At 48.4% G+C, this 70,970-nt stretch overlaps 5 protein-coding genes and 1 pseudogene across 5 annotated transcripts; 5 read left to right on the top strand and 1 right to left on the bottom strand.

The window, feature by feature from the left end:
* Nucleotides 1-7,604: 7,604 nt before the first annotated feature.
* LOC123347701 (olfactory receptor 49-like) lies at nucleotides 7,605-8,552 on the top strand. Its single transcript, XM_044984939.1, has one exon. The coding sequence runs from the start codon at nucleotides 7,605-7,607 to the stop codon at nucleotides 8,550-8,552; it is 948 nt and encodes a 315-aa protein (XP_044840874.1).
* Nucleotides 8,553-13,800: 5,248 nt separating this feature from the next.
* LOC123347702 (olfactory receptor 6C75-like) lies at nucleotides 13,801-14,748 on the bottom strand. Its single transcript, XM_044984941.1, has one exon. It carries the CDS (start codon nucleotides 14,746-14,748, stop codon nucleotides 13,801-13,803), a length of 948 nt encoding a protein of 315 aa, XP_044840876.1.
* Nucleotides 14,749-23,442: 8,694 nt separating this feature from the next.
* Nucleotides 23,443-24,372, top strand: LOC123347703 (olfactory receptor 49-like). Its single transcript, XM_044984942.1, has one exon. The coding sequence runs from the start codon at nucleotides 23,443-23,445 to the stop codon at nucleotides 24,370-24,372; it is 930 nt and encodes a 309-aa protein (XP_044840877.1).
* A 6,473-nt stretch (nucleotides 24,373-30,845) lies between these two features.
* LOC123348934 (olfactory receptor 6C75-like) lies at nucleotides 30,846-31,791 on the top strand. Its single transcript, XM_044986638.1, has one exon. The coding sequence runs from the start codon at nucleotides 30,847-30,849 to the stop codon at nucleotides 31,789-31,791; it is 945 nt and encodes a 314-aa protein (XP_044842573.1). The 5' UTR covers nucleotide 30,846.
* A 6,307-nt stretch (nucleotides 31,792-38,098) lies between these two features.
* Nucleotides 38,099-39,043, top strand: LOC123347275 (olfactory receptor 49-like). The gene has a single exon (XM_044984674.1). It carries the CDS (start codon nucleotides 38,099-38,101, stop codon nucleotides 39,041-39,043), a length of 945 nt encoding a protein of 314 aa, XP_044840609.1.
* Nucleotides 39,044-66,037: 26,994 nt separating this feature from the next.
* LOC123347993 lies at nucleotides 66,038-66,982 on the top strand (annotated as a pseudogene).
* Nucleotides 66,983-70,970: the final 3,988 nt, after the last annotated feature.

Raw genomic sequence — 70,970 nt, forward strand, 5'->3', positions numbered from 1 at the left:
AGACACTAAAGGGTTGGCTGGCAGTGTGGGATTCTGGGTAAGATCCAAACCTATACTGGCCTGGTAACGTGGCTGTCCCTTTGGGGTCAGAAGAACATTTGGTAGATGTGAACAGAGGTTTAAAATAACTCCTCACTGTACAGGCCCTAGGTGCTGAGTGGGAGCCAGGGAACTGGAATGCAATAAGGGGACTGGGTGAGTTCTTTTTTCAGTGTCTCGATAACCAGTGTGGGGGATCAGAAGTGGAGTTTGGGGCTGGTTGGGGAGTTTAACTTCAGTGCTACCCACCAGTCTTTGGGAGTATCTGCTCTCCCCTTTGCAGCCTGCCCTGATTGGCATACCCCGGGTCACACATACAATATGTTGAGGACATGGGATTTTGTTTGCAATGGAGAAAGAACAGGTACAATTATCTGCAAGGGACCAGGATAAAACAATATAATTTTGCCCGGCCTGGCAAAATAAATTGAAATTCATCCGTGTGCAGAGAGCCAGATCAAGGCCTAGATACCACTAATGTCCCACATAAGTACTCAAATAGTGGCACATAGGCCTTATGCTGGGCCTCTGCACGAGGGTGAATTTTATGCGCAGTGGATAAAGATCTCAGGTCAGGTCACAGGGTCAGCCTCTCAGTTAGGCCTTGTCTACTCTAGACCTTTTCAGAGAAACCTCCCACTGTTGCATCCCATAGGTGCATCTCCACCGGTGAGGGTATAAGTGCAGCCTGGACTCGGGTGGTCCCTGATGTTTTTACTGCAGTGTCTTCTAGACCTGCCCTGAGGTGTGACCTTCCCTGTCAAAAAAGGTGTTTTTACAGTCAGCACTAGGCTCAGCTGGCCTCTGCGTACCACACTTCGCAACACTGCAGCGCCTCATCTACATCAGGGTTTTACAGCACAGTGGCAAAATAGGTAGGGCAACGAAGTCCCACTCTTGGGCACCTCAGTGTAAGTGACATCTTCACCCTCATTCAAGGTCACATGGCAGCTGCAAAAAACTGTCTGGTCAGTGAGAGCAAGAGAAAAGTCATCCCTCCATCATTAACAGGCAGCTACTTCCAAACGCCAGGGACTGAGGTATTTACTTAAGATTAACCAGAGCAAATTCTTCACAAGTTTCTTGGATTCCTTCTTGTTTAACCAGAATCGGAATTGAGATGATTCTCGAATTCATAGATCGCATTAAGAGAAAAAAGTTACAGAAAGTAAAATGAAGCAAGGCAGCGGACAATAGCGAAGTTAACGCTCTATATTTAACATGAACTATTGAAAGGTTTTATCCGGGAGTGATAATCAAACCTTGTTCATTCGGTTTGTAAGTTCTTATCTCAAAGTGGTGGTTTTAGCAAAATGATCTTCATTGGTCAGAAGAGAATTAACTACCAATACTAACATGACCAGTCTTTTAATACAGGGCATTGTTCAGTAACCAACTGGCTGAAGTGTTTTCTACTATTATTACACTTGAGGGATTCCTCAAGCCCTATTGAGCTCTTGAAAGTTCTCTGTGGCCTGCAGAGATGCTAAACTCCTGACGGTCCCCAGGAACACTATTAATCTGTAAATGAAAAACCACCCGTGGGCAGGGGCAGAAAGTGATCAATGAACTGCACTGTTGCTTTTTTGGGCAGGCAAGTGGAGATTCCCCTTTCCAAAACCTGGTGCAAAGCCTGAGGGTGAAACTGTTTCTTGGTTGTGAGGGAATATAAACCCTGATCTCACTTGGCCAGGTGAATTTTGGGGGGCTCAAATGGATGGAAATCCACCCAACTTCATTGTGCAGCAAACTCCCTAGGGAATTAGTACTTTTTCTCTGTGACTAGATACACCACATGGAGAGAGGAGAAAGAGGAAATTGCCATACACCTCATGGAGAGAGGAGAAGGGGGAAATCAAACATCTATCAGAATTCATCATGCTGGGATTCGGGAATCCCCATGAACTGCAAAATTCTTTTCTTCCTGCTCTTTCTAGTGACCTACCTAGTTCCCAGGACGGCAAACATGCTCATTGCTGCAAGGGCTGTGGGTGATCAGCCCTTCACACCCCCATGTGCTTCTTCCTGGGGAACTGGTCCTGCCTGGAGACCTGCTACACCTCCACCATCCTGCCCAGTCTCCCGGTGGGGGGAAAGAACCGTTTGTTAGCCAGTGCATCCTACAGTTCTGCTGCTTTGCTCTGTGAGTGACCCCTCAGTGTTACCTGCTAGCTGTGATGTCTGATGATCGGTACTTACCAGTATGGAAACCCTGCAGGACGTCACCCGTATGAATGACACTTCTGTATCCAGCTAGCAGCCAGATCTTGGATAAGTTCCTCATCGTTATTACCATATTAATATATTTTGTGCCACAATTAGCCTTCTGTGGCCCTAATGAAATTGATCATTTTTTATCATCTCACCCCAGTGATTAAACTCTCCTGCAGCAACACCAGTTTGGTTACCCCAGTGACCCTCATATTCGCCTCCAGAGACACTGCCCCCCCATCTCCACCGTCCTGAGAAAACCTTTCCACCAGCGGGAGACAAAAGGCCTTTTCCACCTGCTCCTCCCACCGTAGCGTGGTTATAATTTTCTATGGGTCCCTAATGACTGTCTAGATGTTACCAAACACCAGCGCCATGAGAGCCCCAAACAAAGTGCATTTTGCCCTTTACATTGTCTTGACACCCCTGATCAGTCTCCTGATCTGCAGCCTGAGAAACAAAGAGGTTAAGGAGGCCCTTAAGGAGAGCTCTGTGGAAATGGAGGGAGTTCAGTGGGATTGATCGATATGGAATAAATCAATTCACTGGTCAGAAAGGACCCACCTAGGTGGCCCAAGTTCTTGTCCGTCAAAGCATCCTGCATCCTGTATTATAGCAAAAAGATTCTCAGGATTCTTTTAGCGTTGTATCTCCCATCCTGCTGTATTTATTTAGGTAACTAAAGGCAGAGCCTCAGCTGGTGTAAATTGCCATCGCTGTCTCAATTTTTATTTCCAATGTTATTTCAGTCTCTCTAACCCTGGCAGCCGGTGGTTCTCCTATTGCAATGAGAACTAGGAAGAGTGGAGAAAGCCAGCCGCCACGGTGTGAATGAGCGAGCCTTTATTTAAACCTTCTTTTTATTGTTTTGATAGGAAATATAAACACATAAGGAAATGAAAGATCTGTAACTACATGCCTGAGATGGAAATAGCAGATAAATAACAAAATTCAAGGTTCATTATTTGGAAAAACTGGAAAAACAACCCAAACAAAAAACCTGAACCTACAGAGGTCATGACGGACATCAAGTACTCAAGTTGCCTTCACATCACTGAGGTGGCATCTCATGATTCTCTCACTCTCAACCTGGGCCCCTACAGGTCCCTGTGTATCGACAGGGTTTACTCAGAAGGACCAGCTGGATTTGGCTGCCCTGCTAGACGTCCCTTCAGGAGCTCTGACATGAACCCAGTGGCAGAAATCAGCCTTTTCAAAACCAAGTCTGATTTGCTCTCAACAGCTGGATGGAGCACTCATTAACTGCCCTGCTCTGTTCATTCTCTCTGAAATGCCGGGCACTGGCTAATGCAGGAAGACAAGATACTGTGCTAGATGGACCATTGGTCTGCCCAGTATGGCCGTTCTTATGTTCATATAGGAATCAAAGCACGAGAAAGAGAAAGAACCTGTGTGCATATTTGCCCTATCTAAAGCTTAGGTAGGCTCAGCTTATCTAGATATCCCCTCTTCTCGTACTGGGGCATAGTCTGCTTCCCCTTTGTCCCTGCACCTCTCTCTCCCTTTCTTCAAAGGCAGATCCTCCATCCCCCTGCAAATTCCTTTGTCTCCAAACACCATGGAATGCTTGTTCTGTGACAATTGTTCTATCTCCCAAAGAACCTCTGACTGATGGTGAACTACATGTCCAGCTGGGCCAGAGAGGAATTGGAAATAAATTAAGATAAAGAACGGATTGATTCGTTCTCACACAACAATGCCACACACTTGAGATATCCACTGATTTGCCAACCGGGTTGTCTCCTGGGAGCCTACTAATGACCAATGGGAATAATGCTGGTGATCCCAAATGTTATATATTCCTAGTGAGTGAAGCAGGAACTGTTTGCTAGTATAGAGGAACCCTGCATTGTCTTCAACCGCAATGACACAGAGGGCTGGAGAGAGCCTCCTGGCTAAAGCAAGATAAATGGTGCAGCTCTTTGTGTATAGCAGTGGTTTTCAGCCTTTTTTCATTTGCAGACTCCTAAAAGATTTTGCATGCAGGCGTGGACCACTTTATATCTAAGATTTCCAGCCTGAAGATCCCCAGGAGTCTGCAGTCCATACGCTGAAAACCACTGCTGTGTAGGTTTATAAGAGGCAGTGCCTGACTTGTGTCCAGGTCCTAGGAATCTGCAGAGTTGAAGAATCAGGTTTGTAGTGTCTTCGGAGACAGCACACAATTAATTGTTAACAAGGAAGCCTCGTCAAAGGAGATTGTCTTAGCCTGGGGATACTTCATTTCCCTGAAAACATTTCAGAGAGATTTTGTGACACCTCCTCCCACGAAGAAGATACCACAATCCCCAAAGTATGAAGGAATTCTGTCCCAGAACCATCCATCCGTCCACCTCCTGAATGGTGAGTATGTGTGTCTATGCCTCACATTCATGTAGCTACATGTATTTAATGTTCTAGGAGGAAGGACACATCCTCCTGCTCATGTTGTCTGAACCAGTGCAAAGAAAATACTCCATGATAAAAAAGACAGCAGAGCTTCTGAAGAGAACAGTCATTTCCTGAACAAACCTAAGTGGATTAAGTGCAAGTATCTTTGGGGTTCAGTGTATTAAAAATGCAAAGTTTATCTGTGACTGTGGGATTGTCTCTCATGGGGCTCCCTGGCCGGTGTGACCCTGGGGAAGGGTTATGAGCATAAAAGGACTATTTTAAACAATGTGCTGGACAAACAGAGTAAAGTGGGGTTCCTAGGAAATATCTTGGGGGGTGATGAATGCAAATTACCAGTTATGCAAAAACGCGCCCTTTTGAAACTTTGCCCTGGGAGCAGGGCCGGCGCTTCCATTTAGGTGACGTAGGCAGTCAATTCGGCGGTGGGGGATCCTTCCGCTCTCCGGGTCTTTAGCGGCAATTCTGCGGCGGGTCCAGGACCCGGCGCCAAAGTGCCCCGAAGACCGGGAGCGCGGAAGGACCCCCCCGCCGCAGAATTGCCGCCAACGACCGGCAGCATGGAAGGACCCCCACGTAGGGTGCCAAAAACCCTGGCGCCGCTCCTGCCTGGGAGGGGAATACTGGCTGGCTGATTACTGCTTCTTAGCATGCGTGCAGGGTGTTTTATTGGTTTAATGTGTTCTCTGTAATGTTAATGTTTTAATGTTTTCACTTTAAGAATAAATGTGCTTGCTTAGACAGGACTAGGTGATAGCTTACACCTATGGATGGCTACACTGTTGATAGGCTCTGAGGAGAAGACAAAGCCGGCCTGCTGAGGCAGTCTGACTTGCTGGGGAATTCACAGTGTCTGCAGGGTACTATGCAGCCTAGAAAAAAACCAGACAGGAAGGTGAGAGTCGTGGGTCTCTGCCCAAGAAAAGTGGCAGCTGAAAAGCTGGGAGCCTAGAGTGGAGTACTTGGGGGAATACAGGTGCAGTTTCCCTGAACTGTGACAAGCCCAAGTTTAGGGACTGATAGACCTCGGGTGACCAGACAGCAAGTGTGAAAATCAGAACAGGGAGTGGGGGTGATAGGAGCCTATATAAGACAAAGCCTTGAATATTGGGACTGTCCCTAGATAGAACACACAGGTAGCCAAAACCCTGGTCCTGCAAAAAATGAATCAATAAAGTTGGCTTATCCCCTGAAGCAATAGGATTTATAGTCCTTTCAAACTGGTTGAAAACATCGTCTCTGATGGATGTGAATGGGGTGTTCTTCTTATTTATGTAAATATTGAAGCCTTTTATTAAGCCTGTTAAACTAAACTCTGAACCTCAATGACATCTTGTGTCAGTGAGTTCCATAGGCTAATTGTTATTATTCTGACAAATGAATTGTATTGAGGTAGCACCTATGAGCCCCAGTCATGGAACAGGACCCCATTGGGCTGTACAAACACAGAACAAAAACCGGGTCCTCCTCCCAAACAGCTCACAGTACAAAATGGGAAATGACTGCCTAGGAAGGAGAACTGCGGACAGGGATCTGGGGGTCATTCTGGATCACAAGCTAAATATAAGTCAGCAGTGTAACGCTGTTGCAAAAAAAGCAAACATCATTCTGGGATGTATTAGCAGGAGTGTTGTAAGCAAGACAGGAGAAGTAATTCTTCCGCTCTGCTCCGCACTGATTAGGCCTCAACTGGAGTATTGTGTCCTGTTCTGGGTGCCACATTTCAGGAAAGATGTGGACAAATTGGAGAGAATCCAGAGAAGAGCATCACAAATGATTAAAGATCTAGAAAACATGACCTATGAGGGAAGATTGAAAAAAATTGGGTTTGTTTAGTCTAGAGAATAGAAGACTGAGAGGGGACATAATAACAGTTTTCAAGTACATAAAAGGTTGTTACAAGGAGAAGGGAGAAAATTTGTTCTCCTTAACCTCTGAGAGTAGGACAAGAAGCAAGGGGCTTAAATTGCCGCAAGGGAGGTTTAGGTTGGACATTAGGGAAAACTTCCTAACTGTCAGGGTGATTAAGCAGTGGAATAAATTGCCTGGGGAGGTTGTGGAATCTTCTTCACTGGAGATTCTTAAGAGCAGGTTAGACAAACACTGTCAGGGATGTTCTAGATAATATGTAGCCTGCCATGAGTGCAGGAAACTGAACTAGATGATCTTTCGAGGTCCCTGCCAGTCTTACAATTCTATCAGACAAGAGACTGACAAACAGATACAGCCAGACAGGGGAGCACAAGGAAACAATGAGGCGACATTGGGCAGCATGATGGGCAGCAATCTCTCCACAGTTTGAGCTTTGCATAAAAAATCCCCAAACCCACAATTCTTGTATGAATTTATTTCTTGGTTTGAAAATCATCGAGGTTTGGGTGCCTAGCTCCTTTAGGCTCCTTCGAAAATGTTGCCCATCTATTACCTCAGATGCTGATCCCCCAGTCAGACATCAGCCTGCCCCAGCTGTTCTGGTAACTCCATATATATGTATTTCAAAAGGACAGTGTCTGCCCTGAGGAACTTAAAAACTTAACCGATTTTCGACTTGTCCCATTCCATTATGAGAAAAGAGATCTAACTATAGATGTAGCTTCTCTATCGATTGGAGCTCAGTTTCTCCATTATTATAATTAAGATCAGTTTCATTCGTTTTATTATTACAGAAGTTCCCAGAGGCTAGAGAGTCTGTGCTAGGTCCTTCCCCAAGGAGTTTAAAATTTCCCCGGAGTCTGACTTCCACTGACAATGTCCAAACAAGGCCTAGGACTCACACTGGACCTTGGAGACTCACGCAGAGACACAAGGGCTGAGAGAAGCCCCTAGAGATACAGATGGAAGGCAGGTTTGCGGAATGAGGTCTTGGGGATGTAGGCTTGTGACTGCTCCCTCTTCCGTGTTGTGCTATTCACTGTTCTTGAACTGCTTTTGTATGTTGACAGATGGAGAACCGAACTGCGGTGGTGGAGTTCATCCTCTTGGGTTTCACCAATGACCGCCGCCTACAGGTCCTGATTTTTGTGGTGCTCCTAGTCGCTTATCTCTTTACCATCGCGGGCAACATTCTTATCATCACTGTCACCCTGGTGGACCAGCGTCTCCAGACCCCCATGTACTACTTCCTCCAGAACTTCTCCCTCCTGGAAATCAGCTTCACCTCTGTTATCATCCCAAAAGCATTGGCCAACATGGCATTAGGCAGTCAAACCATTTCTTTAACTGGATGTTTTGCTCAATCCTTTCTCTATTTTATCCTGGGTACCACCGAGTTCCTTCTGTTAGCAGCCATGTCCTTTGATAGATACGTGGCCATCTGCAACCCTCTACGATACACAGCTATCATGAGTGGTCAAGTCTGCACTCTCTTGGCATTGGGCTCCTGGATTGGAGGCATATTGATTATTATTGCTCCAACGATTGTACTGTTCCAGTTGCCTTTCTGTGGCCCGAATGTGATTAACCATTTCTTCTGTGATAGCACACCATTGATTAAGCTTGCCTGTGCAGACACATGGCTCATAGAGTGCATAGGCTTCATCACAGCTCTGCTTTCGGTGCTGGGCACTCTAGCAATCACCCTTGTGTCCTACATGAAGATCATCTCCACCGTGATGCACATCCCATCTGCCCAGGGGAGGCAGAAAGCTTTCTCCACCTGCACCTCTCACATCACCGTGGTCTCCATCACCTACGGGAGTTGCATCTTCATGTATGTCAAACCTATGTGGAGTGGCGGGCTGGACCTCAGCAAGGCTGTGGCTGTTCTCAACACAGTGGTGTCCCCTCTGCTCAACCCCTTCATATACAGCCTGAGGAACAGGCAAGTTCAGGAGGCAGTGAGGAAGGCCATTGGCCAGAGTGCAGTGTTTTGTAAACACCCCAATATTTAATGGCGTGTGGAAGGTGAAAGCCTGGAGATTGGAGAGAGAACTATATTAAAGAGCAAAGAATTCCTGTCTATCTAATCTATCAACCCATCCATCACCACAGACACCTATCTATCTATCCATCCCCATAGACATCTATCTATCTATCCATCTATCCCCATAGACACCTATTTATCTAATCTAATCTATCTATCCTTAATTCTTCAGTGCTTGAAAGAGCAGAGATTTATCCATACCCTCAGTATACCTCTATAGGCATTTCATATTTTAGACTTTTATTTTCAAATGACTCTAAGGGAGAGTGTTTCCCAGCTGCTGTTGAAATTGAATGGGAGTTGGGTACCTAGTTCCAGAGGTGAAAGTAAGCTGGTACGGTCCAGTACGGCGTACCGGCAAGAGCCAGTACGCCGTGCCAGACTGGATCGGCTTCCGCTTTCGGGATTTAAAGGGCCCAGGGTTCCAGCCGCTGCGGGGAGCCCTGGGCCCTTTAAATCCCCACCAGAGCTCCAGCAGCCGGGCTCCCACGGGAATTTAAAGGGCCCGGAGCTCTGTGGTGGCTGGAGCCCCGGGCTCTTTAATTCACCCCTGAGCTCTCAGCCGCCTCTGCAGCTGGGAGCTCTGGGGTAATTTAAAGGCCCTGGGGCTCCCAGCCACAGCCGGAGCCTCAGGACCTTTAAACCTTGAAAGGCCCCGCCTCTTCCAGTTGACACCACGCCCCGGATCAGTACTCCGGCGTACCGGTAAGTCCTTTCAGTTACTTTCACCCCTGCCTAGTTCCAATGGGTCCCTTTGAAAATCCCAACCCTGATATTTTATGATGGTGCTGAGCAGCAGAACAAAAATTCTTAATATAGAAGCCATTGCCTTCTGGAGTTCCTGGATCAGTTATTTGCTTTACTCTCCCTGTCTCACCTTTAACAAGCCTGTAATGTTGCACTCCATATGTTTTATGGAAATGTGCTTAGGAGTGTGAATATGATGTAACTGGAATATGCTTTATGCAAAAGGTCTCTTGTAAGGTATCATAACAAAGGTTATAGCCTACAGAATATATTCCTCCTATTTGTATACATGTATCATGCTTGTATCTGAAGCTAGAAATATGAAGTATAACTCTGAGGTCTTATTGTAATTATGCAAAGTGTGGGCCATTAATGATGGTTTAGAATCTTGATGGCTCCCACTGACTAGAACAATTGGTTGTAGATGGTTTATTTATCTGCAGACCTTCCAGTGTGTGTGTGGGCCAACCCAGGAAGAATGGAGACTAAGGGTATTACAGTGACATGTGACCATGTCACATGATATTGGAATCCATCTTAATCCTTGTACTTTTCCACTGATGAGGTGGTGGTGGGGACTAGCGCAGACAAAAATTCCCACCTTGTGCCAAAGCCATAAAAGGGGGTGGAGTAGGACAAAGGAGGCTGCCAGTCATGAGAAAACCCCTGCTGACCGCCTGAGATGTCTGCTGGATCTAACAAAGACTGTACCAGGGAAAGGATTGGGCCCAGACTAAGAAGGAGTCTAGTCTGTGAAAGAAGCTTATTGGAACATCTCTGAGGGTGAGATTTACCTGTAATCAGTTTCTTAATGTATTAGGCTTAGACTATTGTGTTTTGTTTTATTTTGCTTTGTAACTTACTTTGTTCTGGCTGTTATTATTCGGAACCACTTAAATACTCCTTTTGATACTTAATACAATCACTTTTGTTTATTAATAAACCCAGAGTAAATGATTAATACCTGGGGGAGCAAACAGCTGTGCATCTCTCTCTACCAGTGATCTAGAGGGTGAACAATTTATGAATTTACCCTGTATAAGCTTTATATAGAGTAAAATGGATTTATGTGGGGTTTGGATCCCATTCAGAGATAGGTGCCTGGATGCTGGAGACAGGTAACCTGCTGAACTGTTTTTAGTTAAATTCTGGGTCTGTTTTGCAGCAGGCTAGCATCTCTGGCTCAACAAGGCAGGGTTCTGGAGTGCCGAGCTGGTAGAGAAAATGGGCTCAGAGGTAATTTCAGCACATCAGGTGACAGTCCCAAGGAGATCTCTGAGACCAAACCTGTCACAAAGCAATTTAGTGTCTCTCTGTCTCAATTCTTCATCTAATTAATTTGTAATTAATTTGGTTTTCCTTACTCAGTGGGGGGTTGTAAGGGTAAAAACATTAATGATTGCTTGGAAGGTAGACGTCATCATGATGGGTACCATAGCAATAACTAGTGTGTCTGTCAAACTGATGGCAATTAGTGATTATTTTTTTTTGCCTTATGAACTGGTCATTTTCTGTTACTTGTTTAAAAGTTGGTTCTTACAACTGTTTGTGTGTCCTAAATGTGCTTTGTTCTGTTATGACTCTCCATTCAGTGTCTCTTTGTGATGCTTTTTGATAATGAATAAAGCAATTGTGTGATATAATACAAGTATTCTTTCTAGTAAACCCCAAATTCTTTGAGTTGCTCCTGTCATCAATATTGTGATTCTGCTTTATGAACAATTAGTCTGACAGGGTCAAAGCTGCCTAAAGAAATGGGACACTCCAATTCCCATTTCAATTAAAGGGCATTGGGCATCCAAATCCCTTAAGGGATACAACTTACCTACGGATGGGGGTAAACATTTGCAGTGGGTGAAACCCACATTTTATTCCCCACTGTCACTGTACTACACATATAGGATGGAATTATCAAAGGTGTCTAAGGAATTTAAGCCTAAAACCCTAAAAATTCAATGGGATTTGGTTGCTTAACTCCCTTAGTCCTCTGTGAAAACTCCAGCTTTTATCTTTCAGTGTCTCAGTTCCATTCTGGAAAATGGGAGTAATGATACTATCCTATCTCACAGGGGGCTTTGTTGTAATGAGAGATGATTAGATGCCACGGTCATGGGGATTATAAAAAGAGCTAGACATATTGTAAAGAAAAGGGGAAGCTGAATTATTATCATGTGAGCACAAAAAAAAAAGTTTGCAGTCATTCCGAGATCCTCAGGAACAACCCAGCCCTACAACAATGAACCAGCTGCAGGTTACCGATGGGTGTAATTAATTTAATGTGGCAATGAGCAATTGATTGTACTTCAATTATGTCCATCTGGAATGTACCTGACAATATTTCAGTCAGGGACAGTTAGGTTTAATTTTCTCATTAATGGGGCAGATCACATTTACCCTGTATAAGAGTCTGAATTAAAGAGATCTGATTTCAGACTGATGTTTGGGGATTTATAGTATTAACCTTGATTTATGGAATTAACCTGCTAATGTGATATCTAGCTAACAACCAGTCACTGAACAAATGATGAAAGCAAGTGATAGATTCTCTCTCTTCACATGATTATTCCATCAGATCTGAAGTTACGTTTTAGTCAAACACAGGGTATTGGGCCCAGTACATGAATAACCAGTTTAAATTCTCTGCCCTGTTTTGTACAGGAGGTGAGACTAGATGATCTAAGATCCCCAGTGTCTTTACACTGCAACTAGAATCTTTTATTAGCACACACCATCTTATTCTTTTTTAAACTGCTGTGGGGTGTTTTGTTCTGTTTTTAAAACATTTTTAAAGTCATTTTGGTTAGAACAAATTGTTTCATTTTGATTTGGGGCATTTTACCTGCTTTTTTATGAAAAGCAAACGAAATTTTGATAGGATCTTCAAGAAAAAAAGAGGAGATGGTGGAGCCCCCCCATCTCCCAGTGGTTAGAGGACTCATTTGGGCCGTGGGAAACCGGGAGTCAAGTGTCCACTCTGCCTCGAGGAAGAACTGAACACAGATTTGCCACCACAATGGCTAGAAAGCCTTGGGCCACACGGGAGATACCGTGAAGTAAAAGATAAATACACCTTTCACCACAGTGAACGCAGAGGTGAGCTCAGGTGGAGGTGACTGTGCACTTCATTGGATTAGACCAGCCCTGCAGTAACAGCTGTTGCACTGACAGAGAACCTCCATTTCTAAAGGCATGCACAATTAACCGTTCGATTCCCACCTCAATATTGTCCAGCCCGTTCTATGAGGAAGCTTGGCAGAATTCAACGTTCATTTTTTTATAATTTTGACAGAAACTATCAATGTATCTTTTCTTAGCATTTTTTCATATTGATATCAATTTAAATTTTCACAAAATAGTGAGTTTCAAGCTTTTTTTTAATTTACTTTTTTTTCCATTTAAATTTTCACAATTCCAGGCACATATGGCAATGGTAGTCAGACAAGAATTATTAGTGACCGTGAACACTGAGATTAAAAAGATAAAGATTTATAGCCATGAAAACACAAATTGTTAACATGTCCAAATATACAAAATAAATTCCTTAACTGAAACGCTAATAAGTTCTCAAGCAGATTTTTCTTACTTTGCCTATCTTAAAATTTATATTATCATCAGAAATATTTTTTCATAGGTTTGTGTGTGTACAGTTGAAATCAACATTTACAGGCATTTACCAATAAAATATACTTCCATGCCTAGCTAGAAGGTCATAATTCTGTGGTATGCACAGTTCTGACTCTGTATAGATAACAAATAATCTGACACCACGTTTTAAGATGTTTCTCAAGCAGCACTGGCAGAGAACTTTCACATTCTATAGGTTATGTTTACTCATATTTTTGCAACACTTTGGTAACTTTGTACCATTCATAGAATGTAAGTGTCTCATTAATGAAAAAAAAAATTATGATTGTGCTTAGAGTCTCCAACCAAGTTCAGAGCTCATGGTGCTCTCCCAACACACACCAAGTAGCAGAGAAATAAGATATCACCTTCTTCATTCTACAAGATGGAGAATGAGGCAATGAGAGAGGCAGTGACTTACCCGTTCTCACCTCTAGGAATACATCCAACCAAAATTGGCAACCCTGACTCCAACTGACCCCCTGGAATCAAGAGGTGCAGTCAGCCGGCACAGATGTATGTGGACATATGGTTTGAGAAAAGCTGATTTGCTGTCTGGAGGGTAAAGATAGTGGATTATTGAAAAGCACTGTAAAAAGGCAAGATGCAAACCCAGAGCAATAGAGGGCCAGATTCAGAGACATTTCCTCCCATTCTGGTCATCTTCACCCTTTAAGTAGAGCCATTGTGGGCCTACCTGCAAAATAATATACCCATCAGTATGAAGAATGGTGACAAAATTTGGCATTAAGCTCTTCATTGGTCTGAGTTTTGTTGCTACACAATTTGAAATCGATCTGTACCTTTATTAGATTCCAACCTTGTTTCTACTTGTCACCCTAATGTCAAAATTTGGAGTTCTTAGAAAATACCGTGATCCACCTGAGAGCCTCCCTCAAGGCCTCTTTCACCTGTTTGTTCCTCAGGCTGTAGATGAAGGGGTTGAGCAGAGGGGACACAATGCTGTTGAGGACAGCCACATTCTTGCTGAGGTCCAGCCTGCTGCTCCCCATGGGCTTCACGTACAAGAAGATGCAGCTGCCGTACGCCATGGAGACCATGGTGATGTGAGAGGCGCAGGTGGAGAAAGCTTTCAGCCTCTCGGCCATGGAGGGGATACACATCACCATGGAGATGATCTTGAAATAGGAGAAGACAGTGATGGCTAAAGTGCCCAATATGCTGCCTGTGGCCAAGAGGAAAGACAGGAGCTCTAGGAGCCGGGTGTCTGTGCAGGCAAGTTTAAGCAATGCAGCACTGTCACAGAAGAAATGGTTAATGATGTTGGGGCCACAGAATGGCAACCGGAACAATAGAACAAGCGGGACGAGCACATACCCAAAACCAATAAGCCAAGAGGCCAGCACCAGCCAGTTACAGAAGTGACCGGTCATGATGGACGTGTAGTGCAGGGGTTTGCAGATGGCCACGTACCTATCGAAGGACATGGCCGCCAGCAGGCAAAACTCAGCAGTGCCCACAGTGAGATAAAATAAACATTGTGCAAAGCATCCAGCCACAGATATGGACTGGCAGCCCGACGCCACATTGAATAAAACTTTCGGGATGGACGCTGAGGTGAAACCAATCTCCAAAAGCGAGAAGTTCCTGAGGAAAAAATACATGGGTGTCTGGAGGCTCCGGCTGACCAGCGTGATGGAGATAATGAGAATATTTCCTGCTATGGTCGAAACATAGGTGATAAATAACAAAACGAAGAGCAGGATCTGCAGCCAGCGAACATCTGTGAAGCCCAGAAGGATAAACTCTGTCACTGCAGTGTGGTTCTCCATGGTGGCTGCTCGCTTACCTGCTGTTTGAACAAAGATACAAATTTCATGTGATGTTCGATATCTAGCAATGGATCATCTAGTGAACTAGTCTCAAAAGTAATAAGTTCTAGTAACATAACAACGAACTTTCCATGCCTGGTCTTAGATCTATGAAATCCATGTCATGCAATGAAACTGAGCATAGAGATTGCATGTAGTGACTGATACCAGTGGCACATGCATGACTCTATTTCCAGTTCCCATTTATTTATTTTCAATCCCCATGATTATTTTTCCTCTCTCACTGGTACTGCAATTCCTTGAGACCAATTGGCTAATGAGCACTACGGCATCTCTGGGGATGCTAGGGCAGGATCTTTATGGCACTGCTTTTCTCTCTGAAAAGAAAGCAAACGGGTAGAACTGAAGGGGGAAAGTCCATCTCAATTGTTTGTTTGCTTTTTCTTACCCCCAGAAAATGTCTTTTTTTATTATATGGAAATTGACCTGAAATACGGAACATTGTGGGTTTGCATTAAAGCTAAACGTGGAAATTTATTCATATTTTACAAACTGAATTTTACATTTAAAAAGAAAGAAATAGCGGAGCTGACAAAAATTGGGGCAGGGAGTGCAGGGGTGGGTAAATTGTGGGTTTGGGGCTTTCAGTGAAAGTCCAAAACATTTCTATGAATGTTTTTGACAAAATAAAAATCATTGTCATCTGGCAGGGTTTTTTTAGGGAGTAAAAGTGACTTCCCATCCAGGCTCCATTGCCTCTATGAGGCAGGGCTCATTTTCATGGGGCAGATTGGGACAAATTTACTCCAGCTAAGTAGAACTTTGCTCCATGACCAGTCTCCTGAGGCTCAATTGTGATTTGGACTATGAAGCCCTACAGAGCAGTCCGGTGATCCCTCCCACTCATGTGCAAAATGCATGGACTTTGGGCGTGAGATTGCAGAATTCAGCTGTCCGTTCAAGGGTTTCGTAATACAGGCCCACTGAAATCAGTAGGTCCACCTGCAGAGTAAGATACTACTCATTGCAATTAAGGCTGGCTCATTCATGGCCCATGCAAGCATTGTTATTAATAATGGTTATTACTGGTATGTATTAGTTTTGTGGCAGAGCACACAGGCATCTGGTGGAGGTCAGAGCCTCACTATGAAGACATAGTCAACTCATGTGGAAGTTATCGTGGACTTCACTAGACTAGCCCTGCAGTAGCCAGGGGCGGCTCTAGATATTTTGCCACCCCAAGCACGGTAGGCAGACTGCCTTCAGCAGCCTGCTGGAGGTCCACCGAAGCCGCAGGGCCAGCGGACCCTCCGCAGGCTGCCAATGAAGGCAACCTGCCTGCCATCTTCGCGGCGACCGGCAGAGCGCCCCCCGTGGCTTGCCGCCCCAGGCACGCGCTTGGCGTGCTGCTGCCTGGAGCCGCCCCTGGCAGTAGCAGCAGTTGCACTGAAAAAGAACCTCCATTTCTAAAGCCATGTATGATTAACTAGTCTATTTTCTTCCCCAATATATTCCAACATGTTGGTTCTCTGTACTAGAAGCAGGTGTGGCAGAATTCAACTGTTAGCATTTTAATAGTTTTCACAGATAATATCAATGTTCATTTAAGTACTTTTCTCTATATACATCAACTTAAATTTTCACAGTTGCAAGAAATAGGGGTGTGTGCGAAGCAATAAGAGCAACAAAGACAACAATTATTTAATGACATTAGGCAATGAGATTTAAAAGATAAAGATTTGCAACCATTAAAACACAAATTGTTCACATTACAATGGAAACACTCTTTCGTCGGTTTGTGTGTGTCTGACGGAAATGACGTTTATTATCATTTACAGAGGTAGAAGCAATACTTCCCAAGCCTAATTCCAAGGTCATAGTTTTGTGATATGAATAGTCTTGGCTCTGTATAAATAATATAATTTGGTTTAATATTTTAAGGAAGTAGCTCTTAACCAGGGGTACACGTACCCCTGGGGTACAGAGAGGTCTTCCAGGAGGTATTTGCCTAGGTTTACAACAGGCTACATAAAAAAGCACTATCAGAGTCAGTACAAACTAAAATTTCATACAGACAGTAACTTCTTTATACGTCTGTACACTGAAATGTAAGTACAATATTTATATTCCAATAGATTTTATAAGTATATGGTAAAAATGAAAAAGTGAGCAATTTTTCAGTTATGTGCGGTGACACTTTTGTATATGTCTGATTTTGTAAGCAAGTAGTTTTTAAGTGGGGTTGTGACCGGCCTCGGTTGGCCCACCGAGCCGCTAGGGGGTGGTGGGTAGTTACTGTCCCACTGGCCGGCCTGCGTCAGGCCGTCTGTCACTAGGGAATTAGCAGAGGGAGGGACGCCGGCAAAGGTCTATAGCGCCCCTCAGACAGGCGAGCGCCGCCAAGAGTCTCTAACGCGCCCCTCGGGCAGGCGAGCGCCGGCAAGAGTCTCTAACGCGCCCCTCGGGCCGGCGAGCGCCAGTGAGGGTCTCTAGCGCTATCGGGATTTTGTTACCCGAGGCGGGTTGGCCGGGGTAGGGGAACACAGGCCCACCCAACTCCACTGCGTTCCAGCCCAGGGCCCTGACAGTGGCGGGGCGAGGGTCCCACCACTGGGTCAGCGGGGTCCCTCCACAACACGCTGACCAAATAGACCCACCGCGCTGTGCAGTTCTGTCCCTGGGCTCCTTCCTACCTGGTCCCTCAAGCGAGTCCCTCAGGCTCCTCCAGCTCCTCCGGGTACTCGGCAGTGGGCAGCCCTGGTAGCCCCCGGCCTTCCTCCAGGTCAGGTTTCTCCTGGTCCAGGGCCTCCCCTGGCCCAGCAGCAGGGTCTGCATCTGCCTCCCTCCCTGGTGCTGCCCTGACTGGGCTAAGGGCCCTGCCCTTTATACTTCCTGTTCCACCCTCCCCTTTCGGGGGGTGGAGTAAGCTTGGTCTGGCCCCGCCCCCTCCGGCTGAGAGAGTGGCTCTTTACCCTCAGTTGTTGGGGGACGCCACCCTGGCTTCCTACAGAGGGGAAACTTGGGGTAGGCAAGACAAATCCGACTCCTGAGGGGACTACAGTAATCTGGAAAGGTTGAAAACCACTGTTTTAAGGTGTTTCCTGAACAGCAGTGGCAGAACATTGGTGCATCCTGTATTAGATTTAACTGTGTGTGTACAATACTTTGGTAATTTTATACCATTCACAGAATGTGAGGATCTCATTAATAAAAAAAGCAAACTTTGTATGGTTGTGCTTAGAGTCCCCAACCAAGTTCAGGGCCCATGGTGATCTGAAAACACACACCAAGTGGTAATCCTTGTCCTGAACACCTTAAAATCTCAACAGACAGAAGAGACATATTACCGTCTTCATTCTACCAGCAGGGGAATGAGGCACTGAGAGATGCAGAGACTTCCCAGTTGTCACACAAGGATTCTGTGGCAGAACAAAGAATTAAGCCCAACTTTGTCTACTCTTAGGCCGATATCTCAGGCACAAGCACATCCTTCCTCTCCAAAGCACATGGACATTCTGCAACAATCCCAATGCATCTTTGCAGTCACCTTTGGTCACCAGCATTCATTACATTTCCCCTTCCTTAATGCAAACTATCACAGACTCAGGGTCACCGTACCTGTATCCCTCTCCCTGGTCCACTCCCAGAATGTCCAGTCAGGTCTCCAGCCATCACCTGTCACTGAGCAAGGACCTTTGTGCCAGGCCTTTCTAACCGGGGGTATTAAGGAATGAACAACCCCCTGCTATACATGGGGGACCCCCGCAAGACACCCTGCCTAATGCACAGTGCCTAGGTGTTGCTTTCTCATCAAGGGCTCTGAACAATGAACTGCAAACAGTGACAGGTTACCTCCTGGTGCTTTCTAAGCCAGCCCATTTATTCTTAACGTAAAGGTATTTCAGAAAAAACATATAAAACAGTATCCATTCCTCGATGTATGGTAACTATACCCAGTGACTGCAGCTTAGACATACCCAGTGTGATCACGCTCACTTTAGTTCTAGTACAGTAACTGAAGTCGAGTGACTCAAATGTAACTCTAACATTTTGGAAACAAGGAGTGTGTCAGCCTAAACAGCAGTACAGAAGCATGTGCCCCCAAATGAAATTAATAGGCAGCAGGTCTAAAATAAATAAAAGGAAGTTCTTCTTCACACAACGTACAGTTAACCTGTGGAACTCCTTGCCAGAAGATGTTGTGAAGGCCAAGACTATAACAGGGTTCAAAAAAGAACTAGATAAGTTCATGGAGGACAGGTCCATCAATGATTATTAGCCAGGGTGGGCACGGGATGGTGTCCCTAGCCTCTGTTTGCCAAAAGCTGGGAATGAGCAACAGGGGATGGATCAGTTGATGGTTACCTGTTCTGGTCATTTCCTTTGGGACACCAGGCACTGGCCACTGTCAGAGGACAGGATACTGGGTTAGATGAACCTTTGGTCTGATCCACTCTGGCCATTCTTATGTTCTTATGGTCTTATCACGTGAGCACAGAAAACAGATTGCAGGCATTCCAAGACACTCAGGAAGAACCCATCCCTACAACAATGAACCAGCTGCAGGTTACCGGTGGGTGTAATTAACTTAATGTGGCAATGAGCAACTGATTGTACTTCAATTATGTACATCGAGAATGTACCTGACAATATTTCAGTCAGGGAGAGTTAGGTTTAATTTTGTCATTAATGGCGCAGGTCATATTTACTCTGTATAAAAGCCTGAATTAAAGAGATCAGATTTCAGACTGATGTTTGGTGAATTATGGAATTAACCTGGATTCTGTTTTCCAGAAGCTGGGTATGAGTGACAGAGGATGGATCATTTAATGATTACCTGTCCTGTTCATTCCTTCTGGGGCACCTGGCATTGGCCACTGTAGGGAGAGAGGATACTGGGCTAGATGAACCTTTGGTCTGACCCCGTAGGGCCGTTCCTATATTCTTCTGTTCTTATCTGACATGCATTTCCTCCTCACGCTAGCTCACCCTTCCCTTGGGAGTTCTTGGGGACCATCTTTGCTTAGGTGGGCAGGGTCACCTCTGCCTGCCCCCCACACTTGCAGCAACTTCCCTCAATTGAAGTTGGTGAAAAATGGCTGAAGAGCATGAGTGAGTCTTTCATAACCTCCCGTCTCTCATTCAGGTGACTCACCAGACAGCCTCATCAGGGAACACAGGATCCTACCAGGGCAACTTCAGTTTCTCTGCTGACAAGCCAGTACCTCTGGGCAGGGGCCAGCCTTCTGCCTAGAACGAATACAAGTCAATGGACAACCACCATGGTAGAAGAGTTCATTCTCTTGGGCCTGGCCAATGACCAATCATTTAAATATCTTCCTATTCATGGTTTGCCTTCTTGATCCAATTGGGAAACACCAAGGCCATCTCCTCCATCTCCCTGTAGCAATTCTCCGTCTTGTCAAGAAAATGAGTGAGTTGGCACATGGAGACACAGAACCCATTGGCTTCTCCCTGGGGAATGAAGAAACGTAACATCAACCTATTCTTTTCTAAAACTCTGAGAAGAAGGGAGCAGAAGTGTGTCCCTACAGTGTTGTCAGCAAAGCTCATTAGCTAATTGGCCTCAGGGGTCCCAGCCAAAACTGAGGGACAAGAATACCAGACATGACAACTATTATAAATGAGAACACAAAAGGGAGGGGTTGTTTAATATAGCCCAGGTTTATCCTCATGATCTGTTATATAGAATGGCATAGATAGACAGGGCCAAATCAGAGCATCTTGATTCAGCAGCTGCAGGATTTCTGTGACAATTGCAGGTGTTTCTAAGTCAGAGTCTGAGTGAGGATGAACAGAACAGGATGGCTGCGGTGGGATTTTAAAGCAATCTCGATTTGAAGAGCCTGGCAGTTATTATTATTGTTTTATTCTGTCGTCCTAGATCGAGGCCCCTCTTTAGGATCCCAGTACCATTGTGCTAGGCAAAGAAGGGAGCTCTCCCGAAAATATTCACTCTGTGTAGCATGAGTCAGAAAGATATGGATGTGATCAACATTATAGTTGGGAGTTAAACGTGTAGAAAATAATGACAGATGTGAAGAGCAGTGGTGACACAACAGCTGCCATTCTTTAGTGTCTCCTGGTGATTGCGGCATCTGGTGAGCTCTGAGGATGGTTTTGAAGGTGCGCAATGTGGTGACTTTGGAGATCTTTGCAGGATATGAATCTTTGAGGTTTGCAAGTAGATACAATGCCGCTACCATTACTTCAGGGATCCCTGTTATGGTATACATTTAATGTGGGAACAATCAGATTTGTTTAATCATGGTGGTGAAGTTATGACAAGTGTCCTTGCAAAAAATTCTGCTACCCTTATCTGCAAAGCCAAGCAAATGGATGAGATGGCTTATTGCAAAATGGGAATCCCTGAGAAATAAGAGCCCTTCTTGTTTTGTGTATTCAAACTCCCAGAGAAATACTGTTGAAAAAGTAGAACTTTTGAAGAAAGAAGTGTTTGGAGAGGTGCATGGGACCCAATCTGCAAAGACACACGGCTTTTCTTCAGGTTCTGTTTGTGATGAGGAGAGCAGCCGTCTCTGCAGATGCAAGTTTGTGACCTCACTCTCCATTTTCCAACTCTGTAAGTACCTCTCCATAGCCACCAGCATCTTAACATTGTCTGAGAGCCCTCTGGAGCCAGTGTTAGGCTCTCAATTGACTTTGAAGACCATTGGATCAGGTCCAAGCTGGGTAATGTGACTGATTTAAAATTTAGCCATTCAAGCTATGCTTCTATTCAATACAAGGGATGTGTATGTGGAAAGGGAATGAAACCAGAGTTTAGGAAGGAAAATCCTTCCTAATTTGTAACCAATATGTTGTGTTAGAGCAATTTCCAGTTGAATCTGCAGGCAGCCAGAAGCAGAGCTTCTCGATTAACAGACAAATAGAGGCGGATAACAGAATTAGTTCCAGTCAGCGTGGATTCATGGACATAACCTGAGAGTTTTGTTTCATGTCATTACATGTTTGTTTGATTATGGTAATAATGCTGATGCAATATGTTTAGATTTCTGTGAGGCATTTGATGTGATACAGAACCATAGAAATGCTGGGTTGGAAGGGAACTTGAGAGCTCATCTTTTCCATCCCTCCTGTGCTGAGGCAGGACCTCGGCTGTGTGGAAGCAGGGAAAGCTTCAATAAGGATTTGAAGCGGATTTTAATGCGTGTCAGTCAGTTAGCAAGAGTCAGGCCATACTGTAACCCTAATGACGTGAGACTTGTAGGAGCAAAGATAGTGCGAGGCGACAGGACAAGAACTATGTACAAAGTTATTACGACCTTGCAATCACTAACCAAAATGCAGGCTTGCTTTTCTTAAGAGAGAGACAAATAAGATAAGCCTTTCTGCTATGTATAAACAAAATGTATTTGTTGCTTTTTACTGTCTCCATGATTGCTAGAAATTGTCTGTAACAAAGGTATAAAGGCTTGATGTAATTGTTTACCAGTTGAGAGACCTGTCTGGGACTGGGGCGACCCTGTGTCCTATGGCACTCTCTCCCTCCATTGTAATTACTGGAGAAATAATAAAGTATTTGATTTTGCTGCACCCAAACAAAAAGCGAGAACTGAGTTTTTCTCCGACAGCTGTATTCTAACCCTTTCATCATTTTTGTTGCAGTCTTGTGGACCCTCTCCAATTTGTCCACAACTTTCTTTAAATGTGGACTACACAACTGGACAGTACACTCCAGCTGAGCTCTCACCAGTATTGGATCACTCACCTCCTGGGTCTTACATACAACAGTCCTGTTAATACACCCCAGTATGATATTGGCCTTTTCCCAACAGCATCGCATTGTGACACAGATTCCATTTGTGAGGCAATATAACCCCAAGGTCCTTTCCAGCAGTGTTACCTACTTGCCAGCTAGTCCCAGTTTGTAGCTGTGCATTTGATATTTGTCTTCCTAAGTCTAGTACTTTGCACTCGTTGGCTATTACCTAAAACCCTGTTATCCTCTAGGTGTTTACAACTCGATTGTTTAATAATTTGTTCCGGTATCTTTCCAAGTATCAAAGTTAGGCTGTTGGGTCTATCATTCCCCAGATACCCTTTGTTTCCCCTTTTCTAAGGCAGGTACTATTTTTTATTTGATTTTTTACTTTGTGATTAAGAAACTAGAATGATACACAATTAACATGGTGCAAACTGAAGAGATTTAAAACACGTCTAACTGAACAGTGGAATTCTATATGGGCAATCATCCTTCAGCATGGCTGTTTCTAGAGGAGTCCCGCAGGGATTGGTTCTTGGCTCAGTACTTTTAAATTTTTATCAATGACCTGGAAGAAAACAAAACCCAAACTTTCACAGAAAGGAAATTTAATCTTTGGAACAACTTTCCAAGCCTTGTGGTGGATTTTCCATCACTGGAAATTTTAAAACCAATATTAGATTTTTTTTTGATGTTGGATGTTTATTTAATTCAGAGATGTTCCTTGGTCCATTCTATATAAGAAGTCAGAATAGATGATCATACTGGTGCCTTCTGTCCTTAAAAATCTATGATAAATAGTGGTAAAACGTATGACTTTTTCAAAGAAATTATTAAAGAGATTAGTTCTATTTATGTGTAGAATTTCCCTGCAGGCGTCCTGTCCTTATTGGCCTATCGGTGCTGGTTTTAACATGGTTTATTTTTTCTTTAAAGATGAGTGAAGAATGAAGAACCAGACCATGGTGGTGGAATTCATCATTGTGGGACTGTCCAACGACCACCATGTCAACATCATCCTGTTTGTGGTTCTATCGGTTGTCTTCTTCTTGACTGTGATGGGTAACATTGCTGTTGTCACCCTCTCCTTGGTGGACCATCGCCTCCAATCGCCCATGTATTTCTTCCTCAGGAACTTCTCCCTCTTGGAAATCTGCTTCAGCTTAGTCATCATGCCCAGGTTCCTCTACAGCCTCCTGACAGAGAGAAAATCTATTTCCCTCCCTGGTTGTTTCCTTCAGTTGTTGTTGTTCTTTGTCCTGGGACCCTGTATATTTTTCCATGTGGGTATGATGTCCTTTGACCGCTACATGGCTATCTGCCATCCCTTGCGTTATGGCACCATCATGAATGGCAAGGTCTGCTTCCAGTTAGTGCTGGGCTGCTGGGTGATGAGTTTACTTATAATGTTTCCCCCAGCCTTTATGGCCGTCCTGGTGCCATTCTGTGGCCCTAATGTCATAAACCACTTCTATTGCGACACAGCCGCATTGCTCCAACTCTCCTGCATAGACACGGGACATATTGAGGTAATGCTCTTGCTTTCAACTTCACTTCTCATACTTGGAAATTTCACTGTCACTATCATTTCCTATGGCTGTATCATCTGTACTATCATGCGCATCCCATCCACCACAGGAAGGAAAAAGGCCTTTTCCACCTGCTCCGCTCACCTCCTGGTTGTTGTGATATTGTACAGTAGCTCCATCTTCAGGTATGTCCGAAGAAGTCAGCGGGGAGCACAAGAATTTGACAAATTTGTGGCCTTCTTCTTCTCGGTGGTGGCCCAACTCTTTAACCCCTACATCTATGCTCTCCGCAACAAACAAGTCAAACAGGCCCTGAAGGACATCTGTGGCAGAGCATTTTCTAAGTGAGTCTCTCATGAAAATCCCTAACCACAAAGAGAAAGGCCCACACAGAACCTGGATGGTCTTTGGGTTCATGCCAGGCTCCCCAATGGACTTGGGGGTCCTGAGCAGTAAATAGGAGTGAATTTATTTCCCCATAGCTAGACGCATGGGATATAAGGCCAAAATGGACTATCTGATCATCAAGTCTGACCTTTGGTATAAAACAGACCTTAGAATTCCACCCAGTTAGCTATGTGGTAAGCCTAGTGACTTGTGTCCAGTGGAAGCATAGCTTCCTGAAGGTTATCCAGCGTTGACTGGAAGCCTTCAAGAGATGGAGGCTCTACCACCTCCTTGGTTGTTTTCTCCCAAAAAGGAATGTTTGGGTTATTGTTGCTGAAATTTAAAAATTACAAAATTCAGTTTCGGTTGAACTAAAGAAAATACTTTGCTCAATTTTGGGATAAATATTTTAAAAGAAAAAAGAGAGAACTTCATTTAAAAATCTTGAAACTATGTTTTGAATTTTTCAAATTATTTTTTATGATTCATTTTTTGGCCAAAATTAATCTCTGAATTCAGACTGAATTTACAAATGATTTTTCTTGACCTGAAACTTCATTTTTTTACATAGTAAATTATTAACATGACAAATTTCACCAAGCTGTGTTTCTAAATTCATTTTGTCTGGCTTTAACATCAAGCCAATGCATCTTGTTCTGTATGTCTCTGCTAAGTTGTTGTAGCTGTGTTGATCCCAGGATATTAGAGAGAAGATCAGTGAGGTAATGTCACCACAGACTTTAAATTTCGAGAGAAGCACCTTCATACTTTCCTCCATGCTACCCCTCCTGATTTGGAAGAGCACCCAGTAAATATATGCTAAATACCTCACAGACTTCCGTCAAACTCCCCTTCCCTGTGATTCCTAGCAAACAAGCCTGACAACTCTCAGGCAGCTATTTTACTTAGATCACTGACAGTGCTGGTCAGTGTCTCAATCTCATTGTGTCCTGGTGATACCCCTTTTCTCACCTGTTGTCTCTTGTGTTATACAATGTATCCTCTTGGGGGCTGGGACCATAGCTTTGGTCTATGTTTGTACTGCACCTAGCACAGTGGGGTCATGCTTTATGACTGGCACTCTTTGGGATGGCCACAATACACATTATCATAGATAGATCATAGATTATTAGGGTTGGAAGGGACCCTCAGGAGATCATCTAGTCCACCCCCTCTGCTCAAAGCAGGACCCAAACCCCAAATGGCCCCCTCAAGGATTGAACTCACAACCCTGGGTTTAGCAGGCCAATGCTCAAACCACTGAGCTATCCCTCCTCCCCCAGATAATACAAAACTATGAAGTGAGTAGGAATGTTTCAAGGACTTCAGTGGGGACAGGATGTCACTTCTGTTGTTCAGCTGGAAGTCACCTTCAATGAAACTTGAAGCTATAACTCCCCTTCATGCTTTGGGGAATCACTCTTTTACCCGTGCAGGAAATTTCCCCTTTAGAAGTGACTGAAAAGAGGAAAATGAACTGCAATGCCCACGGTCACAGAGAAGGTCTCTGGCAGAGGTTGGAATTCACCACTGATTTCCTGAGTTGTCTTCTTCCCACAGTAGCATCAGTCATATGGCGACCTGACTTTTCTGTATGTTTTCCATGTCTTGCCATGAAAACACGTGAGATGGGAAATAGTGACCGAACCCTTTGAACTCCCTCTGGGGAAAAGAGAAACAACACATTATCATGCTCTTTCTGAAAAGATTTCTCAGCATGTTGGCAGCAAAGCTCTTTATCTAATTGATCTCAGGGGTCCCAGCCAGCAACTACAGATAAAAACATCAGAGACTACAACTATTACAGTTGGGAATTGGAAAAGGAGGGGTTACGTGATGCAGGCAGTGGTCACCCATATTTATCCCTGTATTCTCGTATGCAGAAAGGCACACATTGACACACCTAAACTGGAGAATCTCAACTCAGCAGCTTCAGGATTTATGTGATAATTTTGGTTCTTGTTTGGGGTATTTCTAAGGTCTCTGTTACCACAGGGCATGAGAGGGAATGGCCAGCATATGACAGCAGGGGTGGGATTTTGAAGTGATAATGCTTTGACGAGCTCGGTGGGTAATCTTACTGTTTTGTTTTGCGGCATGAGATTAAAATCCCAGTTCCATTGTGCTAGGCAAAGCAGGTCACTGACCCAACATTTTCCAGGCTTGATGTAGAATAAGACTCAGCTATATGGCTACGATAAAAAGAACAATTTGTGGCCAGGGAGTGCAATTTAAGACTGAGAAGCGTATGATAAATGTGACACAGTGAGGTAACGCACAACAGCTGCCATTCTTGAGTATCTCACTGATAGCTTGGCACAGCTGAGGTGGGAAGCTGGATTTGAAGGCGGACAATGGGTTAGGAGATTTTTACAGGGTATGAGTCTGTGAGGTTTGCTTTCACCTTAGCAGACACAATGCCACTGCCATTATTCTAGGAATCTCCATTAAGGGATATATTTAATTAGGGAAATGCTAGATTACTTTCATTGTCTTAGTCAAGTGGTATCCGGGAGCCCAAAACTCATTGTAAAAAAATCCAGAAACCCAAGCTAATAGCTAGTATGGCTTATTGTAAAATGGGCACCTCACAGGAATAAGTTCCCTCAAACTCCTGGAGAAATACTGTTGAAAAAGCAGAGCTATTGAAAAAGGGAAGGTTTGGGGAGATGCACCCTGGACCCTGTTTGAGAAAAACCAGGGAGCTTCTGCAGGTTGTGTGTAATGCACACAGAAGCCTTCCCCACTGATTAATATTTGTGTCCTCACTCTCCATGTCTCCAACTCTGTAAGTATCTCTGCATGGGCAGCTTCGCTGCGTGAATCCAAACCGCATTGGAACCTACGGGAAGCTCTCTATTGACTCTGGAGAAATTTGGACCAGACCCTGAAGGTCTAAGTAGCGTGTTCCAACTGATATAAAATGAAGCAATTCAAATGATATGTCTGGTCAATGCAAGGGGAGGCGTTGCGTGTCTGTGGTGGAAGGGAATGAAGCCAGGAGCTTCTAAGGAATTACCAAACTAATCTGTAATGTTTACCTGAATCTGCAGACAGGCTGGAAAAAATAACTTGGAGAGAACAACGAGGATCTCCCATTCACTTCTATGGGATTATGAATACCAAGAAAGTTATTTTTAGTGCCAGCATAGCGGTCTATCTCGCCACCCGTCCCTTTAGCAGACAGATGCTCTCAACATACTTATCCATCACTGTTGGGTGGAGTGTCTGATTTCAGAGTGGGGTGGGCAGGAAGGAATTGACATCCAGGACCGAGCTGGCAGCCTGAATTCCAAAATGTCCTCTTCACACGCCTGTTTGGTGGAAAAGAAGGGGTAACTGGGATGAGCCAAGTAATTAAACTCCTGTGAGCCTGAGATAGATGCTGGGCAAATCATGGAGCACCTGATATGGGACTCGATCCGTATCGAAGTAGATGAGAGGGAAAGAATCAAGTCCAATCAGCATGGGCTTATGACAAATAGATTCTGTCAAATTAACCTGATATCTTTTTTGTTGGTGATAGCACAAGTTTGGTTTATAAAAGTAACAATGTTGATGTTCTCCGCTTAGCCTTCTGTCAAGCATTTGAGGTGGTACAAATGAGACAGACTCTCCGAAATGTAGGGTTGGAAGGGACCTTGAGTGGTCATCTAGTCCATCCCCAAAGGTGAAGCAGGACTAAGTGAACCTAGGCCATGCCTGACAGGTGTTTGTCTATTCTGCCATTAGAAATCGCCGATGATGGGGATTTTCACAACCTCCTGCAGTAATGTATTCCTGTAATTAACTATTCTTGTAGTTAGAAAGTTTTCCCTAATATTGAACCTAATTCGCACTTTTTGGTGATTCAGTCCATTTCTCCTTGTCCTGCATTCAGTGGATATGGAGAACAATTGTTCCCCGTCCTCTTTTCTCCTGTTAAAGTTTTCTAGGTCTTTTATCCTTTTTGTGTCACTCTTCTAGAACCTCTCCAATTAGTTCTCATTTTTTTCAAAGTGTGGAATCCAGAACAGAAAACAGTACTGCTGCTGAAATGCCACCAGGGCAGAGTAGAGTGGGACAATTACCTCCCGTATCTTACATTCGACTCTCCGTTAATACACCCCAGAATGATATTAGCCTTTTTTGCAACTGCATCACCTTGCTGACTCATGTCCCATTTGTGATCCACTCTACCACCCAGATCCTTTTCAGCAGTACTGCCTCTTAGCCAGTTAATCCTCATGTTGTGGATATGACTTTTGATATTTTTCTTCCTAAGTGTAGAACTTTGCACTTGTTTTGACTGAAGTCCATCTTGTTGGTTTCATACCAATTCTCCAATTTGTCAAGGTCGTTTTGATTTCTAATCCTGTTCTGCCAAGTCCCAGGAATCTCTCCCAGGCAGGTTTCAGCTGTAGATTTTGTAAACAGACTCTCCACTCTGTTATCCATGCTATTCATGAAAATATTGAATTGTACTGGACCCAGGACAGACGGTTATGGACCCAACTAGATACTTTCCTCCACTTTGACGTTGAACCACTGCTAGCTACTTTGTGAGTTTAGCCTTTTAACCAATTTTGCACCCACCCTTACAGTAATTTGATCTAAACCACATTTCTCTATTTTGCTTATGAGACTGTCATGTGCAAGGAATGAGTGACATGGGATGGATCACTGTATGATTCCCTGTTCTGTTTATTTCCTCTGGGGCATCTGGCATTAGCCTCTGTTGGAAGACAGGATGTTGGGCTAGATGGACCTTTGATCTGACCCAGTCTGGCCGTTCTTATTTTCTTATGTGTCAGAAGCCTTACTAAAATCAAGGTATATCAGATCTACAGCTTCCCAACTGCCCACCATTCCGGTAACCATATGAAAGAAGGAAATTAGATTGATTTAGCTTGCTTTGTTCTTGAGAAATTAGTTAGCTATGATTGAACACCCTAATAGCCTCTAGATGCTTACGACTTCATTGTTGAATAATTTTTTCCAGTATCTTTCTTGGTATAGAAGTTAACTGGTCTATAATTCAACAGCTCCTCTTTATTTCCCCTTTTTAAATACAGGGACTATTTTTTATTTCATTTTTTACATTGTGATTAAGAAACTAGAACGATACACAGTTAACATGGCACAGATTAAATGGACTAAAAGGTGGGTACTGAATGATCTCAAAGTGGAATTATATATGGGCAATCATCATTGAGTGTGGGTGTTCTTAGTGGGGTCCAACAGGGTTTGATTCTTGGACCTGTACTTTTTAATATTTGTATCAATGACCTGGAAGAAAACAAACTTTCACCATGAGGGTATATAATCATTGGAACAACTCAATGGATTTTCCATCACTGGACATTTTAAAATAAAGATTGGAAGGTTTTTTTAAAAAGTGACACTCTAGTTCTAACAGTAGATAGTTCAGGGAAATTCCTCGCTCTCTTCTATACAGGAGGTCAGAACAGATGTTCACATTGGTTCCTTCTGGCCTTTTTCATGTATGAAAAATTGAAGTAAAACTCATGAATTTTTAAAAGAAGTAATTTTCATTCTCCCTTTCTCTGCAGTTCTCCCCCTCCCCCCCAGCTATCAGTAATTGTTTTTAGTTGTTCTATCAGGATTGTTTCACTGAGCCCATGTTTGTTAGGCATTGTGCGGGGGCGGCTGCCCCACCCCAGTAAACAGGGGTTAAAAGCAGCCCTGGAGAGGCTGCAGCAGGGAAAGCTGGGCTGATTAAGGAAGCAGCCACAGCTGTGGCCAGCTCAATCAGGGCCCAGCTGGCCCTTATAGGAGGGCAGTGGGCCAGGAGCAGGAGACGCTCCCTCTCTCGCTTCCTGAGAGAACAGGACCTGGCTGCCTGGGAGCTGCGCAGGGACCTGAGGTGGAGCAGTGCTGGGGAAGGGCAGAGGGAGCTGGGGAGCTCCAGCCTAGCAAGCCCCCAGGCTGCAGGCCGAGTTAAGGGCCCATGAAAGGTACTGGGGCAGCCCAGAGATAGGCAGAGGAGCTGGTCCTACCCCCTTCGCCAATGAGGAGTGGTTTACAGACTGCAGCCTGCCCCAGGGAGCAGGGGCTAGATGGTGATTGGCAGTAGCCACTGAGGCAAGGTGGGGATAGGTGGTTCCCCGAGGTGGGGAGACCCAAATTGTGGGTTACTGCTGGGGGAAGGACCCTGACATAGAGGGGCACTGGGGTTCAGGAGGGACATGGGGGTCAGCAGCAGGCAGGACACCAACCTGCAGAGGGCGCTCCGGGCTGGGAAGAGCTAATTCCCTAGATGACCAGCAGGAGGTGCCACGAAGGTGAGTCGTCGCCCCGCCACAGGCACCCAATTACCATTGAAGAGATTCATTCTATTTATTTACAGATTTTTCCTCTAAGTGTTCTTTACCTACTTTCCAATCAGCTCTGGTTTTGATATGGTTTTAATTTTTCTTTACAGATGAACCCAGAATGAGGAACCAGACAAGAGTAGTGGAATTCATCATTGTGGGACTGTCCAACAACCACCATGTCAACATTATCCTGTTTGCGGTTCTATTACATGTCTTCCTGTTGACTGTAATGGGAAACATCATTATTGTCACCCTCTCCCTGATGGACCATCGCCTCCAGTTGCCCATGTATTTCTTCCTCAGGAACTTCGCTCTCTTAGAAATCTGCTTCACCTCTGTCATCATGCCCAGGTTCCTCTACAGCCTCCTGACAGAGAGAAAATCTATTTCCTTCCCTGGTTGTTTCCTTCAGTTATTGTTGGTCTTCTTCCTGGGTGCCTCTATGTTTTGCCATGGGGCTGTCATGTCCTTTGACCGCTACATGGCTATCTGCCATCCCTTGCATTACGGCACCATCATGAATGGCAGGGTCTGCTTCCAGTTAGTGCTGGGCTGCTGGGTGATGAGTTTTTTTATAATGGTTCCCCCAACATTTATGGTTGTGCTGTTACCGTTCTGTGGCCCCAATATCATAAACCACTTCTACTGTGACACAGCCGCATTGCTCCAACTCTCCTGTGTGGACACGGGGCATCTTGAAGTAATGATATTTTTTTCAGCAACAGTTATCTTACTTGGTACTTTAACAGTCACTATCGTTTCCTATGGCTGTATCATCTGTACTATCATGCGCATCCCGTCCACCACAGGAAGGAAAAAGGCCTTTTCCACCTGCTCCACTCACCTCCTGGTTGTTGTGATATTGTACAGTAGCTCCATCTCGAGGTACCTCCGACCAGGACAGCGGGGTGTGCAGGACTTTGACAAAGTTGTGTCCTTTCTGTACTGTGTGGTGGCCCCTCTCTTTAACCCCTACATCTACGCTCTCCGCAACAAACAAATCAAAGAGTCCCTGAAGGAAGCCTGTGGCAGAGCAGGTTCTAAGTGTTTGAGGTTCTCATGAAAATGCCAAACCACAAAGTCGCAGGATGGATGTGAACTTGGCTGGTCAATGACTTCATGTCAGGCATCCCAATGGGCTTGATGGGTCAGGAGAAGTACATAGACACAGGAAGAGAAATTCATCCCTATCTTCATAGATTGTCAGGCCAGGTGCGTAAGGCAGGGTTTCTCAAACAGGGATCACCGCTTGTGTAGGGAAAGGCCCTGGCAGGCCAGGCCAGTGTGTTTACCTGCCCTGTCCCCAGGTCCGGATGATCGCGGCTCCCACTGGCCGCGGATTGCTGCTCCAGGACAATGGGAGCTGCTGGAAGTGGCAGCCAGTAAGTCCCTCGGCCGCGCCACTTCCAGCAGCTCCCATTGGCCTGGAGCCGCGATCTGAGGCTAGTGGGAGCTGCAATTGGCCGGACCTGCGGACGGAGCAGGTAAACACACCGGCCCGGCCTGCCAGGGGCTTTCCCTACTCAAGCCGTGACCCCAGTTTGAGAAACCCTGGTCTAAGGGATATGTGTTTAATAGTTAACTAAATTTTGAGATAAAATATCATTTAACAATAAAAATAGAAAACATTTCTTTTAAAAAATGTTGAAATAAAATGTTCTGAATTTTGCACATTGTTTTACACTCTTTATTTTCAGCTAAAGCTAGTTTCTGAATTCACTCTATATTCTTTTAGCTTACCTGAAACTGAATTTTTTTACAGAATAAATAATTCTTTTTTACAATTTCTACCAGCTCTGTTTTTAATTTCAATTTGTCCGGCTTTAACGTCCAGCCAACGGTGCTTGTTCTGTCTTTCTCTGCTAAAGGCACTTCCTCTGTCAATGGGATACAGCAACGCAGGAGGGATGAATGACTCCTCAGAGTCTAACACAGGTCTATAGCTGCTAAGACCGATTCATCTCTCGTACCCTGTCTTGGTCTTCTACCATTCACCTGCCAGGCTCTGTATTTGTGGGTCATTCTTAGTAGCATTTCTTGTAACTCTCAGACACTCCAGCTGAGATCATCACTCATTTCCCCTGGGCATTAGATAGACAAAAAACAAGCCAGGATCCTTGCTGAATAGAGAACTTCTAATCTAAAAGACAGAGCTGTAGATTCGGGAGAAATGTTTCCTTTCCTCTTTGATTTTGCAAAGGGATCTATTCAAAGGCGCAAGTGGAGGTGAGGGGAAATCTGGCTCCACTGAAGTCGTTCTGGCTTCAAAGGTCACTTTCCAAGCTTATCATTTTGACAATCTCACCACACGCTTTGTATGTCTCCACTGAGTCCCTTTCACATCAACCATAAGCCACTTTTCTTCAGTTAAGTCCCCTCCTTGGTTTATTCCCACCCTTCCAGTCATCACTCACACACTATTTGTACATTGACTCCATGCTCCATTGGCCAATGATGACAGCCACCATCATCCACTTTTCAAAGAAGCACTTCCATACTGTTCTGCATGCTACCCTTCAATATTGGGAAGAACATCGGCAAACATCTGCTAAATACCTCATTGACCTCCATCAAACTTCCCTGTGCTAATATTCCTAGCAAACAAACTTAACAACACTATGAAGGTGCTTTGTTTAGAGCACTGTCCATCACACAGACCAATATTATCTCATTGGTTCCTGAGACTCCCACCTTCTCTCACCTATTGTCTCTTTAGAGTGAGGTTATCAAATGCACTTACGCTGGAACGAAGATATTTAGGCGCTTAGTGGGATTTTCACCTACGCACCAAAAACTTATTGACTTCAAATGGATTTAGGTGCCTAGATGCTTTTAAAAATCCAACTACCTGCCTATGCACCTTGAAGTACCTGGCCCTAACTGGCTTGGCTAAAGTTGTGGAGAAGGTCTGTAGCAGAGTTTGGAATTCACCACTGATTTTCTGAGTCGTGTTCTTACCACAGTAGCATCAGTCATATGCCTACCTGACTTTTCTGTATCATCTTGCCATGAAAACACATGAGATGGGAAATAGTGACTGAACCCTTTGAATTCCCCATGGGGAAAAGAGAAACATAACTTTGTCCTGCTCTTTCCTCAAATTTTCAGAAGAAGGGATCAGAAGGGATTTCTTAAAGTGTTGTCAGCAAAACTCTTTTTATAATTGGTCTCAGGGGTCCCAGCCAGCAACTACAGACAAGAACATCAGAGACTACAACTATTACAGATGGGAATTGGAAAAGGAGGGGTTACGTGATGCAGGCAGTGGTCACCCACATTTATCCCTGTATTCTCGTATGCAGAAAAGCACACATTGACACACCTAAATTGGAGAATCTCAACTCAGCAACTTCAGAATTTGTATGATCATTTTGGTTCTTGTTTGGGGTATTTCTAAGGTCTTTGTTATCACAGGGCGTGAGTGGGAATGCCCAGCATATGACGGCAGGGGTGAGATTTTGAAGTGATAATGCTTTGACGAGCTCGGTGGGTAATCTTACTGTTTTGTTTTGTGGCATGAGATTGAAATCCCAGTTCCATTGTGCTAGGCAAAGCGAGTCACTGACCCAACATTTTTCAGGCTTGATGTAAAATAAGACTCAGATATATGGCTATGATAAAAAGAACAGTTTGTGGCCAGGGAGTGCAATTTAAGACTGAGAAGCGTATGATAAATGTGACACAGTGAGATAACGCACAGTGGCTGCCATTCTTGAGTATCTCACTGATAGCTTGGCACAGCTGAGGTGGGAAGCTGGATTTGAAGGCGGACAATGGGTTAGGAGATTTTTACAGGGTATGAGTCTGTGAGGTTTGCTTTCACCTTAGCAGACACAATGCCACTGCCATTATTCTAGGAATCCCCATTAAGGGATATATTTAATTAGGGAAATGCTAGATTACTTTCATTGTCTTGGTTAAGTGGTATCCGGGAGCCCAAAACCCATTGTAAAAAAATCCAGAAACCGAAGTTAATAGCTAGTATGGCTTATTGCAAAATGGGCACCTCACAGGAATAAGTTCCCTCAAACTCCTGGAGAAATACTGTTGAAAAAGGGAGGGTTTGCGGAGATGCACCCTGGACCCTGTTTGAGAAAAGCCAGGGAGCTTCTGCAGGTTGTGTGTGATGCACACAGAAGCCCTCCCCACTGATGAATATTTGTGTCCTCATTCTCCATGTCTCCAACTCTGTAAGTATCTCTGCATGGGCAGTTTCGCGGCGTGAATCCAAACCGCATTGGAACCTACGGGAAGCTCTCTATTGACTCGAGAAATTTGGACCAGACCCTGAACGTCTAAACTGATTGATCCAACTGATATAAAACTTAGCCATTCAAACTATTCCTCCATTCAATACAAGGGGAGGCGTTGGGTGTCTATGAGCAAAGGGAATGAAGCTAGGAGATTCTAAGGAATAAATTTCCTAATTTTTAATCAGTGACCTATGCGACTAGAAGGAACCTTGAGCAGTCATATAGTCCACACACACACACACACACACACACCTGCGCTGAAGCAGTACCATGTAAACCTACACCATCCCTGACAGGTATTTGTCTAACCTGTTATTAGAAACCTTGACTGACAGGGATTCCACAACCTCCCATGGTAATGTATTCCAGTAATTAACTATTCTTATAGGTAGAAAGCTTTCCCAAAGATTGAAGCTATTTTTTTCTTCTTGCTGATTAAGTGCATTTCTCCTTGTCCTACATTCAGTGGACATGGAGAACAATTAATCCCCATCCTCTGTAGAACAGCCAGTAACATATAGGAAAACTGTTATTGGCTCTCCCCTCAGTCTTCTTTTCCCAAGACTAAACATGCCTATTTTTTAAACCGTTGACCATGGTAAGGTTTTCTAGCCCTTTTATCATAGTTGTTGCTTCATTCTAGATCCTCTCCGATTACTTGACTGTTTTAAAAGTGTGGAATCCAGAACAGGACAGAATACTGCTGCTGCAGCGTCTCCAGTGCTCAGCAAAGCTGGACAATTACCTCCCGCATTATAAACAGAACGCTCCTGTGAATAACCTCAGTATGATAGTAGCCTTGTTTGCAACCATTTCACTGACTCATATTCAATTTATGATCTACGATAACACTCAGATCCTTTTCAGCAGTACCAATGCTTCACCAGTTACTCCCCATTTTGTAGCTGTGCATCTGGTATTTTTCTTCCTCAGTGTAGTACTTTCCACTTGTCTTTATTGAATTCCATTGTGTTGATTTCAGATAAATTCGTCAATATGTCAAGGTTGGTTTGATTTTTAATCCTGTCCTCCCAAGTGCTAGGAACAGCTTCCATCTTGTTGTCATCTGCAAATTTTGTAAGTGTAATCGCCAATCCATTATACATGTCATTAATGAAAATATTGAGTTGTACTGGACTCAGCACAGACCCTTGCAAGAGTCCACTAGACACTTTCCCTCACTTTGAAATTGAATCACTGATACCTGGTCTTTAAGTTCAGTTTTGCCCCCACTTCACAGTAATTTCATGTAAACCACATTTCCCTACTTTGATTGTGAGAATTTCACATGGGAATGTGTCACACACCTTACTAAAATCAAGACATGTCATGTCTACAGCTTCCTAACTCTCCAGCAGACCAATAATCAGTTAAAAGGAGGAAATTAGAATGGTTTGGCGTGATTTGTTCTTGAAAAATTCATGTTAGCTATTACTTAAAACCCTATTATCCTCTCGGTGCTTGCAACTTGAGTGTTAAATAATTTGTTCCAGTATCTTTCCAGGTATAGAAGTTAGGATGTATAGTCTATAATTCCCAGGTCCTCTTTGTCCTCTTTTTTAAAGATGGAGTATTTTTCATTTGACTTTTGCCTTTGTGATTAAGAAACTACAAGGATACCCAATTAACATGGCACAGATTAAATGGACTAAAAAGTGGGTACTGAACAGTCTCAAACTGGAATTATATATGGACAATCATCACTGAGTGTGGGTGGTTTTAGTGGGGTCTCACAGGGTTTGGTTCTTGGCCCTGTGCTTTTTAATATTTTTATCAATGCCAGGACAAAAACAAAAAAACAAAACTTTCATATGAGGGTATATAATAATTGAAATAACTTTCCAAACCTTGTGGTGGATTTTGCATCACTGGAAATTTTAAAATAAAGCTTTGATTTTTTTTTAAAGCTATGCTCTAGTTCTAACAGTAACTAATTCAGGGACATTCCTTGGTCTGTTCTATAGAGGCAATCAAGATAGTTGATCATACTCCTGCCTTCTGGCCTTATAATCAATGAAAAAATGTGGCAAAACTTAGGAATGTTTAAAATAAAATTATTTTCATTCTCCCTTCTCCTCCAGTTCTCTCTCTCTCTAACTATCAGTAATTGTTTTAGTTGCTCTATCAGAATTCTTTCATTGAGCCCATGTCTGTTAGGCACCCTGTCATAAACAGATAAGGGTTAAGGTCTCTTTTACCTGTAAAGGGTTAACAAGCTCAGTAACCTGATGAACACCTGACCAGAGGACCAATCAAGGGACAGGATAATTTCAAATCTCTGTGGAGGGAAGTTTTTGTTTGTGTCCTTTGTTTGGATTGCTGTTCTCTCTTTGGATTTAAGAGAGGCCAGACATATTCTTCAAGTTCTCCAAAGTTTCCTGAAGTATTTTCTTCTATTCAGTATAGTGAGTATTAGAAAGGCGAATTAGTCTTATAATTAATTTCTGCATTTGCAATTGTGTGTTTGCTGAAGAAATATCTTTATTTCTGTTTGCTGTTACTTTGATTATTCTGAGAAAAGAGGGGGGGGAAGCCTCTCCAGGTTTATAAGTTAGACCCTGTATTTTTTCATCCTGATAATACAGAGATAGTGTATTTTTTTTCTTTCTTTAATAAAATCTTTTCTTTATAGAACTTGATTGATTTCTTCCCTTGTTTGGATTTTCAGGGGAAGGGGAGGGGGGAAAAGTGAATCCCTCTTTGTTTTGATTCAAGGAGTTTGAATCTGTGTTGATCTCTCCTAATGGCTAGGGGAGGGGGGAAGAAGGTGGAGGGGAATAGTTTATTTCCCTTTGTGTTGAGATTCAAGGAGTTTGGATCTGTGTTCCCCAGGGAAAGTTTGGGGGAACAGGGAGTGTGCCAGACACTAAAAACTTGGCTGGTGGCAGCTTTTACCAGATCTAAACTAGAATTTAGTTTAGAGGAGTCCATGCAGGTCCCCATCTTGTGAACCCTAAAGTTCAAAGTGGGGAATAAACCCTTGACACACCCAATTCCCATTGAAGAGATTAGTGCTATTTATTTACAGATTTTTCCTTTAAGTGTTCTGTCCCTATTGTCCAATAGGCTCTGGTTTTGACATGTTTTTAATATTTTTTGTTTAAAGATGAGTGAAGAATGGACAACCAGACCGTGGTGGTGGAATTCATCATTGTGGGACTGTCCAACAACCACCATGTCAACATCATCCTGTTTGCGGTTCTATCAGTTGTTTTCTTCTTGACTGTGATAGGAAACATCACTGTTGTCACCCTCTCCTTGGTGGACCATCGCCTCCAGTCCCCCATGTATTTCTTCCTCAGGAACTTCTCCCTCTTGGAAATCTGCTTCAGCTTAGTCATCATGCCCAGGTTCCTCTACAGCCTCCTGACAGAGAGAAAATTTATTTCCCTCCCTGGTTGTTTCCTTCAGTTGTTGTTGTTCTTTGTCGTGGGATCCTGTATATTTTTCCATGTGGGTACGATGTCCTTTGACCGCTACATGGCTATCTGCCATCCCTTGCGTTACGGCACCATCATGAATGGCAGGGTCTGCTTCCAGTTAGTGCTGGGCTGCTGGGTGATGAGTTTTCTCTTAATATTTCCTCCAACGTTTATGGTTGTGCTGTTACCGTTCTGTGGCCCCAATGTCATAAACCACTTCTACTGCGACACAGCTGCATTGCTCCAACTCTCCTGCATAGACACGGGACACATTGAGGTAATGCTCTTGGTTGCAGCTGTAGTGGTCTTACCTGGCACTTTAACAGTCACCATAATTTCCTATGGCTGTATCATCTGTACTATCATGCGGATCCCATCCACCACAGGGAGGAAAAAGGCCTTTTCCACCTGCTCTGCTCACCTCACAGTTGTTGTGATACTGTACAGTAGCGCCATCTTCAGGTACATCCGACCAGGTCAGCGGGGCACTCAGGACTTTGACAAAGTTGTGTCCCTGGTGTACTGTGTGGTGACTCAACTCTTTAACCCCTACATCTACGCTCTCCGCAACGAACAAGTCAAACAGGCTCTGAAGGGCATATTTGGCCGAACAATTTCTAAGTGCCTGAGGATATCATGAAAATCTGGAACCCCAAAGATACAGGAGTGAAGAGAACATGGATGGTCCTTGACTTCGTGCCTGGCTTCACAATGGGCTTGGTGGGTCCTGAGCTGTTAACAGGGGTGAATTTATCTCCTCATGTCGAGGTTGATAAATTGTATGCCCAAAAGAGATCCTCAGATCAACAAGTGTGAGCTCCTGATAACACATGCCACAGAATTCTATCAATTAGTTATGCAATGAGACTAGTAACTCATGTCTAATGAAAGTGTGTCTTCCTGAACGGCATCCAGTCTTGATTGGAAGACTTCAAGAGATGGAGACTCTTTCTTGGTACTTTGTTCCCAAAATAGAAATTATTAGGTTTTTCTTGGTGAAATGAAACACTAAGCAAAATCCAGTTTGGGAAGAACGTTTCTTTAACATCTTGCTAAATTGTTGAAAAGTGAAAACGTTTGATTTTTGAAGATGTTGAAATAAATTTTTTCAATTATTATTTTCCATTTTTTTGTGGTCAGGTCTATTCTTTGAATTCACACTGAATTCACAAATACCTTTAGCTGACCTGAAACTGTATTTTTTACATAGGAAATTATTCATCTGAAAAAATTCTCCTGGCTCTGTCATTTCAACATGTGCGGTTTTATCATCCAGTCAATAGCTCTTGTTCTGCCTTTCTCTGTTAGGGGCACTTCTCCTGGGAAAGGGGTACAAGAAACACTGCACAACCCACAGGAGGGATAAATGGCTCCTCACAGAGGTTAAAACAGGTGCTTAGTTGCTAAGATATGTGCACATCTTACTGTTTTGGTTGCCTCATCTCTAGTACCCTGCCTTGGTCTGCTTGTTTGTACCATTCACCTGTTATGCCATATTGTTAGTAGTACTGTTTTTCCTGTTAACTCTGAGATATTTGGACTGAGATCAGCACCCCTTGCCACTGGGCATTAAATAGATAACTACAAGAGAGAACTCTGCTAAATGTAACTCTACTAATCTAATGAATAGAGTTGGATAATGAGAAATATTTGGTTTCCTCTTTGCTCTTGGAAGGGGATATTCTCAAGGGTGCATGTGGAGTCAGGGGCAAATCCTGGCTTCACTGAAATCTTTCTTGCTTCAAAGGTCATTGTCAAAGTGAAGGCCCGTGGGTTCCTCCAGTGGGTTCCTCTTGACACTTCCTCAGATAGAAGCAATTTGTCTCCATTTTATAGACCCGCCATGTCTTATCCCCATCCTACCAATCATCTCTCATGCACTATTAAGACATCGTCTCCATCCTGCAATTGGCCATTGATGCCAGCTTGTTTTATCCACTTTACATTTTCAAACAGGCAGTTTCATGCTCTCCTCCATGCTGCCCCTCAGGACTAAGGCGAAGATTTTGTTACAGGTATTTTTAGTAAAAGTCAGGGACAGGTCACGGACAATAAAGAAAAATTCACAGAAGCCGTGACCTGTCCCTGACTTTTACTAAAAATATCCATGATAAAATGGGAAGCTGCTGGGCAGCTGCGGGGGCTGGCTGGGAGCTCTGGGGGCCCCCACCACCTGTGGGTGCATGGAGCTCCAGCGTCCCCCTCCATCCACTGCTTGCAACTGCAGGGGTCCCCCTGCTGCCCGCTGCATGCAGGGAGCAACAGGGGTCCCCCTGCCACATGCAGCGGGTGGGGAGCTGTGGGGGTCCCTCACTGCATGAGGCAGGTGGGGGGATGTGGGGATCTCCCTGCCATGCACTGCGGGCAGGGACGCGGTGGAACCCTGCAGCTCCCAACAGCCACAGGCTGAAGTAACAGAGGTCTTTGGAAGTCACGGATTCGGTGATTTCCGTGACAAAATCGTAGCTTTACTCACGCTAAGGAAGAGCACCCAATAAACGTCTGCAAAAGCTACTGAGCTCCTTCAAACTCTCCTTTGCTGTGATTCCTTCCACACAAACTTGACAGCTGTTTTGCTGAGCCCACTGTGCATCATGCTGACGGATGTTATCGCACCGATTACCCAGCCGATTCTTGTCTTATATTTTGTGACCTCTTCTGGGCAGAGGCTCTGGGGCAGTACTTAGCACGATGGGATGCTGGTCTGCGACATAGAGCCTATAAGACTAGCCTGCTTGCTTGCATAGATACATCTTTTCTTATAGTTTAAGTGTTTGGTTTATTGTAATAGGTTTATAGATTTATAAACCTATTACTTATTAAAGTAAGTTTGGCTGCAATGCAAGAGACCTACAGGCCTTATCCTGTATGTTACACTACGGCAAAGTTAGCATATCGATACTGAGACCTTTTACTCAGAAAGCAAAGTTGACCTTTATCTCGTTAACTAAATAGCTGAGTACTCACCCCTATGTCTATGACCTTTTATCTAGATCAATAGACGATGGAGAATGGCATGGGTGGGGGGGGGCGTAATGTTGTACCCACAGACTTACCAGGTACACAACAAGGGAACTTATGTGGTAGGTACATGTCATCAATACGCACAAACATACTAGCCTATGGGGTAAGTGTACCCTACCATTTTGTGGGTGAGGAATGAAATTTGGGCATAGGAGGAAGGATTTCCAGCACTTGTGCCCTATAAAAGAGGTGACTCACCTCGGTAGAGTACTCTGCTCTATCATTCTCACTTACTTCCTCCACTCGCTCTCTCCGTTCTATCTATCTACAATGACTCCTACTATCAGTCGGCTGGACTTGTTCCTCTTAAACTGTAAGTTTCAAGGGAACTAGGCTAAGCTTGGTTTCCCTAAGTTTTATTCTTAGTTTGTTTATTAGGTTTTGATTTTAAGTTAGCCAAGTAAACCCTAAGTTAGTTTTGATAGCTCCTAGCATTAGCTTTTTCTAAGCCCTGCATCCCTCACCCAAGAAATGAGAAACCTGAACTGCAAGGCTGGTCCTGTGCCTCTTACCACCAGGTTATCAAGGAAGGGTGTGAGTATGTTAACGAAAGCTTTGTTGCATATGATACTATATTCTTATATGTATCTTTTGAATAGCAGTAATGCAATTGTAACTTTGTAATTCTGGGTATTTTACCATTTACTTACTATTATTGATTTTAACAAAAAGTCTTTATGACTATATCTGTCTAAGGGTACGTCTACACTACGGGACTATTCCGAATTTGCATAAACCGGTTTTGTAAAACAGATTTTATAAAATTGAGTGCGCGCGGCCACACTAAACACATTAAATCGGTGGTGTGCGTCCATGGTCCGAGGCTAGCGTCGATTTCTGGAGCGTTGCACTGTGGGTAGCTATCCCGTAGCTATCCCATAGTTCCCGCAGCCTCCCGCGCCCCTTGGCATTTCCGGGTTGAGATCCCAGTGCCTGATGGGGCAAAAATCATTGTCGCGGGTGGTTCTGGGTACAGCCTCACCCCTCCCTCCCTGAGCAGCAGACAACCGTTTCGCGCCTTTTTTGCTTGGTGAACTGTGCAGACGCCATAGCACAGCAAGCATGGACCCTGCTCAGCTCAATACCACAATCCTGAATGTTTTAAACACCTCGCGCACTCTCGTGCAGTCTATGGTGAACCAGGACCTTCAATCCGAGGCGAGGAGGAGGCGGATACGGCAGCGCGGCGATGACAGTGATGAGGACGTAGACACAGAATTCTCTCAAACCGCGGGCCCCTGCGCTTTGGAGATCCTGATGGTAATGGGGCAGATTCTATCCATTGAACGCCGATTTTGGGCCCGGGAAACAAGCACTGACTGGTGGGACCGCATTGTGTTGCAGGTGTGGGACGATTCCCAGTGGCTGCGAAACTTTCGCATGCGTAAGGGCACTTTCATGGAACTTTGTGACTTGCTTGCCCCTGCCCTGAAACGCCATAATACCAAGATGAGAGCAGCCCTCACAGTAGAGAAGCGAGTGGCGATAGCCCTGTGGAAGCTTGCAACGCCAGACAGCTACCGGTCAGTCGGGAATCAATTTGGAGTTGGAAAATCTACTGTGGGGGCTGCTGTGATGCAAGTAGCCAAAGCAATCACTAATCTGCTGCTACGAAAGGTTGTGACTCTTGGAAACGTGCAGGCCATAGTGGATGGCTTTGCTGCACTGGGATTCCCTAACTGTGGGGGGGCGATAGATGGAACCCATATCCCTATCTTGGCACCGCAGCGCCAGGGCACCCAGTACGTAAACCGGAAGGGGTACTTTTCAATGGTGCTGCAAGCACTGGTAGATCACAAGGGACGTTTCACAAACATCCACGTGGGATGGCCAGGGAGGGTTCATGACGCTCGCGTCTTCAGAAGCACTACTCTGTTTAAACGGCTGCAGCAAGGGAATTACTTCCCAGACCAGAAAATAACAGTTGGGGATGTTGAAATGCCTGTCGTTATCCTGGGGGACCCAGCCTACCCCTTGATGCCATGGCTCATGAATCCATACACAGGCAGCCTGGACAGTGGTCAGGATCTGTTCAATTACAGGCTGAGCAAGTGCAGAATGGTGGTGGAATGTGCATTTGGCCGTTTAAAGGCGCGCTGGCGGACATTACTGACTCGCTCAGACCTCAGCCAAACCAATGTCCCCTATGTTATTACTGCTTGCTGTGTTCTCCACAATCTCTGTGAGAGTAAGGGGGAGACCTTTATGGCGGGGTGGGAGGCTGAGGCAAATCACCTGGCCGCTGATTACGCGCAGCCAGACACCAGGGAGATTAGAAGAGCACACCAGGAAGCGGTGCGCATCAGAGAAGCTTTGAAAACGAGCTTCATCAATGGCCGGGGTACAGTGTGACTGCTGTGTTTGTTGATGAACACCCAACCCCCTTGATTGACTCAGTCCCTGTAAGCAACTCCCCCTCCCCCTTCGAGTACAGCTTACTTATGCAAATAAAGTCACTCTCATTTAAAAAGCATGAATTCTTTATTGATTCATTATAAAAAGAGGGAGAGAAGTAAGGGTGTGGTTTGGGAGGAGGATAGGAGGGATGGAGAAGGCCATTAAAAAAAATTCACAGTAACGACATCCTTCTGGTTGGGCTGTCCACGGGGGTGGAGTGGGCGGGTGCATGGAGCCTCCTCCCACGCATTCTTACACGTCTGGGTGAGGAGGATGTGGAACATGGTGAGGGTTGAGGGTGGTTATACAGGGGCTGCAGCGGCACTCTGTGATCCTGCTGCCGTTCCTGAAGCTCCACCAGACGCCGGAGCATGTCAGTTTGATCACGCAGCAGCCCCAGAGTTGCATCCCGCCACCGCTGATCTTCCTGCCACCACCGCTGATTTTCCTGCCGGTCTTCCTGCCGCAACCTCTCATCTGGGTTGTCCCTCCTGTCCTCACGTTCACTGGCCTCTTTCCTGTAATTTGATACCACGTCCTTCCACTCATTCAGATGAGCTCTTTCATTGCGTGTAACTTCCATAATATCTGAGAACATCTCATCTCGCGTCTACTTTTTCCTCCGCCTTATCTGTGCTAGCCTTTGGGATGGAGGAGGGATGGTTGAAAAATTTGCAGCTGCATGAGGGAGATAAATATTTAGAAAGTTACATTTTACAGAACAATGGTTATACTCTTTCACAGTGAACAGCACTATTCACCTAGCACATGTGATTTCCCTACAAGGTTGCATTTTTCATCTTAATAGTGAGTGCTTGCAGCTCTGGAGTTACAGATCTCACAGACACAGGTCCAGGCATCAGAATTCAGCTTGCATGCGGCCATGGTAAGCCACTGTCTTTCGGCTTCTGTAGTGATTTACCCCTCCCCCCCAACGCATGGCTAATACCACACTAGCTCCCTGCTAATCAACAACCTTCCCACCCCCCCCACCCACTGCGTGGCTGGTAGCTTGGGGAAGATCGCCGGTGACCAAACACAGAAAAGATCATTGGCATTTCACTCCTCCCCTCCCCCCGCTTCGCTACGTGCAGGAAAGTTTTTTTTTAAGCTGCTGCACTCCACGAACCCAGTAGAAAAATGGCCACCCCCCTTACTTAAATTCCTGATTTTTAACCAGGTTATCCTGAACGATATCACTTTGCTGAGGATAACAGAACAAGATAAAGAACGGATGCTTCTTGAATGCCAGCAGTCACCGGGACCATACGCTGCGATGCTTTGCCACGCAATGATACCTGATTACTTGCTACATGCATGGCGTGGTAAAGTGTCCTACCATGGTGGGCGGAACAAGGCTGCCTTGCCCAGAAACCTTCTGCAAAGGCTTCTGGAGTACCTACAGGAGCGCTTCATCAAGATGTCCCTGGAGGATTTCCTCTCAATCCCCGGACATGTTAACAAACTTTTCTAAGTAACTATACTGTCTGCGAATGCATCCCAAGTCCTCAGGGCAAATCAATCATTAAATAAGGCTTGCTTAAAAAACAATGTTTGCCATTTGCAAAGGTACACTCACCAGAGCTCCCTTCCATGGCGTCATTGTCTGGGATAGTGGCTTGTGAGGGCTGGGAGGAGGGTAATTCCGTCAGGGTGATAAAAAGCTCCTGGCTGCTGGGGCTCACGGAGTGCTGTGTGCTCTCTGCTAGGTCTTCCTCCTCTTCTTCATCTTCATCTTCCCGTCTGCATAATCCTCAGCCATGGCAGAGATTACAACCCCCACCTCGGAATCCACGATCAGGGGTGGGGTACTTGTGGCGCAGCCCCCTAAAATTGCATGCAGCTCAGCATAGAAGCGGCATGTTTTTCGACCTGCCCCGGACCTTCCGTTTGCTTCTTTGGTTTTCTGGTAGGCTTGTCTGAGCTCCTTAACTTTCACTCTGCACTGCACTGAGTCCCTGTTGTGGCCTTTATCCGTCATAGCCTTAGAAATTCTTTCAAATACTTTTTCATTTCGTCTTTTGGAACGCAGTTCTGTTAGCACTGAATCCTCTCCCCAGATAGCGATCAGATCCAGTACCTACCGTGCAGTCCATGCTGGGGCTCTTTTACGATTCTCAGGAGACTGCATTGTTAACTGTGCTGATGAACTGTGCGTGGTCACCTGTGCTGATGAGATCTCCACGCTGGGGAAGCAGGAAATGAATTTCAAAAGTTCGCGGGGCTTTTCCTGTCTACCTGGCCAGTGCATCCGAGTTCAGAATGCTGTCCAGAGCGGTCACTGGTGCACTGTGGGATACCGCCCGGAGGCCAATACCGTCGATCAGCGGCCACACTAACCCTAATCCGATATGGTAATACCGATACTAGCGTTACTCCTCTCGTTAGGGAGGAGTACAGAAACCGGTTTAAAGAGCCATTAAAATCGATATAAGGTGCCTCCTAGTGTGGAGGGTTGTGGCGTTAAATCGGTTTTACGCTCCTAAAACCGATTTAAACGCCTAGTGTAGACCAGGCTTAAATGTGAGCTTCCAGTCACACCCCCGAGGGTCCTTTGTAAATTCTGTGGAGCCTGATTCAGGACAAGAATTTTTATCTTCTGATCAGATTGGCGAGCCTAAAACCCATACTAATTAATATTAGCAATTAATCAGTAATATTCTTAATTAATTAAATGAATAAATTAAAGTAAAATACATTTAAATTGATAAATTAAATGAATATTATTAACAAATCCTAAATCAGGCTACAGACAGGCGTTTCTAGGCTTGTCAACACCAGTTGTGTCCCCCAAGCAAATGGCTCACCATCTGCAAAGTCAAGGCAGTTTCGCAGGCAAACGCACACAACAATGTGACGTGACCAGCATCACGTCCGACCACCATTGGGTGCCCTAATCCAAAGGATCAGGTACACATTTTGCAGCTGGGCCTGGCTTTTCCCCGTGAGAGCGAGGGAGACTCAAATGGATGAGTTTGGGGATTGTAATCCTGCCCCTTAATCACTCAGTGAGAAACCGCACTCCTAGGCATGGCCACAATATAAATGATAGATGATAATAATAATAGTAGTATATGAAAACCAGAGGGAGTTTCTCCAGTGACTTCAATAAGGTCAGGATTTCACTCTAGGGGTCCAGTTCAAATTCACTTTCAATGTCATCAAAATTCATAACTGCCCTTCATGCCTTTGGGAATTACCCATGTACCCGTTCAGAACATTTCCCCAATGGAAGTGACTGAAATGAGGACCAAGAACTGAAAATCTCCCACATGAAACTCAATGACAAGTTATTCTGAGACAGCCTCATAGTTGGGGTCAGACACCTGGTTACTCCTGGTATTGTGCCTGGACACAAATGACATTGCGTGATGTGGTGTGACAGAGCAATAAGCTTCTACTCTCAATATGTTTCATTCTTTTGGGTCACCTTCAACTCCATTCCCCGGCCAACTGGTCCTTTAGCTATTTGGGCTCTGTGGTGCCTAGATGCTTTTAAAAATCCCATTAGGTGCCTAAATATCTTTACCAGTCCAGCCCTAAGTGACTTGCCTGAGCTTGTGGAGGGGTGGGTGGGAAAAGCAGGAATTAAACACTGCTTTCCTAAGTCCTGTTCTAATATGTTAAGCACAAGAACATCAGTTATAAGGGCATCTAACTCTGTCCAAGTTTGCTGAATCTTTTCCCTGTCTTGCCACGAAAACAAGTGAGGTGGGAGATGGTGACAGAACCCATTGTCTTCTCCGTGTGGAAGAGAGACATCACATTTGTGACAGACCCAGACCAGTGGGGTACAGGAGTCTGGTCCTATTTGGTATACAGGAAGTAGGCGGGCGAAGCCGGCCCACTGCTAAAGGACCTCCCCCCAGCCTAAGGGGAGGATCCACAGGTCTGGGATACCAACTAAGTACGTGGGACAACAAATGAAAAAAACAGGATCGGGAGTGAGGTCATAGAGCTAAACGAAGGGAACCTGACGGGGACACCAAGCAGAGAACCCCAGACAACGCCCACTGCTCCTTGAAGGCGTGAAGGGAGCCAGTGGACGCTGCCCAGAGGAACTCTGCCCGGATGCGTGAACGGACGGAGGAGCGGAAATAGGCCCCACAGTCGCAGGAAATCCCGTCAGCCAACCTCCTCTCCCTGGTTTTGTAGATGGCTAGTTTGGCCAGGGCCAAGAGGAGGTTGACAAGGAGATCCCGCGACTTTGTGGGGCCACGGATGGGGAGTGCATAGATAAACAGGTGAGGGGAAAAGTGCAACCAAAAACGCAAGAGGAGATCCAAGAGGAGCCGGAACAGGGGCTGCAACCTGGCACACTCTAAATAAACGTGCGCCAGGGTCTCCTTCATGCCGCAAAAGGGGCAGGTGTGGGGGACAAGGGTAAACCGTGCCAAGTACACGCCCGTGCTCACAGTCCCGTGAAGGAGCCGCCAACTGACATCCCCGGCGGGCCTCGGGACCAGGGCAGAATACAGGCTGGCCCACCGGGGCCCCTCACCCTCGAGAGGTGGCAGGAGGTCCCGCCATTTCGTATCGGGGCGGGACGCGAGGGTGAGGTAGTGAAGCGTGTGGAGCACGAGCGTGTACAGATGTTTTCTTGGCGTGGTCTGGAACAGAACCGGCTGCAGATCGGGCAGCCGGCTCGCAGTGAAAGGGCGAGGGGGTCGATTGGGTCCATGGGGCAGGGGCCTGATAAAAAGGTCTACGGGGCCCGGGGTGGAAGGTGGGCGGGGCGTGCCCTCTCGCAGGACCCGGTCGAGGTAGGCCCAAGGAGCAGGCAGTAAAGCGGCCTTCAGCTCCTGAAGTACGCGCCGGGGGGTACGAGGGCTGGAGAGCCCCATGCGCTGAGCGAGCATCAGAGGATCCAGCCAGTCTCCCCGGCCGTAGTCCAGGAGATCTCCGACCCTGGTGACTCCTGCCAAGACCAGCCTCTAGCGCACCGCGGGGGACTCCGCCACCTGCACACGGAGCTGGGGGTTGTGTAGCAGGGGCTCCACAAGGAGATCAACCCCTATGGTGGCCGCCACGGACCTGGTCGTTGAAAAGAGCTTCCAGGTCCGGAGGAGGTCTTGGTAGAAGACCGGCAGCCCAGAGAGGTCTCGCGGAAGACCTCTCGGATGGAGATAAAAGAGCTGCCGGTTGTATCGGAGCCCTCGGAAGCGGCGGAGGAAGGCGTGCGCCAATACGCTCCACGCCGGACTACCCGCACCATACAGGAGCCTCTGCAGGGCCTGGAGGCGGAAGACGTGGACCTGAGTGCGCAGGCACTTCAGGCCCTTCCCCCCCCCCTCCAGGGGCAGGTGGAGGACCCCTGCAGGGACCCAGTGCGTCCCTGGCCAAAAGAACTCCAGAACCGCCGTCCGGAGGTTGGCCAGGAAATCCGGGGCCGGGACCAGGGTGTTGAGCCGGTACCAGAGCATGGACAGGACTAATTGATTCAGCACCAGCGCCCTCCCTTGAAGAGAGAGGCACCGGAGGAGTCCTGTCCATTTCCGGAGCCGCTCTGTCACCCTGGCCTCTAAACCCTGCCAGTTCTCCGGTGGAGACGGATGCGTGGCAGAAAGGTAAACGCCGAGATAGAGCAGCGGACCCACGCTCCACCGGATGGCCTGAAGCGCGAGTGGGAGGGAGCTCGCCTGCCACCCGTCCCCGACCACCAGGCCAGAGCTCTTGACCCAGTTGACCGGGGCGGAGGAGGCCGCCGAATAAATGGCCTGGCAAGCCTCCACCCGCACCAAGTCGCCCGGGTCCTGGACCACGAGGAGCACATCGTCGGCGTACGCCGACAGGACCAGCCGCAGCTCCGGCTCCCGGAGCACCAACCCCGTCAGCCTCCGACGGAGGAGACAGAGGAAGGGCTCGATCACCAGAGCGTACAGCTGACCCGAGTGGGGACACCCCTGCCGTACTCCTCGCCCGAAGCTGACCGGCTCGGTCAGGGTCCAGTTGAGCCTGACCAGACACTCCGCGGAAGCGTACAGCACCTGGAGAAAACCCACAAACTGGGGTCCGAAACCGAACGCTCAGGAGATACCCGTGGTCCACCCTAGCGAACACTTTCTCCTGATCCAGGGACAAGAGGGCGAACGACAGACCATCCCTACAACCCTAATTCCAGAAGGTCCCGGACCAGATTCAAGTTATCAAAGATCGTGCGGCCCGGGACGGTGTAGGTCTGGTCTGGGTGGACCACGTCCGCCAGCACGGACCCTAGCCGCATCGAGATGGCCTTCACAACGATTTTGTAGTCCGTGCTGAGGAGCGAGATGGGACGCCAATTCCGTAAATCGCAGAGGTCCCCCCTCTTCGGCAATAAGGCGAGCACGGCTCGCCTGCATGAGAGAGGGAAGACCCCGCCCCGCAAAGACTCGGCCCAGACGGTGACTAGGTCTGGGCCGAGGACGTCCCAGAACACGCGATAGAACTCCACAGTCAGCCCGTCCATGCCTGGAGATTTATTGGTGGGCATGCGACGGAGGGCTTCCGAGAACTCGGCCAGAGTGAGAGGCAGCTCTAGCCCGTCCCGGTCGCCTGCGCTGACCGTCGGGAGTCCGTCCCAGAGCACTTTGCAAGCGTCGGGATCGTTCGGATCCGGGGAGAAAAGAGCCGCGTAGAAGGCCCTGGCCCTCCCGCACATCTCCGCCGGATCCGTGAGAGGGGTGCCGTCCTCCGCCAGGAGGCAGGTGACGTGCTTTTTGGCCCCCCTCCTTTTCTCCAGGGCGTAGAAGAAGCGGGAGCCGCGATCCATCTCCCGAAGGAGGCGGATGCGGGATCGAACAAAAGCACCCCGGGCTCGATGATCCTCGAGGGCCCGGAGCTCCTCCCGCTTCTCCCCGCACGCTCCGCAGAGGGATGGAATCTCGGGGCCGGCGGCCAGACGCCTCTCCAGCTCCAAGGCCTCCTGTTCCAACTGCTCTATCGCCGTATCCCTCCGTCGGCTGGCGCCCTGGGTGTAGTCGCGGCAGAAGAGCCGGGCGCGCACCTTCCGCAGATCCCACCATCGCCGCGCCGAGGGAAAGGCGCACCTCTGCCTTCGCCAGGCCAGCCAGAACTCCCGGAAGGACGCCACGAAGCCCACGTCCTGCAGCAAACTATTATTAAGTGCCAATAGGCCTGCCCTGGCCTCTCCGCGCAGAGAGAGGCCGTCATGGTGGCAAGGTGGTGATCCGAAAAGGGGGCCAGCCGAACGCTGGAGGAGTGGGCCCGTGAAACGTGGATACGTGACAGGTAAATGCGGTCCAACCAGGAGTGGCGCGACCGATAGGCCTCCAGCCGGACGAAGGTGAATGTCGAGACGTCGTCTGGGTGGTGGTCGCGCCAGACGTCCACCAGGGAGTGGCGTTCGACGATCTCCCGGAGGACGTCCGCGGCGGCCAGGCACTGCTTGGTCCCCGAGCGGTCCCGTTCCTCGAGGGTGGTGTTAAAGTCCCCGCCCAGGACCAGGCACTCACGAGAATCCAGGGAGCCAAGGAAGGCGGACGCCTGCTGATAAAAACGCAACCTCTCCAGGCCCGATGTCGGGGCGTAGACATTGACGAGATTAACCACAAGCCCCTCCATGCGGACCCGGAGGTGCAGCAGGCAGCCCGGCACAGCCTCGGCGACCCCCAGCACCTCGGACCGTAGGTCGGGGGAGAACAGGGTCGCCACTCCTGCCGAGCGAACCGAGAGGTGGCTAAAGTAGACCCTGTCCCCCCACTCCAGCCGCCAGCTAGCTTCAGCGGCCGGATCCGTATGGGTCTCCTGCAGGAAAACCACAGAGTACCCCCCGTCCCGAAGGAAGTAGAGCACCTGGCTCCTGCGGAGACCCATCCTACAGCCCCCAGCGTTCAAAGTGGCAAAGATGATCGGCGCCATGAGGAGTGCTGGGGGGGATCCTCGCCGGCAGACACGCCCACGGCCTCCGTCGGGCCGCGCAGCAATCCGTGACCAAACCCGTAGGTGAGTAGAGAGTCACGGAAAAAGCAGACCCGCCGGTAGGCCGCGGCGGCCTGCTTCCCGGTCCCCTTACCCTCCCCCATGAGGGCCTTTGTGGCCCGGAGGATCAGATGGAAATCCCCCCACCGCTGGAGCGCAAGTTGGACTTTGGTACGGGAGCCACGGACGTCCTCAAGGAACTCCCGCAGCTCCTCCCTCAGCGCATGGGGGGGCGGGGTAACGGATCTATGACCGCCCCCCAGTGGGGCCCCCGTCACAGTCCCGTGGCCCACTGACGCGGGCAGGCAGGGGGCAGACCCTCGACGTGGCGTCCGATGGGCCGACGCCACACGGCCCGCCCCGCTCCCCAGTTCAACAGGGGGCGGCAGAAGGAGAACAGCAGCCTCGGATGGGTCAGGGCAGGGAAAAACAACTAAGGCCGCGCCCTGGGGAGTATCCCCAGGGACGGCAATGGCATCACGGGAGGTGGAGGGGACAAGGGTGGGGCCAGGGGTCGGTTGGCCCACACCCAAGAGGGACACCCCCTGGGAATCGGGTCCGGGCAGCGGGGCATCGGCCGTCGCCTCAATGGGCTCGGCGGCCGTCAGTGAGGTGCCACCTGCAGCCGGGCTGATGGAAGACCCCAGGGGACCCTCGGAGGCGGGAGCAGAAGCAGCAGTCAGGGGAAGGGAACCCGGGGACAGGGGGACCGTAGTGAGGTTGCTCAGATCGAGGCCCGTTTGCAAAGGGTCGTCCTCCCCCTGCATAACCGGGGTCAGACCCAGGGCCTCGATCTCCTCATAGATGGAGGGGAGATCGCCGTCCGCCACCCCGGGGCCCTCCCCGCCAACACCCGAAGCGACGCCCGCCTCAGCGCTCGCGGGGGCTTCGGATGGCAAGGGGGCAAGAGGGGCTCCCTCGGGGGCTCCCTCGGGAAGGGACCCCGGAGGAGGGGCAGCGTCACCATCCGGTGCTGCCACGTCGTGCCCAGCCGGCACCACAAAACGGGCCTCGTCAGGGGGCAAGGCGGAAGGCTCGTCATCGGTGTCCCCCTTCCTGCTCTTCCGGGGGGTCTCCGAATCCGAAAGATGTAATGGGGCCTGAGCCTTCCGCTTGCCCCGCTTCCCCTGTACTAAGGACCAGCCCTCCATGGCATCATCCGGGGGCTGGCTAACAGGGGTCGGGTCTGGGGGCAAGGGCAATGGCTCAGAGAGTCGGGGAAGCAATGAGGGGCAACAGGAACGAGGGAGGAGTCTCCCTGGGGCGGGCCCTCTCCCACGCCCGGCGGTATCCCCGCCACACCCTCCTCCACAATGATGGACCGAGAAGGAGGAGGGGCAGCTTCAGATGCCGGGCAGCCAGGGGCACTGGCGGTGACAGGGCCGGCGCTTTGCTGGGGCTCGGGGGTCCCGGACCCTCCTCCGTGCCGGGCCAAGGGGCAGTCCCTCCGGACGTGCCCCATCGCCCGGCAGAGGTAGCACCGGGCCTCCCCCGTTGAATAATGCACCCGGTAGCGGGCTCCCTGGTAGGGGACCACAAAGGACCCCTCGAGCGCCTCTCCGTCACGCGCCGCCGGCGGCAGTTGAAGCTGCACTTGCCGGCGGAACGAGAGGATGTGACGGAGGGCGGGGTCCTTGCAGCCCAACGGGAGAGGGCTGATGACGGAGATAGGGTGCCCCAGGGCAGAAAGGGCGGGCAGCAGGGCAGCATTGGGCAGGAAGAGAGGGACGGAGGTTAGGATTAAGCGGACCCCCAGGTCTTCCAACGGCTCCAGGGGGACGAACACGTCCCCCACCGCCAGACCCATCTCTACCGCCTCCTGGGCGGCGGCCTTCGATGCCAGAAAGAAGACCACCCTCCCGTACATTTTGGAGGCCGCCACGATGGCCGTGGGCCCCACCACCCTAGCCAACGCCCGCACATAGGTCTCCACGTGGGGCGAGGCGGGCACCAGGAGGCAACGGACACCATGCTTCCTGGTCAAGGTGGGGAAGGGGCCCCGGCCGCTATAGATGGAAGCGGAAGCGGAAGCGGCGGTCGCAGGAGCAGCGGCAGGCGGAGGGGCTGCCGCCACCTGGGCATATGCCCTGGGGGCCGGGGGAGGGACACCTGCGGAACTGGTAGAGGGAACAGCGGGGAGGGATGCCACGGCCGGAAGCGGGGCCACGACAGCGGGGGTAGTCCCTGCCATGGAGGGCTTGGTCTTTTTAGCGGGGCCCTTACCCTTCTTCCCACCCCGACCTTTCCCACCGGCTGGGGGGGCTCCCCCCGAATCGGAAGGGGTGAGGGACGTGGCAGCAGCGGACGTCTCCCCGGTACTCGCCGCTGCAGGTGCCCCAGCGGGGGCAGTGGCAGGTAGACTGGCAGCGGCGGTTGAGGTAGAGGCTCAGGGAATGGACATGGGGGTTTCTGGAGGGGGGGCGGTGGGAGCATCGCGAGGGGTCTCCCCCCCGCGTCCCCCGCCATAACGAGAGCGGGGAGGGGGACAAACAGCGAGGGGAGGGGAGGGAAAGGAGGCGACCACCCCTCCCCGCTAGGCTGCAGGCAGGGGAGGAGGGTGCCAGAAAGGGAAGGCTAAAGGGGCGTGGGGAGCAATCGAGGACCCAGGGGCGGGAGGGTGGCAGGTCCCCGACCCAGAGGGGAATTCCGGCTCCTCTAGTTGCACTAGGGGATCAGGGGGGCTAATAGCATAGGGGGGTGCAGTGAACAAGGGCAAACTCAAATGGGGAAGGGCACAAGCGCATGGGAGGGGGCATGGGCGCACGAGGGGAGGGGCCAATCAGGGCTGGAGAAGCACAGGGTGCGGGGGGGGAAATGTTGAGCTAGCAATGGGGCAGAGGGACCACGGGGCTAGCTGCAGGGCTGGGGCAGGACAATCAGGGCCGCAGAGGGAAATGGGTGGGGCAGACAAATGTGGCAAAGGAGAGGGGGCCAGGCCAAGGGGGTGGGGGTGGGGAGTGTGCCCACGGGCACTTGTGCAAAAAGTCAGTGGTGGCTGCTGCTGCTGTTGCAGGCCCAAATGGTGGAAGTGGGCGTGGTGAGCCAGGCGAACAGCTCAGTCCCAGAGGCAGGAGGCCAAAGCAGAAGGAAAACAGCCAGTGGGGGCGGTGGAGGGGGCAACGATGGTGGTGGGGGCGAAGGGGGACACGGATGGACCGGGGGGCAGACTCCACGCCACACCCCTGGTGTCCCAACAGACACAGTCCAAACCCCCACCACAAGAGCACAGTTCGAAAAAATACTCAGTCCTCAAGTGCCCCCTCCACGGTGGTCTTCAGAGTCACCACGAGGTCCTCCAGCAGCAGGCGGTCCTCTCCTCCTCCTCCTCCTCCTCGGGGTTCCAGCAGCTCCCCAGCAGCAAACACAGCAGCTCCAGCAGCTCCAGGTGGTGGTCTAGTGGCCAGGCAGGAGGGACCCCGCTCAGAAGATGGTGGTGGTGGAGCCCTCAGCAACAAGGACTGGAACTGGGGTCCCTCACTCCCCTCCTCTGGGGAGCAGGCCAGCAGCCGCCCCCCACAGGGGCTGTGGGTGGAGTAACAGCAACAACTGAGGTGGTGGGGGGGAAATCTACTAGCCAGCCAGCAAGCAGATAGCAGAGAAAGGGGGTGGGTGGTGGTGTCTAGCCCAGCCAGGGGAGCAGCCGGAGCAGGAACAGCAGCAGCGAGGGCCCAGCAGGAGCAGGAACAGCAACAGCAGCAGCAGCCCTCTCCCTCCTACCCTCTACAGCAGAGGAGTCGAAGGGGGATCTACTGGCCACTGGAGAAAGAGGTTTCTGTTCCCTGAGTGACCAGAACAGGGGCTGCACTAAAGTAATCAGGACCCTGCTAGAACCAATTAAGGCAGAAAGGCTGATTAGACCACCTGCAGCCAATCAAGGCAGGCTAATCAGGGCACCTGGGTTTAACAAGGAGCTCACTCCAGTCAGGCCAGAGGGAGCCAGAGGAGAGGAAGTGCGTGTGAGGAGCTGGGAGCAGGAGGCACAAGGAGCTGAGTGAGAGGCTGTGCTGCTGGAGGACTGAGGAGTACAAGCGTTATTGGACACCAGGAGGAAGGTCCTGTGGTGAGGATAAAGAGTTGTAGCTGTCATGCAGCTGTTACAGGAGGCACTCTAGACAGCTGTGATCCACAGGGCCCTGGGCTGGAACCCGGAGTAGAGGGCGGGCCTGGGTTCCCCCCAAACCTCCCAACTCCTGATCAGACACAGGAGGGGTTGACCCACACTGTGGGGAAGATCACTGAGGTGAGCAAATCCCCCAATAAGCGCAGGACCCACGAAGGCAGAGGAGGAACTTTGTCACACTTTGCAATGTTCTTCCCTAAAACTTTCAGTAGAAGGATCAGACTTGAGTTCTCTCAGTGTTGTCAGCAAACTCATCAGCTAATTGGTCTCAGAGGTCCCAGCCAGCAATGAGGGACAAGAAAACCGGAGTCTACAACTGTTATAAATGAGGGATTATTTGACAGAGGCAGTGATCACCCAAGTTTATCCCATCGTTCTGTTACATAGAGAGGCATAAATTGGCAGACCTCTTTTGGAGCATCTCAATTCAGCACCTGCAGCCTTTGTGTGATAATTTTGGTTCGTGTTCCATGTACTCCATCATTGCAGGGTCTGAGTGAGAATGCACAAGGTGTGATTGCAGATTGGGATGTGAAAGAAATCATGGTCTGAAGAACTTTGTGAGTAATCTTTTTTTTTTTTTTTGCTTTTGCTTTGTTTTGTTTTGGGTACAAGATCGAGACCACCTGTCTGGGATCCCAGTCCCACTGTGTTAGGAAAATAGGGTTGCTCTCCTAAAATGATTCAGTCTTACTGTGAAACGAGACACAAACGTACGGCTATGACAAAATGAATACTCAGGGGCCAGGGAAGTCGAATATAGATGTGAGAATATTATGAGAAATCGGCTAGATGACCCCTGTGGTCCCTTCTAATGCTGTGGTTCTATGATTCTATAAGTAGAGATAACATTTATAGTCAGTGATGAGCTGCTAAAATCTTAACAACTGGTTCTCTATAAAGTTCTGATTTAAGGGATGTGCCAGAGCATGTACTTTTTGTACCAATAGGGTTACCAAACGTCCGTATTTTCCCGGGAGGAATTTTTAAATTTTAAAAATTCCGCCCAGACAGCGATTTAAGAACCGAAAAGCCTGACATGTCCAGGAAAATACAGATGTATGTTAACCCTAGCTAAAGTTCTTTTTTAAAAAGATGGGCCTGAACTAGAAATGAGCTCCTTTTCACATGTGTGGGTGCCCACCAATCCCTTGGGGTGTGCTAGGGTGACCAGATGTCCCTATTTTATAGGGACAGTCTCAATTTTTGGGTCTTTTTCTTATATAGGCTCCTATTATGCTCCCACCCCTGTCCCGATTTTTCACACTTGCTGTCTGGTCACCCTAGGGTGTGCACATGGGTGGGTCCCAGCTGCTCCCTGCCCCCCTCATTTGAGCAGGTTACTGCCCTGAGAACTGCAGGGCAGCAGTGGACATGGGGCTGGCTGCAGACAGGGGCGTGGGGCAGGGCTGGCTGGAGGCAGGGGGTGTGACACGGGCTGGCTGTGGGCAGAGGGTGGCTGTGGCAGGGGCTGGCTGGAGCAGGGGCAGGGGCTGGGGCTGCCTGCGGGCGGCAGGCTGGGGCAGGGGCTGGGGCTGGCTGGAGCAGGGGCAGGGGCTGGGGCTGCCTGCGGGCGGCAGGCTGGGGCAGGGGCTGGGGCTGGCTGGAGCAGGGGCAGGGGCTGGGGCTGCCTGCGGGCGGCAGGCTGTGGCAGGGGCTGCGGGCAGGACACACAGACACTCACACGCGGGGAGCGGCTGGGAGCAGCCCCCCGGGGACCCACCAGGCAGCAGCAGGAGCCCCAGGGCCAGAGGTCCAAAGAGCAGGAGCAGCAACAGGGCCAGGAGGCAGCTCACACGGCTCTCGCAGCACAGCGCAGCGCCCCCTGGCGGCCGGAAGGAGGAATTACAGGCTTCCCGGCCAGAGCCCATCAAAGCTTCCCTCGCAGGGAAGCCAGTTAACAAGCGGTTCTAAAACCGCTTCTAAATTTAACAACGGGTTTGTGCGAACCCGTGCGAACCGGCTCCAGCTCACCCCTGCTTATAGTAACAGAGGTAACAGCTGCCAGTTTTTAATGTCTAATAACGATCACGGCACTGGTGAGATCAGAGAATGAATTTCAAGGTGCACATTGTGGAGGTTTTGCAGATGTGTAAAGGGGATGCAACTCGGAGGTTTCCTTTCACCTTAGGATACAGAATGCCGCTATCTCCAATGCCTGGGATTCCCCATCCTCCCACGGCCAAGTGTTCCAGCACTGAACTATCCTTATAGTTAGACATTTTTACCTACTATCTAAGGCAACTCTCCCTTGCTGCAGATTAACTGCATTGCTTGTCCCACATTCAGTGGGGGTGGAGAACAATTGATCTCTGTCCTCTTTATACCGCCCTTCACTTATTCAAAGATTAAACATGCCTCGTTTTTTAAACCTTTCCTCATGGTCAAATTTTCTAACCCTTTTAGCATTTTTGTTGCACCCTTCTAGACCCTTTCCAACTAGGCTGCGTCTTTCCTAAAGTGTGAAATCCAGAACTGGCCACAGCACCCTAGCCGAGACCTTGCCAGGGACAACTGCCTCCCTGTTAATGCACCCCAGAATGATATTAGCCTCTGTTTGGTAACTGCATCTCATTGGATTAATCTTCAATTTGTGATCAGCTCTAACTCCCAGAATCTATGCAGCCTTATGGCCTCCTAGCTAGTTGTTCCTCATTTTGCACTTGTGCATTTAATTTTTTTCTTCCTAAGTGTAGTACTTTGCAGTTGTCTTTACTGAGTTTGATCTTCCTGAATTCAGACTAATTCTCCAATTTGTCAATGTAATTTTGATTTCTAATTCTGTCCTCGGCAGTGCTAGCAACCTCTCCCAGCCTGAAAAACCATGCTCTGAAGTATCCCTAGTCTCTGTTTGTCAGAATCTGGGAATGGGAAACAGTGGATGGATCACTTGATTAATCTCTGTTCTGTTCATTCCCTCTGGGGCACCTGACATTGGCCACTGTTGGAAGACAGGATACTGGGCCAGATGGATCATTGGTCTGACCCACTGTGGCTGTTCTTATGTGGTGTCATCTGATAATTTTACAAGCATAATCTTCCCTCCATTATCCACATCATTACTGGAAAATATTGAATTGTACTGGCTGCAGGACACATCCCTGCAGGACTCCACTAGATAAAGTCCCACACTTTGACAGTGAGCTGCTGATAGCTCTCTTTGAGTAAAGTCTTTCACCTAGTTGTGCACCCTCCTTATAGTAATTTAATCTTCGCCATCATTCTCCAGTTTGCTTATGAGAATGTGATGTGGGACTGTGTCAAACACCCTACTAAAAATCAAGATACATCACAGCTACGGCTTTCGATCTATCCGCCAGACCGGTAATGCTGTCAAAGAAAGAAATTGCTTTGCTTTGGCATGATTTATTCTTGATAAATCCTTGTTGGTTTTTACTTAAAATCCTATTATCCTCTAGGTGCTTACATCTTGTGGCTTAATAATTTGTCCCAGTGTCTTTCCAGGTATTGAAGTTAGGCGGACTGATCTATAATTCCTCAGTCCTCTTCATTCCTGTTTTTTTTTCCGATAGGTACTATTTTTCATTTAATCTTTGACCGTTTGACTAAGAAACGAGAATGATACACATTTGACATGAGACACTTTACCTGAATTACAAAGTGGGAACCTGCCAGGTCTCCACCAGGAATTGTATATGGTGCATCGTTGAGCGGGTGTATCTCTAGTGGAGTCCCACAGGGATCAGTTCTTGGCCCAGTGCTTTTAAAAAAATATTTATCAATGACCTGAAAGAAAAGCAAAACAAACACAAAAGATGAGCGCTGCTGGTATTTAATCACTGGAACAACTTACTAAGATTTGTGCGTTGGATTCTTCACCCTTGGAAATTTTTAACATCAAGATTGTCTGTCCCTCTCAAGACTATCCTCTAGGTCTAACAGGAGTGAACTGAGGGAAATTCTTGGTCTATGCAGGAGGTCAGAGAAGATGATCACAGTAGTGCCTTTAGGCCTTATAATCTAGGAATACATGAAAAATTAGGGTAAAATATTCTTATTTAAATATTATTTTCATTCTTTCATCCCTTCCAGTTCTCTCTCTCTCTCTCCCCTTCCCCTCCCCCTTAAAGTATCAAATATTCTCCTCTAAGATCTTGTCTTTGGTTCTGGTTTTCCCATCAGGCTTTTCCCATAGAGGCCAAGTCTATTGGGTACCTGTCCCGGAGTGTGGGGGAGTCCGGCTCTGCACCCATCTTCCTGGGACTCACAGTGACTCTCAGCTAGTCAGTAAAACTGAAGGTTTATTGAACAACAGAAATGCAGGATACAGCAGAGCTTGGAAATATGGCAAGGACCCCTCAAACTGGTCCTTCTGGGGGTGCAGGGATCTTAGTTCCCAGATTGGGATTCCCTGCACTGCACCCCCCAGCCCCAAACCGAAACTGACCCCACCCTCTCCCGCCGGCTCTCTCCCTTTGTCTAGCTTCCCGGGCAAAGTTGTTGACCTCCCCTCCCCCCTGCCTAGCTCAGGTTACAGGCTCAGGTATTGTCCATCACCTAAAGTCCTCCCCAGCTCTCCCAACCCCCACACAGACAGCCCCTGCTCCATCACATCTCTCCCCTCTTCGAGACTGAACTGAGCGGGGTCACTCTGCCCAGTGACCTGGGGAAGTTCAGGGCCCCCTCTCCGGGACAGCGTGTCCGCTATCAGGTTGGCGCTTCCCTTCACATGGACCACATCCGTGTCATAGTCCTGCAGGAGCAGGCTCCACCTCAGGAGCTTGGTGTTGGCTCCTTTCATCTGGTGCAGCCAGGTCAGGGGAGAGTGGTCGGTGTACACGGTGAAGTGGCCCTCAAAGAGAGATGGCTCCAGTTTCTTAAGGGCCCACACCATGGCCATGCATTCCTTCTCGATGGCCGCATAGTTCTGCTCCCGGGGTAGCAACTTCTTGCTCAGGTACACGATGGGGTGTCTCTCCCCCTTTTCATCCTCCTGCATTAACACCGCCCCCAGTCCCGTGTCTGAGGCATCAGGGAACACCATAAAGGGCTTGTCAAAATTTGGGTTTGCCAGAACTGGGCCACTAACCAGAGCCTCCTTCAGCGCCTGGAGAGCCTCCTGGCACTGCTCGGTCCAGATCACCTTGTCTGGCTTCCCCTTCTTGCACAGCTCAGTGATGGGAGCAGCTACGGCGCTAAAGTGGGGCACGAACCTCCGATAGTACCCCGCTATCCCAATAAAGGCCTGGACCTGCTTTTTGGTCTGGGGAACGGGCCAGTCTCTGATCACATCTACCTTGGCTGGTTCCGGCTTTAGGCAGCCGATCCCCACCCGATGGCCCAGGTAAGATACTTCAGCCATCCCCACCTTGCACTTCTCAGCCTTCACGGTTAACCCAGCCTCTCAGAGTCGGTTCAACACTTGTCTAACCTGGGACATGTGGTCCTCCCAGGTCTGGCTGAAGACGCAGATGTCATCAGTATACGCCACGGCAAAACTCTCCATCCCCCGCAGTAGCTGATCCACCAGACGCTGGAAGGTGGCCGGCGCTCCCTTGAGGCCGAAGGGCAGGGTCAGAAACTCGTAGAGCCCCAGAGGGGTGATAAAGGCCGATTTCAGCCTGGCATCCGTGTCCAGTGGCACTTGCCAGTAGCCCTTTGTAAGATCCATGGTGGTGAGGTACCGAGCGCCTCCCAGCTTGTCTAGGAGCTCATCAGGCCTGGGCATGGGGTAGGCATCAGATACGGTGATGGCATTGAGCTTTTGATAGTCCACACAGAACCAGATCCGCCCGTCCTTCTTGGGGACCAGCACTCCTGGTGAGGCCCAGGGGCTGGCGGACGGCTGGATCACCCCCAAGGCCAGCATGTCCCTGACCTCTCTTTCTAGGTCCTGGGCAGGTTTCCCGGTGACCCGAAAAGGGGGGCATCTTATAGGGGGTGTGACCCAGTCTCCACCCGGTGGACAGTCAAATTAGTGCGCCCAGGCTGATTGGAAAACAGCTGTCGGTATAGATGCTCGGATCTCAGCATGCTGGACCAGGGTCAGCTGATCAGAGAGGGGAATTGCCTCCAGGGGTAACCAGCTTTTGTGAATAGATCCACTAAAGGGTCATCTCCCTGCTCCTCCCAATGTCCACACACGGCCAACACCACATTCCCCCTGTCATAGTATGGCTTCATCATATTCACATGGTACACTCGGTGGTGGTGCGCCCGGTTCGACAGTTCCACCACATCGTTTACCTCATTTAGTTGCTTGATAATCTTGAAGGGCCCTTCCCAGGCAGCCTGGAGTTTGTTTTTCCTCACGGGGATGAGAACCATCATTTGATCCCCGGTGGCGAAGATGTGGGCCCACTCCGTGCGGTCATACCAGACCTTCTGCTTCCTCTGGGCTCGGGCCAGATTCTCCCTGGCCAGGACCATGAGCTCGGCAAGTCTTTCCCGGAAGGTCAGGACATACTCCACCACTGACTCTCCATCGGGAGCGGCCTTCCCCTCCCATTTGTCTCTCATCAGGTCCAGGGGCCCCCTTACCCGCCTTCCATATAACAGTTCGAAAGGCGAAAACCCAGTAGATTCCTGGGGTACCTCCCTGTACGCGAACAGCAGGTGAGGTAAGTACTTGTTCCAGTCCTGTGGGTGCTGGTTCATAAATGTTTTTAGCATCATCTTTAGCGTCCCGTTGAACCTCTCCACCAGCCCGTTGGACTGGGGGTGATACGCTGAGGCCCAGTTGTGCCGGACCCCACATTTCTCCCACAGGGACTGGAGCAGGGTTGACATGAAGTTGGACCCCTGGTCCATTAAGACTTCCTTGGGGAACCCCACCCGGCTGAAAATGGTCAGCAGCGCATCTGCCACGGTTTCTGCTTCGATAGAGGACAAGGCCACCGCCTCGGGGTAGCGAGTGGCGAAATCTACCACCACCAGGATGTATTTCTTCCCTTACCGGGTCGCCTTGCTGAGAGGTCCCACTATATCCATGGCCACCTTCTGGAAAGGTTCTTCTATGATGGGCAAAGGCCTCAAAGCTGCTTTCCCCTTGTCCTGGGCCTTCCCCATCCTCTGGCAGGGGTCACAGGATCGGCAGTACTGTCGGACATGGGTAAAGACCCCAGGCCAGTAAAAGTTCTGTAGCAGCCTCTGCCTAGTGCGCCAGATTCCCTGGTGCCCTGCGAGGGGAATGTCATGGGCCAGGTACAGGAGCTTGTGGCGAAACTTCTGGGGAACCACCAGCTGCCTCCTGATCCCCCATGACTCTACTTCCCCAGGGGGAGCCCATTCTCGGTACAGGAACCCCTTCTCCCACCGAACCTCTCCTTGCAACTTCTCCTCATGGTCTGTACCACACTGAGGTCGGCCAGGTCCCTTGGCCTCCGCAAGGAGGGATCTTTCTGCAACTCGGCCTGGAACTCAGCAGCTGGGACAGGGATGGGGACCTGCTCTCTCTCACCAGCTGGGTCTGAGGCCGCAGCCTCTCTGAGCCTTGTCTCTGGGCATTCCCTCCCAACCAGGTTAGGGTCCAGCACCTCGGGCAGAGTACCTTCCCCGTTGTCAGGGCGCAGTGCCCTGCGTGGACTCTGACTACGGGTCATGGCCAGGGCACCCTGGACGTTGCTTGGCCAGACCTCCAGGTCCCCCCCATTAACACCTCCGTGGGCAAATGTGGGGGTACCCCCACGTCCTTGGGGCCCTCCTTGGCCCCCCATTTCAGGTGAACCCTCGCCACGGGCACCTTGAATGGGGTCCTGCTCACACCCATCAGGGTCAAGTAGGTGTTGGGCACCATCCGCTCTGGGGCCACCACCTCGGGCCGGGCCAGCGTCACCTCTGCGCCTGTGTCCCAGTACCCAGTGACCTTCCTCCCATCTACCTCCAGGGGAACAAGGCACTCTCTCTGGAGGGGCAGCCCCGTGCCCACCCTGTAAACCCAATACCCGGAGCCTGGAACATCCAGCCCCCCAGAGGAGCTGACCTGGGGCCCTCCTTCGCAGGTGGTACGTGGCCAGCCCCCCTTTCCTGTGAACGCTGCCCCTCATCCGGCTGGGTCTCTACCAAGTTAACCTGGTGTGGGGTCGGTCTGCTCAGTCTGTCCTTGAGCCTGGGGCACTGGGACCGTATTTGGCCCCTCTGGCCACAGTGATAGCAGCTCATGTCTCGTTGGTCCCCTTGAACCGGTCGGTTGTCCCTGACGCTGGCCGTTCCCCTTGGGAGGGGGTTCTCCCTATTCCCCCTTTGGGAGGTCCCAGGATGACTCTCTCTCTGCATCACGGCGGGCCTGTTCCTTTGGGGCTCCTTCCTGCCACCCCCTGACCAACTCTTCACAAAGTCATCAGCCAGCCGCCCTGCATGTCCCGGGTTCTCTGGCTTTTGGTCTCTCAACCACAGCCTCAGGTTGGATGGGCACCACTCATACAGTTGCTCCAGTACCAGCAGTTTAACCAGGTCCCCCTTCGTCTGGGCCCCATCTGCCCACTTGCTGGCGTACCCCTCCATGCGGATGACTAGTTGCAGATATGAGACCTCAGGGGTTTTATCCTGACTCCGGAACCTCTCCCGGTACATCTCAGGAGTCAGCCCAAACTCACACAGCAGGGCCTGTTTGAATAGTTCGTAGTTCCCTTTCTCCGCCTCCCCCAGCTGGCCGTACAATGCCACGGCTTTGGGGTCCAGCAAGGGGGTGAGAACCCAGAGCCTGTCCACAGGATCTACCTGGTGCAGCTCGCAGGCCGTCTCAAAGGCATCCAGGAAGTCATCCATGTCCTCCCCCTTCTTACGCTGGGCCAGGATGCACTTATCAAAGCTCCGTGCAGTCCTGGCCCCCCCAACTCCCTGCAGCCGGGGGCCTGCTGCCCCCCAGCCTCGCCAGGTCCAGCTCATGTTGACGCTGTCATTCTTCATGTTCCCTCTGTGTCGCTTCATGTTCCCTCTGTCTCTCTTCATGTTCCCTCTGTCTCTCGCGATCCTCCAGCTCTCTCAGTTTTAGCTCTCTCTCCCATTCCAGCTGCTTGCGCTCCACGGATGCCGAGCATCGCCGGGACGATCCCCTGCTACTGGGTGAGCTTTGCCGGGAGGATCCCCTGTTGGTCTGGGGGGTCACGGTGCCCTCAGTAGTCGCTGGGCTCCTCCTCCCCCTCCCCCTAGGCATAGGGAGAAGGGGTCTCGGGAAGCCCTCAGCAGCCGGCTGACCACTCCCAGCGGTAACAGACGCTGGTGCCTGTGCTGCATCTGCCAGGCTGCTTCCCTCAGAGACCGGGATCAGTTCATTCACGCGATCTCCCTCCTCCAGCTGGGCAATCAGTTGGTCTTTGGTGAGCATCCCTCTGCGCAGCCCCCTCTGCTTGCACAGCTCCACCAGGTCGCACTTATGCCACTTGGCATACATGTTCCTGCTGGCCACTTGCAGGCTGGGGTGCTCGCCGCTCCCCACGGGTTCCAGGGGGACCCTTAGTGTGCCAGTCCTTGAGGTCACCACCTCTCTGCCAGGGTTGAGCTGCAGACTCCTCCACCCCTGGGACCGCTCGCTGTGATCCCCCGGGGGACCCTGTTACTGCAAAGTCCTTCTCACTGGGCACACACTCACAGGGGTTAATCACCCCTACAATCGCCCCTTCGTTTTACTGCTCCCCAGTCACTTACTGCAGGAAGCACAGTCCACGGGGTGCAGTAGATCCCACCTCTACCACCAGTTGTCACAGAGTGTGGGGGAGTCCGGATCTGCACCCCGCTTCCTGGGACTCACAGTGACTCTCAGCCAGCCAGTAAAACAGAAGGTTTATTGGACAACAGGCACGCAGGATACAGCAGAGCTTGTGGGCAGAGCCAGGACCCCTCAAACTGGTCCTTCTGGGGTGCAGGGAGCTTAGTTCCCAGATTGGGATTCCCTGCACTGCACCCCCCAGCCTCAAACTGAAACTGACCCATCCCTCTCCAGCCAGCTCTCTCCCTTTGTCTAGCTTCCCGGGCAAAGGTGTTGACCTCCCCTCCCCTCTGCCTAGCTCAGGTTACAGGCTCAGGTATTGTCCATCACCCAAAGTCCTCCCCGGCTCTCCCATCCCCCACACTGACAGTCCCTACTCAGTAACAGTAACCAACTCCCATTGAGGATGTATATTCTATTGACTTACAGAATTTTTCCTGCAAACATTCCATACGCGCTGTTTTTGACGTGCATCTTGATTTTTTTCTTTTAAGAATGATCTGAGAATGAAGAACAAGAGCACCGTGGTGGAATTCATCATCTTGGGCTTGTCCAACAGACACCGTTTAAACACCGACCTGTTTGTGGTTCTATTAGTTATCTTCCTGTTAACCATAATGGGTAACATCACTGTTGTCAGCCTCTCCCTGGTGGACTATCGCCTCCAGTCGCCCATGTATTATTTCCTGAGGAACTTCTCTTTTTTGGAAATCTGTTTCACCTCCGTCATCATGCCCAGGTTCCTCTACAGCCTCCTGACAGAGAGAAAATCTATTTCCCTCCCTGCTTGTTTCCTTCAGTTGTTGTTGTTCTTCCTCCTGGGCACCTGTGTATTTTTCCATGTGGGTATGATGTCCTTTGACCGCTACATGGCTATTTGCCATCCCTTGCGTTACGGCACCATCATGAATGGCAGGGTCTGCTTCCAGTTAGTGCTGGGCTTCTGGGTGATGAGTTTTCTCTTGTGCTTTCCTCCAGCCTTTATGGTTGTGCTGTTACCGTTCTGTGGCCCAAATGTCATAAACCACTTCTACTGCGATACGGCCCCATTGCTACAACTCTCCTGCAGGGACACGGGACACATTGAGGTGATGATCTTGGTTTCAGGAACAGTTATCTTACTTGGTACTTTAACAGTCACTATCGTTTCCAATGGCTGTATCATCTCCACTATCATACGCATCCCGTCCACCACAGGAAGGAAAAAAGCCTTTTCCACCTGCTCCGCTCACCTGATGGTGGTTGTGATATTGTACAGTAGCTCCATCTTCAGGTACGTCTGACTAGGACAGCGGGGAGCGAGGGACTTTGAGAAAGTTGTGTCCTTTCTGTACTCTGTGGTGGCTCAACTCTTTAACCCCTACATCTACGCTCTCTACAACAAACAAGTCAAACAGGCTCTGAAGGGCGTCTGTAGCAGAGCATTTTCTAAATGTGTGAGGCTCTCATGAAAATCCCAAACCACAAAGATGCAGGAGTGAAGAGAGCATGGATGGTCATTTACTTCTTGCCAGGTTTCACAATGGGGTTGGTGGGTCCTCAGCAGTACACAGGGTGAATTTGTCTCTCCACAGCCAGATTAATAGACCATAAAGCCAGAAGGGGTGATTACGTCATTTCGTCTGACCTTCTGCATAAAACAGACATGAGACTTCCACCTAGTTAGCCTTGCATTCAGCCTAATAACTTCTGCCTGATGAAAGCATATCTTCATGAATTGCATCCAGTCTTGATCTGAAGACTTTAAGAGATGGAGAATCTTTCTTTGTAGTTTGTTCCAAAAATGGAAATTATTAGGTTTTTCTTGCTGAAATGAAATACTGAACAACATTCAGTTTGCGTTGAACTAAACACCATTTCCTTTCAGATCTAGCCACATTTTTGGACAAAATATTATTTGAAAAGAAAAAAGGAGAGATCTTTTCATTTCAAAGATGTTAAACTGAAAGGTTCTGAATTTTTCAACATTATTTTTTCAATGTTTTTTGTGTCCAGTGTGAATTCAGAGAATTGTTCTGAATACCCAAATACTTTTAGCTGACCTGAAACTTCTATTTTTTACAGAAGAAATTATTCATCTGAAAAAAAATTCCCCCCACTCTGTAATTCCAACTTGTGTGGTTTTAACAATGTTTTAACCAGTCAATGGTTCTTGTTCTACCTTTCTGTGCTAGGGGCACTTCCTATGGAAAATGGATACAAGAAACACTTTTAGATATTCAATCCACAGGCGAGATGAATGGCTCCTCACAGAGCCTAAAATGGCTCCTTAGTTGCTGAGATCTGTGCACATTTTATTGCATTAGTTACTTCATCTCTGGTACCCTGCCTTGCTCCGGTTGCTTGTACCATTTCCCTGTGATGCTTTCTCTTTCTGCAGTATTGTTAGTCGTACTGTTTTCTCGTTAATTCTGAGCTATTTGAACAGAGCTCAGCACTCCTTGCCACTGGGCATTAAATAGACAAAAATAAGAGCTCCAGAGCCTTGCAGAGCTTATAACCGAGTGAATAGTGATGTACAGTAAGGCGAATGGTTTGGTTTCCTCTTAGACCTTGTAAGGGCATTTTTTCAAAGGCACAAGTAGAGATCAGGGGGAAATCCTGGCTCCACTGGAATCTGTCTTTCTTCAAAGGTCCTTTCCCCAGCTGGTCTGCAGTGTCGTTGTAGCTGTGTCAATCCCAGGATATTAGAGACACAAGGTGGGTGAGTTAAAGACTAACAAATTTATTTTAGCATGAGCTTTCGTGAGCTAAAGCTCACTTCTTCGGATGTGAGGTGGTTGAGGTCTTACATTTTATTGGACCAAAGGAGCTGGTCCAGTAAAAGATACTGCTTCACCCAACACGTGTCTCTAATTTTCCTCCCTCGTTGTTTTGGAAAACTCACCACTGCTTTGTGTTCCCCTGCTGGGTCCGCTCTTGACACTTCATCAAATCTAAGCAATCTGTCTTCATTTTATAGACCCACCACGTCCTAGCCCAACCCTACCAGTCGTCTCTCATGCACTAGTGAGACATCGACTCTTTCCTGCAATTGGCCATTGATGCCAGCATGTTTTACCCCTTTACATTCTCAAAGAAGCAGCTTCATGTTTTCCTCCATTCTGCTGCGCACGATTAGGAAGAGCACCCAGTAAACGTCTGCAAAGCTACATCATTCATCTTCAAACTCTCCTCTGCTGTGATTCCTTCCACACAAACTTGACAGCTGTTTTGCTGAGCCCACTGTGCATCATGCTGACGGACGCTATCTCATAGATTTCCCAGCTGATTCTTGTCTTATATTTTGTGACCCCTTCTGGGCAGGGGCTCTGGCTTTGTACAGTACTTAGCCCAATGAGACGCTGGTCTGAGACAGGCATTTCTAAGCTTGTCAACAGCAGTTGTCTCCCCCAAGCAAATGGCTCACCATCTGCAAAGGCAAGGCAATTTCATAGCCAAAGGCACACAAGAAAGTGATGTGACCAGCATCACGTCTGACCACCATTGGCTGCCCTAATCCAATGGATCAGGTACAAACTTTGCAGCTGGGCCTGGCTTTTCCCCGTGAGCGCGAGGGAGACTCAAATGGATGAGTGGGGGGATTGTAATCCTAACCCTTAATCACTCAGTGAGAATCCGCACTCCTAGGCATGGCCACAATATAAATGATAGATAATAACAATAGTAGTGTATGAAACCCAGTGGGAGTTTCTCCAGTGACTTCGATAAGGTCAGTATTTCACTCACGGTGTCTAGTTCAAATTCACTTTCAATGTCAGCAAGATTCATAACTGCCCTTCATGCCTTTGGGAATTACCCGTGTACCCGTTCAGAACATTTCCCCCATGGAAGTGACTGAAACGAGGACCAAAAACTGAAAATCTCCCACATGAAACTCAATGACAAGTTATTCTGAGACAGCCTCATAGTTGGGGTAGACACCTCGTTACCCCTGGTATTGTGCCTGGACACAAATTACATTGCGTGATGTGGTGTGACAGAATAATAAGGCTTCTGTTCTGAATGTGCTTCATTCTTTTGGGTCACCTTCAACTCCATTCCCCAGCCAGCTGGTCCTTTGGTTTTTGGTGCTTTGTGGTGACTTGGATATGACATCCCCGGGAAGTGTCATTTTCTGTGCTTCGCTCCTGTGCTGATTTATCTGACCGTTACTCACTTTGAATAATTCCTCTCTGTGTGAGAATCCCCAGTGGAGAAACAAAGGAAGGATGTTCTTATTCACATGTAAGTGGGGTCTGAATGAGCTCTCCCCTAGTGACGAGCTGGGGAAGAGGACTTCAGGAGCCGACCTTGTTTGCATGGACAAACCCACCCTACATAGGTGCTCGCTGAGCATGATGGGGCTGCTTTGCCCAAATTATTATATTTGGCTGTGTTGGATCACAAGTCTCTTTCATATTGGGGGCAGGGGTAATCAGGGGAATTGTCCTTCTTTTGTGAATCAGGGCAGCAGAACTGTGCTTGGCATGCCCTGAGTGAGGGACTCACCCTCAGCTAAATGGCACTTGCAAGGCAGGGGACAGGGGTGCCAAAGCCCAGTGAGTTGAGAGAGGTTGGATATATGGACCTGCATCTGGTGGTGTGGGCCCAACCTAGGGTGCCTAGGCATCATTTGTCCCTTCTTCTCTCTGCTGTGTAATTGCAGGCCTGGTAAAGACTCAATGGAGAGTCTTATTGCACATCAACAGAGCTGAAATCACTAAAGGTACTAATTGGAGATATACCAATCTCCCAGAACTGAAAGGGACCTTGAAAGGTCATCGAGTCCAGCCCCCTGCCTTCACTAGCAGGACCAATTTTTGCCCCAGCTCCTTAAGTGGCCCCCTCAGGGATTGAACTCTCAACCCTGGGTTTAGTAGGCCAATGCTCAAACCACTGACCTATCCCTTCCCCCCCACCCCCCCATAACACTGGTCTACAATTTTTGAGAAGGCATCTGCTTCAGAGATAAAATGTGCTATTTATTATGTATTTTGATGTTACCCAATAGCATAACTTGAAAACTAGAGCCAATCAACAATTTTAAGCATCAGTTTCATTCTCAGTGACCCAGAATTAGTAAAGTTTGACTACATTTATTTCAGAAGCATTTTGCCTGTAGAGCAGTGTAACCAGGCCTCAGCATTAGGGCTACTTTGGGACAATGAGGCTCCCCCACTGAGACCTGAAATCACTGAGAGCTGTGTTCAGTGCGGGGACTTATGACATCCAAGAGAGGGCAGAGCAGAGTGGCAAGAGGACAGCAGGGAGGCTGGCGGAGCGAAACAGCAAGCGGCCGGCAGGGAGGCTGGCGGAGCGGAGCGGCAAGCGGGAGGCAAGCGGCCGGCAGGGCGGCTGATGCCAGAGTGAGCGCCCGGACAGCAAAGCGAGCAAGGTGCCCCCCACCAGGGTGGGAGGTGGGCTCACACGGATGCACCTTAGAACTCTGAGTCTTCA

Source organism: Mauremys mutica, chromosome 13 (assembly GCF_020497125.1).
Source record: "Mauremys mutica isolate MM-2020 ecotype Southern chromosome 13, ASM2049712v1, whole genome shotgun sequence".
In the NCBI taxonomy this organism is placed as follows: domain Eukaryota; kingdom Metazoa; phylum Chordata; order Testudines; family Geoemydidae; genus Mauremys; species Mauremys mutica.

Bases quoted from the DNA above. Each gene is read 5' to 3' on its own strand.
- LOC123347701 (XM_044984939.1), top strand. From the start codon at position 7,605: ATGGAGAACCGAACTGCGGTGGTGGAGTTCATCCTCTTGGGTTTCACC.
- LOC123347702 (XM_044984941.1), bottom strand. From the start codon at position 14,748: ATGGAGAACCACACTGCAGTGACAGAGTTTATCCTTCTGGGCTTCACA.
- LOC123347703 (XM_044984942.1), top strand. From the start codon at position 23,443: ATGAAGAACCAGACCATGGTGGTGGAATTCATCATTGTGGGACTGTCC.
- LOC123348934 (XM_044986638.1), top strand. From the start codon at position 30,847: ATGAGGAACCAGACAAGAGTAGTGGAATTCATCATTGTGGGACTGTCC.
- LOC123347275 (XM_044984674.1), top strand. From the start codon at position 38,099: ATGGACAACCAGACCGTGGTGGTGGAATTCATCATTGTGGGACTGTCC.